Below are 64,783 nucleotides of genomic sequence, written 5' to 3'. Positions count from 1 at the left end.
GTAAAAAATGCACAAAATTTTTCACATTTTTAAAAAAGAATCAAAGTGTCCATTGCCCTGTGTCCAGTGTCCAATGTTCATTGTCCTGTGTCCTGTGTCCAAAAATCAGAGATATTCAGTCACAACAATCACAATAAAAAAATATAAAGCACTGCTAGAAGTGACAATGTTGCTGTAGAGTTAAAGATTTCAGTGCAAAAGTATATAAAAGATTAACTTTAACTTTTGCAGCATTTATGAGGAATAAAAACTAAACATGGTGTGCAGTTATCAACAAATAATCAGCCACAAAGCAGAGTGATGGTGATTGTGATTGGAGATGGTTGATTATTTTCTACAGTTCATTGTAGTTTTTCTCTTTTTAAAGACGTTGCAGAAGTTTGTTTCTAGTCTTAAAGTTAACATGTCACTGATTTTCAAGACTTTCCTGCCGTTGATATGACACTGGAGACTCCTTCCTTAAATGTTGATCCTTTAGAGAAAGTTCTACCATATGAGTGAAGATACATGTCTATGTCAGTGAGCTACCTCTATAGACCACAATAAATAAGTCAGTCAGTGCCTGACCAATCAGATTCAAGAATTTAACAGAGTTAATGAAGTAGTAATGAAATGAATGAGTCTGTATACAGAAACCAACAAACAACCGGCTAGACTACTAAAACTCTCCTCATCACATCTGTTAGACATCTTAGTACGAGACAGTCTCGAGTAAAATATCTGATGAGTACAAACACTTCATTACACTCCTGTCTCGGAAAAGACGAATTGTTCTGGATTAAATCTGAATTTACGAATACGCTTGTCTCATAAACGTGTCCCACATCGATCAATGCTCTCTACAGAAGCTAGGTTAGGTGTAAAGAGGTTAGGGTAAAAAATAAAAGCTTGAGAATTCCTTTAATTATGTACAGCCTTGCTTCAGGCTTATGCAGATCTTTTTCTTGCACACGGACGTGTACGTCCTGTCAATCAAACCTGTAATGGACTTCCTATAGGGAGCTGTGAAAGAAATAGCAGTGTAAAGGAGTGGAGCTAATCTGACATGGCTTTGTGTTCTTTCAGTAATTGGGGATATGCATAATTTGTACACATGCGTTCACACACACACACACACACACACACACACACACACACAAAACTATTAAACAATAGTGCTGGGTCAAGTGCTTCACATCATGAATTGTCTATGTGAGTCGTACACACACACACACACACACACACACACACACACACACACACACACACACATATATATATATATATATATATATATATATATATATATATATATATATGATCCTCCATTCTCTCATTGCTGTCCATGCAGTCTTTTCTCTCATCCTTCTCTCTCTTTCTCTCTCTCTTTCTCTGAGCCTGTGCTAATCCTCATTCAGGGAGGCCCCGTTTCTCTTCCTCTCCTCCTTTACCTCATCTCCTCTTTCCTCCCTCGCTCATTATCCCTCTTTTACTCCCCTGCACTCTCACATTCCTCCTCTTTCCTCCCTCGCACCGGCTCTCGCTCATTCACGAGCCCCCCCCGTCCCACCCATATACCGTTTCTTCTTTATTCTCCCTCCGTCTCTCGTGCCCTCTCACTCTCTCTCTGTTTCCGACTGGGCTTTGCTATTTAATCTTCTTGAGGCGTTCAAGATGTCCCTCGCCCCTGAAGCTGCGACACAATAGAGCAAATCCAGCGTTCTCTCAGTGGGCCGCACCCCTCACCGGCCGACGCAGGCTTTGAAGAGAGAAGAGGAGGAGAGAAGAGCTGAGAGGAGGAGAGAGGATGAGAAAGGTGGGGTTGGAAAGGGTGGGGGGTTTCCTTGAAGTAGCCCCAAAAGCTTCCCAGGGTCCCCTCTTTCTGCATTGGTGGCCCTTCCCCTTGTGTGTGAGGGGCTTTTCGAATCTCTTGCATACCTCAGTATAGCATAGCAACCCACACACACACACACACACACACACAAAGGTGAGGTCCGTGTCTAATTTCACATGTTCATCCATATATATGAAGTGGAAAAAAATATTTCATGGTTTTATATATTTATATACTCTCAACGGACACTTTATTAGGAACACCACCACCCCCACTTTGCTCTCAAAACAGTCAATACTAACAGCATGGATTCCGGAAGATTTTGGAAACATTCCTTTGAGATTCTGCATCTTCTCGACTTCACTGCAGATTTTTTAACTGCACTTTTTTTCACGAATCTCCCGTTCTACCACATCTCAAAGATGTTCTACCAGATTCAGATCCGATTACTGAGAAGGCCACTGAACTCATTGTCATGTTGATGTGCCGACTTTTGCTTTGTGACATGGTGCTTTATCATGATCATGCTGGAATTAGCCGTTAGAAGATGGTGGTGATGAAGGGATGCTCATGAACAGCAAGCTTTGAGTGATTGGTATTAACAAGCTCAAAGTGTGCAGAGAAAACATTCCCCACACCATCACACCACCTCCACCAGCCTGGACCACTGACACACAGTAGGTTGGGTTCATGGATTCATGGTGTTGATGCCAAATTCCGACCCCACCACCAGTGTTTTTCCAACTGTCCAGTTTTGGAGTGCTTCAGCTTCCTGTTCTTCCAGGCAGAAGTGGAACCTGACTTGACCTTCTGCTGTTGTAACCTCATCTGCCTCATCGCATTCTGAGATACTTTTCGACTCACCACAGTTGTATAGATTGATCTGAGTCACTGTAGCCTTTGTGTCAACTCAAACCAGTTTGAGACTCTAGAGACTCTCGTTTGAGAGAATCCCAGGAGATCAGCAGGTATAGAAACTCAAACCAGCCTGTCTGGCACCAACAATCAAATCACAAATGACTCAGATCACATTTTTTTTCACATCATGATGCATGGTGTGAAAGTTACCCGAAGCTGCTGGCTTGCATCTGTGGGATTCTTTGCATTGCCCTACTGCTACATGATTGGCTGATTAAATTAATACATTTTTTTTTAAAGAAAGTAAGTAATTGGTGCATATGTGATGATTTTCTGAGGTGGGGGTGGGGGTGGGGGTATGTCCAAATGTCCTATTAGGGGCTCCATAAAGAAAACAAATGACAGAACTTTATTGAAATTTGATGTATATTTCCGCCTCATAGCTCAAGTGTCTCCAGGTTGTGTTTAGGTTGTCTGAGTGGGTTTCTTTGGGTTCTCTTGGTTCCCCTGGTGCCCTATGATGGACTGGTGGACAATCCAGGGTGTATGTCACCCTCACACCCAGTGTTCCTGGGATGGGACCCACTTCGAACCTAACCAGGATAAAGTGTTTACAGAAATCAATTGACCTCATCAATCCATTAATTAATCAAGAATCAGTTTATTAAGTGATTGCTAAAATAACCTAAGATTTGTTTGATATCACTATCATTACCACTCTTCTCTCTCTCTCTCTCTCTCTCTCTATCTCTGCATGGAGGTTCTCTCCCCTCTTCTCATCTGAAGGGCTTGTAACCTAGAACAGTATTCCGGCCATGACTGGAAAACGATTCCCACTTCAAAAAGGATTACAAGCCATGGTGGTATCAAATCCTAATGCGTTTATCACAAACACACACTGAGATCTCTCCCCGGGGTAATAAAACCCGCAGCAGCGTAGCCGGGGAACACTGCATTACCCCCGTAAAGACTTACTCCATCACTTAAAACCTCGTCCAGCTGGAGATTTCAGACCATACACTTTCACATCAGGCTCATGTCAGCTGTTAAGCGATATTGTAGGCATGTAAATCTTGCTAGCATCTGCGGCGTTAGGGCACATTAGGGAGGGTTAATTACCTAGCCCTACTCTGTTAGTGTAGGCAACACGGTTTGCGAATGCGTTAGTGTTAGCCACAGAGTGTTGAACATACAAAATGATCAGACGTGGGATTACAGTGGCATGCGCTGGCTTTGTGTGCATGTGATGTCCATTTCGCTGGTGTGATAAAGACACACAATAGAAAGAGCAGTGTCTCTCTAAACAGTGCCTCCTGAAGCATCATGTGGCTCCCAATTTCAAAAACACCAGCGGCGTCGGCCTGGTGCAGGTATGTGCGCCTGGAACAACGGGCATTGTGTAATTGTGCACACGTGTGGATGTTACATAAAAATGAGTTAATGCTCACACACACACACAGTTTTGTTTAGCAGATTTTAAGCTTATCACTCTTGTGCTTTAACATATGACTTCAGTCTGTCTGCATTGTGCAAGCAGGCTGGTCGGCACTCATTGTACCTGTAATAAAAGTGTCAGGAAGAGAGATCTACTAGCCTTCCCTTTGTCATCAGCGCAGGCCAAAAGTGCACTCCACTTATGTCCCGTCCCTGATGTCCCCCTGTCCTCCTGCACTTCAGAACCAGTGTGAAGCCTTCTGTCTTTCAAAGCACTAAATCTCACAATGCAATAAAAGGTCGTGTCTGTAAGGTTGTGATGTTATTAAAATTTCACACCATAAATTGAACCTTCTCTTACTCATCACTCAAAATCCTGGATGTCAGTTGCCAGAACCTTTCCAGGACCAGGATGCACTCATTCATTGGATCTTATTACACTGGATATATAACAAAAAAAACGAATTCCTACATACATATGGATATATCTTTCCCAAAAAAAGAAGAGTGTCCATTTTGATGATTGAGTGTCTTTGTCATGTTCTACTCCACAGTGGTGGTTAATATGAATATCATATGAAAGTAGATACTCAGGATTTTAAGAATTTGTAGTGTTTCATGAGGATTTCTCTTTTTCCCGAGCCCACTAGAGGTTAACATATTCATAGAAATGGTCCAAAAAAACAAAAACGGTTATTTTTCTCACACAAGTGCTGGTATCTTCAAAGTAAATGTTGATATCAAACCCATTTCTGCTCTCTGAGATGCTCCAAGTAATTGTTCATCTAAAAATCAGCTCAAATTTCATCTTCAACCAGGAAAATTCTGTGTTAGGTTATCCAACAGAGGGAAAAACACACTGAAAGCCTACAGACTCATTTTAGATCAGACTCACCCTAGGTCATCATTTGTTTGTTTGCCAGATAAGACGAATACCAGTTTATTGGTCAAAAGAGTTTAAACCTGCTGCTTGTGAAGGTACTGCATAGTCTATTTATTTTTTTTGGTAAAGTCTTTGATTCCTTTTCTTGGAAAGAAATTTGTTAACTGGTTGATATGGTTGACTTTCTACAGCTGGTTATATTTGAAGCACTTTTATTTTGTATCATGGAGATTCCATTTCAGTGTATAAAGTCTTCAATGACTTTAAATTGAAGACTTTTGGTTGTTTGTTACTTTTTAAAGCCGACTAGACTCCATCATCCACCCAAAGCATGCAGTCTGACTTGTTTTGTTGCCCAGCTTAACCATTTTATTGCCATGCACTACATCGAATCTCTCGGCTGGGTGATAAGTGACTTGCGGACCGAAATCATTTGATATGAAAATGTCCACCTGTGTATTTGCATGGACAAATGAGCTATGAGTCTCGCCATTCTTTATCGTGGTTAAAGGAATAATCCAGTGTTTGTTTCTTGAATCTGATATCCACCTAGTGCACTGAAAAAGGAATGTGTAAATATTTCTCAAAGAATTTTATCATATCTACCTACAATGAGCTAAAAACCAAAGCTGTGTTTTACTTTACTGTGCTGTTAGTACTCACGGTGTGGTGTGTGTGTGTGTCTGTGTGTTTATGTGTGTGTGGGGGGTACTATTTTAATGTATTCTTTCAATGGGAATTAAATTTTTCATCGAATGAGCATATCATATAAAAATACTTTACTTGAAATGGTCAGAATGCTGCTTTGTGATGATCAGATTTCTTATCAGATCAGACTGTGACTAAAGTGAGCTGTGTGTGTGTGTGTACAGGAAACCGGAGAAGACCAACTGTCCAGTTATCTGCAGCAGCTGCTTCCTATTCCTATTACTTACCTGGAGACACATCCATTGAATGTTTGTGTGTAGATACCGACACTTGATATCGTGCTACATTAACACTTTAATGCTTTTTATTTGTATGTATATTTATATGTATTTGTATCTCATGGATCCCACTGGGATGAGAATAATTTGGAGCAATTTCAATCACTGCATGACATTAATGACCACTGGCGTGTCCATTACTAGCTTCATATTTGGCCCAGTGGATGGAAATGCATATTAGATTTGCTTTAAAAATACGGCAGACTCGAACCTCGTTATGATTCACTCCATTTTACTTTAAACACTATGCAAATAATTGCTTCTTTTTAGGAGTCATGGCACAGCAGGGAAACAATATCAATGGGCCATTTCCATACCTCACGTCAGACCAGTCTCACGCTTGCTATTGCTATAGTCCTCCTCTTCTGCTTTAGACCCGTCTAAACCTGTTGTGTACATAAAACCAAACCTCCCTTGTCTGCGTGAAGCACTGGTGATAAATTGCACAAAGTACCAGCCTTATGTGAGGATGTTACAGAGTGCGGTTCCCATATCAATTGGTGCTTGGGGTATGGAGCTTTTTCGTATGAGCCCTGCAGGACCCTGTGTTCATCCGTCCGTTCAGAGCCGTCACCCCCGGAGCTAATGCGGCCCATCGTGGCCTTTTGTCCCCGAGGCGCATTCTTCTCCTCCATTGTGCTGCCTGACGCCATTTAGGCACTTCTTTCTTTATGTTTTTTTTTTTTTTTGTTAAGGCCCATCTTTACAATTACCTTTGTCAGAGGGACCCACAGCACAGTCCACTGTGTGGGGAAATAGAGGGGGATAGAGCTCAGAGAGAGAAAAGCGGATGATAAAGTGAAAGGTAAAAAGGGTGAATAGAGGAAAAAAAGAAGGAAAGAGTGTTTGATGCTCATTTTGAATAATATGGGTCGGCTTTCAGGCCTCATTTACACCTTATGGTAACGAGAAGTGTGTATCTAAAAATCTGGAGCTTGTTGAATTGTGTTTACAATGATATTTATATGAGATCCTGTCACATTTGCTACACATTGTGAGCATTAGATGACCACAATGAGGTACTTGTTATGGTTAAAAGTTTGTAGACACCTGACCATCACACAATCTTTGCTATAATAATCTGCGGTCTTCTGGAAGGTGTTGGATTGTCTTAGTGGGGATTCATTCAGCTACAAGAACATTAGAGATGAGACTCTGATGTTGGGATGTTGAGGAGATTCCAGTTCCAGTTTATCCCAAAGGTGTTAGGTGGGGTTGAGTCAGAGTCAGGGCCCTGTGATGGACATGCCAGTTCTTCCACCTTCTCCAAAGCAGTGGAGCATTGTCATGATGAAGCAGTGTTTGGGCTTCATAGTTAATTAGGAAGTCGTAATGCTACAGCATGCAAAGACATTCTATAAAATTGTGTGCTTCGAGTCATGTAGCATCAGTTTGGGGTAGAGTCACATATGTGTAAGATGTTCAAGGAACTTTTGGCTGTATAGTGTAGTATGGTTGTTTTGATCATTTTCAGATGCCATTTTGCTAGTTGTTCATGATATCACCAAAATGCAGGGTGATAGAAGGAATAAACTGAATCTTAGACTTCAGGTTTGAGATCCTGTGAAAGTCAGAAACCCAGCAAAAGTAGTAACAGTGAGTGGGAATAGAGGATGGTCAGATATAAAGCTTATTGGACAATAAATAAGTACCTGACATTACTCTGGGCTAAATTATTAATTTGTTTGTATTTTAGGTCGTTGAACCAATTAAGTCTATTGAAAATATTGCAGGCAGGGTACAATCCAGGTCCAGGAAAAATGAGGACAGAGGGATTGGTCAAACTTTCTTTCAGAACCACAGGGATTGGTGAAGCTTCCTGTGGGAACCAGATGGATTAGTCAAATTTCCTTTGGGAACCACTGAAGTTGGGATTAGTTGAGCTTCATGTATAGAATTGAGAACTAGTGAGATTGACCAAACTTTCTTTGGGAACCACTGGGATTGGTCAAACCTTCTGTGGGAACCACTGGGATTGGTCAGTCAGTCAAATTTTATGTGGGACCCAGTGGAATTGATCAAGCTTGTTGTGGGAACCAGTGGGATTGGTCAAGCTTCCTGTGGGAACCAGTGGGATTGGTTAAGCTTCATGTGGGAACCAGTCAGTCAGACTTTATGTAGAAACCAATGAAATTAGTCAAGGTTCCTGTGGGAACCAGTGGAATTGGTCAAGCTTCCTATGGGTTTGGTTAAACTTCCTGTGGGATCAGTAGGACTGGTCAAACTTCTTGTGGGAACCAGTGGTAGCAATTAAACTTTCTGTGCAAACTAGTGGGATTGGTTATTATTGGTGTTTGCTAGAGCAGGCAGGATCAGTGAGAATTCCTTCATAGTGGTTGGTAGTGGGATTTTAAAAAAAAAACAAGTTTAAACAAATCTTTACCTCAGGAGTATTCATGAAGAATAATGTTTAAACTACAGAACATTTTTCATAACTGCATGCCTCAAAACACTGGAGCTGATTCTTAAATCTCAGTAGTGACAAGAAAAACATGGAAACTCACATGACAGACTACAGACTGTCTGGAACTTTGATAACCTTAACTACAGCGAGAGCTTGCAAAGCTAACGTTGTTTCTCTTCGGATATGTCTGCTTTAATGTAAATGAGCAAAATGCAAGTTATTGCAGATGGACTAGGTTCTCCATCACAGACTGCTGCTGCGGTGCGTACAGTATAACACACTCTGTGCATTATTATTAGGAACAATGATTGTACTGTTAGCATGAGTCAGCAGGGGGATAAGCCTTTCTAAGTCACTTTTTTCTGTTGCTATCTGAAGAAAAACATACTCTACGAAGCAGACATACCTCGGAACAGCATGATAGTGCTTTGGGGTCATGCCAGCACTGTGTTATAACACTGCATTGATATTGATAAGAGCATTATGCAACGTTTGGCAACCTATCGCAAGGCTCTCATGACATCACTGCTGGCAGGCTGGTATGTGGAATCCCTAAAGGAGGGATAAGCCACTTCAAATCTGTGAGGTCAATAAATCAATGTGTAAATAATGAGTCCACACACACACAGGATAAGTCTTAGATAGAGTTAATCTGTCTCTCAAATTCTCATCTAATCTGGTTTATTTGGATGGTCAGTTCCCACAGTTGCCTTAATAGCAGGAGACTTAGTGTGAGATTTATAACCTCAATCTGAGGAGAGGAGCAATGTCTCACCAGGGCAATGACGTGCTCAATTCTATGCTTGTTTCTTCGATGTGGATCAATCAGCATGTGCACTCACATTAATGTCATTAATTGATTAATTGACAGATTTGACCAGCCCAGGAATGTTCAAAGATGTATGCAAGTGTGTGTGTGTGTGTGCGTACCCATGTGTGAGTGTGTGTTCAGCAGGGGGTCTTAACTCATTGCATAAGAATAAGCAGGCCCTCAGGAGAGAAGATGCTAACCGGCTAATCCTCAGCAGTGGAAAAGATACTTAAGAGAACTTTATGGCTATTCAACTGCATTGTTATCATCTGGAGGAGATTTATGAGCTCTGACTGCAGCATTCCACTCGTCCATCTACAGAAAGACTGGAGAATAACAATGGACCCTACATTCCCAAACAGAGCCCAGGTCGACTGGAGGAGTCGACCAGTGCCTTAATTGTTCGGCGTTCGAATTTCACTTTCGCTATTAACTGGGCTGATCCCAACTTTACTGTTTTTAACCACAGCATGTTTAAGATCTTCTCCTTTCAGGTTGTTCAGGGCACTTGAACAAATCCTGGTGTTCGTCTTTTGTTCGCATGGAAGGGAGGTCACAAATCCTGCTCTAAAGGTCAACATTGAGATAACCAGCACAATACAAAATGGCTTTAAAGAGAAGTTTATTGGGTCAGTGGATTTTTTTAAGGAGCTGTTGAAATAGGACATTGAGGAAATATGTGCTTTCGGAAATCAATTGTGCTTCTACTGATGGTCACTGCTCTCACCAGAACTTCTCACAGAGATTTTGATCTACTGATCTAATCGCTAACCTCCATCAGTCTAAAACGAGGCTCTCTGGACAATTTGTTAGCTGAAAAAGCTGAATTAGGATAAACAGTGTCCAAGTCCAGCTAACAGAGCTGACCTACCAGTGCAATAAAACTTCCCCTGATTAAAAGGGCTCAGTGTGCCAGCTGGCTCTGGCGTATACAATTAGCTCAAATACATTTCATCTTTCTTCTATAATGACGTGCAAGACTGCACACATCTCCTACACAACCTGGATGTGCCCTTGCCCCCTGCCATTCTAAGGAAGCACAACAAAAAGAACATTTAACCCAACGCTCCTGTTCGTCTGGCCGCCACAGTACTTCTGCTTTTCATTTATCTCCCCTACCATAACGCCCCCCCGAATCCCTCGCTTCTGTTAGCCACAGGAAGTTGCTCACTTCCTCATTACAGCACATCAAATGGTGGCGGTGACCGTAAACCCGCCCCAATGCAACGCAACACATGCCTCCAATTCTGGTCCAGCTGCTAACATACGCCTCGTGTTTCAAAAAGCTGCTAATTTACATGAGAGTGCTCGGCTTCAGTAAAAGTAGGGTTATAAATGTTGCCTCCCTCTAATGTTACATGCTTTAACGGTTTCATATACTCACTTCTCCATTTTTTTTTTGATACTTATTCTGCTGATGCCATGGTGCCATGACCCAGTGGTCTGTTTAAACTGGGTTCCATTAATGGAGGGACAGAAAGAGAGTTGTATAGAACAGAGGAATGACTGATTCAGGGTGAGAGTGCGGAAGTGTGGTTTTATGGCTAGGGTCTGTGTGAAACGGGATGAGTGTGTCAGTGAGTGGGTCTGGGATTGGTTATAGCACACACACACACACACACACACACACACACTTACGTCCTTTGAAAGAGCTACAGCAAATCAGGAAAATAAACCGTGACATTGATTTCTACCGTGTCTAATCAGCAACCAAAAATGGCTTTTGTCATCACCATCATGGAATCAGTGTACTCAAAAAGAAAAAGATGCTTTGCTCTCATCAGCTCCATGAAGCATGAAGTGTTTCAGTGAACGTGAAGTTAATGCTAAAATTTTGGTACACATACAGAACTGCTTTCCATACAGCTTGGCGAACAGGATAAAAGGTCATGGATTGGGCATGTATAGCTGCAAGTGGAGCTAGACTGACCGACTATCAGTGGACCTTACTCTGGCAGGACACCAAAACTGACCAAGTTTTCAGTTTTACAGTCACAAATTTGAACCCATTAGCAAGCATTGTAAGGACAGCACTGAAGGTAAAGCCAAAAAATTAATGAATGTAAGCACTGGTAAGAACATTCCTGGCAAAGTGACACAGGTTTTAATAATGTTACTATTTTTATTTTAATAATAGTCCATTTATAATCACCTGAAACGACTACATATTGTATACATTAAATGGACGTATTGTTCTTCTATTCACTCTCTGTGTTTTTGTTTGGGCTTCATTGAGTCAATGTGCCGCTCTATTGTTCCTAACGGCTCCTGTTATGACACAAAATTAACTAGCGTCAGCAGGAAACAGGTTTACCTCAATCAGAGAGAAAGAATGGGTAGAGGGCAGGCTTTTGGCTTTACACAGTAGCAGTAATGGCTACTTTGTGACTGCCATCTATTTTAGTATTAAGAGCTTGCACTAAGGGCCCTTTGAAGTTTGTATATAAATTCAGTCGGGGCCCTTGTTAAAGCGGCTGCTCTACAGTCCCTCCTGTATGACCTATGAGTGCCATGTGACTGGCATGAATTAACTAAGCATTTTAAAGGGAGGGTGACATTCGAAAGCAGTTAACCAGTAACTTGGACCAATTAAATTCACGTTAGGTGAATGAATATTTTTGCGCCCAGGGGGGACAATGAATTTCCGCAGCCATTGAAGTTCTGATGAGACCGACCTCTGCTGGTCTCTCCTGTGTTTAATGTTACCAGATGTGATGCACAATTCAAAACACACCAACACACCACACAGAACAATAAATAGCTAAATATATATATACATATATATATATATATATATATATATATATATATATATATATATATATATATATATATATAGAGAGAGAGAGAGAGAGAGAGAGAGAGAGAGAGAGAGAGAGATAGATAGATAGATAGATAGATAGATAGATAGATAGATAGATAGATAGATAGATAGATAGATAGATATTGTAGCTTCCATGAAGTATTACCTTCCCTAAGCAACAGAATGAATGACTGGGTGAATAGGAGGGGATGAAGGGATGAACAGGGGAGGTATTTAGAAAGGAATTGTGTTAAAGCTCTCCAGGAGGGAGGGGAAAGGGGGCGTGGTCAGATAAGCCCCCTTAGCCAAGTGCTCACTTTCCTTAGTCAGCTAGCACATGGGGGGGCTTTCACAATGCAGCTATTCTCTGGAAAAAGCACACCGCTGACCCTAGCGATTCCAGCAACATGGAGGCTGCTACAGGGGGCCGAGTGGAGCGTCAACCGATGTTAGACATGGCTAAAGATAAATGCCATCTCTGAATCTTGGGTCAAAGGTTAAAATCAGAGGCACATCAGGAACTGATTTAGCGTCATATGTGATGTAGCGATGACAGAATGAAAGCAGCACATTGATGAGATGCTTCCAGGTAGCTAATGACTTTACTGACTTCCAGAGTTGGAGACGGTCTGAAGGGGTGTGATTGTCAACCACTCAGCATGCTACGGCTAAAAAAAACAAACAGTTAAGCATGTGTGTGTGTGTGTGTGTGTGTTAGTTACACACCTCATTATATGAGCTGACAGACAGAAGCCCTCATCTCATCTTACCTAAGAATTACCTTAACATGCTACACCTGGACCTATCAACACTCTCCTTCTCTTTCACCCTCTGTCTTCAGTCCCTTGTGTTTTCTTTATCTCTCTCTCTCACAGTTTTCAGCTTGTATTTGTTCTACTTTTTTTCCATATATCTCATTCTCATCTGTCTAAAGTACGCTTCCATGCACCGTCATCTTATTATAGATGTTAGTTACTAGGAGGGCCCCACTTAAATCAGTGAAACATTAGACAGCATCTAAGGTTTGCGTGGGATGTTAAGCATGTGGTCCCCTTTCTCTGGAGCACGCTCCACAATACCCAGCGTGGTCGTTAAGCGATTGTGTTACTTCCAGCAGGTGAGCAACGTGCCTCCTTTTTCGCTTTGTGCTCCCTCCTTTTGTCGACCCTTAACCATTGTTTGGAAGGAAAAGACGCAAAGAAGGCGAAGAAAATACCTTGCCGGTCTTTTGAAGGCCGAGCGGTTTGAACAGCATTGTGGTTGTTTGGCTTTGATGTTATAAGTCCTAAATGATGAGAGGTAGAGAGGGCATTGGCCTCAAAACTCCTAGATGCTATCCAGTTTCTGAGGAGCTTCTGCAGGATCGTGTTGAAAGGTTTCAGGTGTCAACTGCTTTCACCTGCTCTGCATCTTCTTACAGGGTTCAGGTCAACCTGAATGAAGATTAGTCAGTACCTTTAAAAATATGTTTGTGTGAAGCTCTTCGCTAACAACAAAACTGATATGATGGACATCGTAGAATATGTAGTCTGGAGTAACCATGTGTTTCAACTCTTTGGATGAATTCTTGTAATGTCATAAATATAATTTATTCCAGTATACATCAAATTTAAAAAAAAACATTTTCATCAAGAAATTAAGGTGATTGTTCTAACTCTTTCTATCTAATCTATTCCAATCTTTCCTTTGCCGGAGGCAATACAATCAGGTTATATATTGAGTAAATATTCTGATAATAAAAGAAAAGTTTAAAGAACTGAAAGTGTAAGAACTAAAATTGGCAAAATAAAAAAACACTAAGTAGTGTGTGTATGTTTGTGTAGACAAAAGATCCGATTACTGGCCTATGAAAGATATCAGACACCCTGTGAGATCTCAGTGGAGCTCCTGAGGTGGCAGTGTTTCATGCGTGAACAAATCTGGATTTCAGAACGAATCTTTTAAGTGAACGAATCTGTGAACTTCGCTCGTATCTTTTGTTCACTTAAGTCCCATTTGCTTTCTGAAGGCTGCAGTAGAGCACGGGCTGTGAAGAAGCGCTTCATTGGTTGCATCGATAGAATATCCCTATTACTGAACGAGACTTAGATTGAACAGGAGCGGTACTGATTCTGTACAAACTGGAACATGTGGTTCAACGAGAGGCAAAAGGGGCGGGGCTATGCTATGAAGAGAACATAGCACACTTGGACCTCAGCTGAAAGTTGATCACTGCAGACTCATCAGTTGACAAACTATAGGAAAGTATAATGAATCTGATGTTGTCTACTGAAGTGAAATGAGTTATTAAATTATTAAACATTTGTAAAAATGCACATTTTGTAACAACTACAACAAACAAGGATCACTGAACCAATCAGTGAATCAATATGAACGAATCTTTTTGAATGGAATCAAAAGATTTGAATCACAGGGAACATATTTTCAAGGAGGCAAAAAGGTTCTTAAGAAAGTCATTGCATTAAATCATGTCAAATCATTTGTCAATCACAAATGAGGTACAGTGCAGCGATACCACAAGTCAAGTGCTGTAGTGACTAAGTGTCATTTCGAGGCTGCTTTGAGGTGTGAAAGCTAACACATGCTACCTCTGAGAGAAGTGAGGAATCTTCCGTCTTCTACATACGTGAGGTTACAGATGCAGACGATTGGCTAGTGTCTCTGTGATTGAAGGATGAATGTGAGCAGTGAGGCATACTTGGATCACGATCTGTGCACTGATGATACAGTGAGTACTTTTACCACTCCAGAGATGACATCAGGAAGAAGCCAGGAGAGGAAACAGACTCAAAAGAAGTAGATCAAAAGCTAAACAATAGCATTATAAATCATTTCTCTCCTGTAAACTGTTAGGAAGCTCAGAAGCCTTTATTTTTGTTACATATACATTACAGCACAGTGAAATTCTTTCTTCACATATCTCAGCTTTGGAAGTCAGGGTCAGAGCACAGGGTCAGCCGTGACACAGCGTCCCTGGAGCAGAGAGTGTTAAGGTCCTTGCTCAAGGGCCCAACAGTGGCAGCTTTGAACCTTAATCTTCCAATCCAGAGCCTTATCCACTTGAGCTACCACTGCTCAACATTACAAAGTGCATCACAAGACTAGAAGCTGAAAGCAAATGTAGCTGGAGCTCAGAGTTCAGAACATAAGATTAGAGAGTAATTAACGACCGTGGCGTCAGATCCGGTCCACATCGTTAAGCCATTTCCCACAAACGATGAGTAGTTACAGCTCTAACAATTACATGTCAATAGCCCCTTTAGCAGATAATAAACCCTCAATAAAAGGAAACATGCAGGAGAGGTGAAAAGCAGAGGTGAAAGAATGAAGAAAAAGAGGAAGAGTGCTTCATTCATAGAAATTCCCCCAAACTACTGACTTGCTTGTGTATGTCAACCTGTGTGTATTTTTATAGATTTACAGCAGATTATATCGCAGTACTGATGAACGCTTGACTGGTCAGAAGGTTGATTAGTTTCCTACAACAGCAGCTCTTCTGACAGCTGCAAGGCCGCTTTGAGGTGTGAGGTTTTTTTGCGAGGAGACATTAATTGAGCAAGGAGTCTTCAGTCAGAATTAAAGCTGTATCTTTAAGTTTCACACGTCATTTTTTATTTTTTACTATAAAAACTGTTTGTTTCAGCATACTGCTGTGGAATAAGAGGAACATAACACTGTAATAGGAAAAGAATCAACTTTATGGTGGTAAAAAAAAAAAAAGTGCTACGTTTCCGGATACATCACATCACTCCATCATTGATACTTTTCCTTTAACAGAATGCCTCATTGTATTAGTTACTTGTTTTATTTTTTGTGGATAGTTAATGGTTCCTAAACTGGTTTTACACAGAACCCATTCTGTTGCTATGTTTTATATTTTGGAACCTTTAATAGTTGCCTCAAATGTACTACAGAAGTGTATTAAAGCAATAAAAGCAACAGTTAAGCATGGAAGCTGTGAAAGTGTGTGTGAGACAAAACAAGACAGAAATTAATTAATGTTCTTAGTTTCCTACCTAAACTGTACCTGGAAGTTTGTCTTATAGGGAAACACTCCACTGTTGTGTTTCTGTCCGATGGAAGTGCAAGAAATGAAATAAATAAAGGAAATAGACCAGTTTAAATATGTGGGATATGAGCAGATTTTGTTTCTTTGCTTGACTATGTGTTACTGATTGCTCCTCTTTAGGACATTCACAGTAATAAACACCTTGCTTCAAATTAGCAAAACATTTGAAAGAAAACAAGAAAGAGAAAAGTCCTACTGGACAATCGGAATTCTTTACGCTGAGCTTCCCTCTTGACAGTGAGTGAACAGAATTAAAATGTCCAGTGAACAAAAATGCCTAATAAAGTCTCTCCTCACTGTCTGACAGTTACATAGATTAAGGTTCTGACCCGGTACACGCACCGGAACGCCAACAAACCATCCAAGCAGCACCACAAGAATTCCATTATCCTGCAGAAAGACAAGTAATTACTCACATGAACGTAATTCAATCGAAATTAACATCAAGGAAGAGCCGCTGAATGATGGGAAAAATGCTAATAGCAGTCAAAAAGGTTGCTTTGATTTGATTAGTGACCTCTGACCTAGCATAAGCCTTTGTAGGTCAAGCTCAACATCTGCAGAGCCAAGAGCTTTGGATCGCGGCATCTAATCAAACATGCTAATTCAATCGTCTCCTTCAGGAATAAACAGAATCATAAAAATGATTAGGGAAAGTTTGTGTTGGATTAACATAATTGATCTGGCCATATTATCTGACTGAGCATGTTGTTTGATTGATAAGGAAAATCATCTGGGATGGATGTGAATGCAGGGCCTTGACCTTGGCCCATGGGTCAATGTGAAAAGAAACTGGGTTTGAAAAGAAGGAAGGTACTGGGATAAGGGAAAAAAATCCCTAAACCTAAAACATTCTACACAAGATATGTATATACAGAACATATAATATACTATATTATATTATAGTATACTACACTGTACTACATTACACTGCCACATTATACTATACTATAATGCAGTACAATACAGGAGAAAGGTACAAAAAAAATCTCTAAACCTAGAAAGTTAATATCCATACCATATAATATACTATGCTATTCTATACTATAATATACTGTACTATCCTATACTATACTATACTATACTGTAAAAAAATGCCACAAAAAATCCCTAAACCTAGAAAGTTCTATACCAGATCTGTATATACACGCCATATTCTATACTTTTACTATACTATTCTATATTTTTCTATACTTTTATACTATACTTATACTATACTACACCACATTATACTTTACTTTAGTGTAATACTAAAGAAGGTACTGAGATAAGGAAAAAATGCATAAAATAAAATTCCTAAACCTGAAATGTTCTACAAAAAATATGAATATACATACTATACTATACTATGCTATGCTATGCTATGCTATGCTATGCTATGCTATACTATACTACCATGCTATACTGCACCATACTATACTATACTATACTATACTATACTATACTATACTATACTGCACCATACTATACTATACTATACTATACTATACTATACTATACTATACTATACTATACTATACTATACTATACTATACTATACTACCATGCTATACTGCACCATACTATACTATACTATACTATACTATACTATACTATACTATACTATGCTATGCTATGCTATGCTATACTATACTATACTACCATGCTATACTGCACCATACTATACTATACTATACTATACTATACTATACTATACTATGCTATGCTATACTATACTACCATGCTATACTGCACCATACTATACTATACTATACTATACTATACTATACTATACTATACTATACTATACTATACTACCATGCTATACAGCACCATACTATACTATACTATAGCATTCTATACTATCATGCTATACTGCACCATACTATACTATACTATACTATACTATACTATACTATACTATACTATACTATACTATACTACCATGCTATACAGCACCATACTATACTATACTATAGCATTCTATACTATCATGCTATACTGCACCATACTATACTATACTATACTATACTATACTATACTATACTATACTATACTATACTACCATGCTATACTGCACCATACTATATTATACTATACTACACTATACTACCATGCTATACTGCACCATACTATACTATACTATACTAGAGCATACTATACTATTATGCTATACAGCACCATACTATACTATACTATACTATACTATACTATACTATACTATACTATACTATACTATGCTATACTATACTATACTATACTATACTATACTATACTATACTATACTACCATGCTATACTGCACCATACTATACTATACTATACTATACTATACTATACTATACTATACTATACTACCATGCTATACTATACTATAGCGTACTATACTATCATGCTATACTGCACCATACTATACTATACTATAGCATACTATACTATCATGCTATACTGCACCATACTATACTATACTATACTATACTATACTATACTATACTATACTATACTATACTATACTATACTACCATGCTATACAGCACCATACTATACTATACTATCATGCTATACTGCACCATACTATACTATACTATAGCATACTATACTATCATGCTATACTGCACCATACTATACTATACTATATACACATTAAGTTCTGTGCTTGTGATTTGGTGGTTGTTTAAATCCTTGATTAAAGGCTGACACAGCTCGTCGTCCACCAGACCACTGACCCAAACCCTTAGTTTTAAAAGTAACTCAAGCTCAGGATTAAACTCGGGACCCTGACGCTGAGATTTTGAACATCTTGCTGCTTTGATTTTTTCAAACAAATCAAATTTGGTTTTATAATAAATGTAGAAGTTACAGTACAGGTTAAAAATGTGTTATTACTGAGAACAGGTATAGTGACAGAGCAGAGACTGTAAACAGATGACACTCTGTTATGAAAACGTTCAAATATAATGCAAATTGTATACGAAAAGGATTTCCAGCACCATTAAAGAATAGATCAGTGTCCGTTTTAGATTAATGAATTTTGTGTGTGTGTGTGTGTGTGTGTGTGCACTGAAGGGCGTCTGTGATTTAATTGTAGTGTGATCTATCAGCTGGTCAGACAGGCCTGTAATCTGTATTCACTCCACCAGACTGCAGCATCCTCACACTACTATCTACACACACAAACTTACTAAAGCTTTCCAACAACGGATACATTTCACTTTTCTTACCTCTTCTGCTTTCTTATAATAACATTATAAACTCAAAATAAAATAAAATAAAATTTTATTGGTTTCATACACCATCATACATGGTGCAACATAGAAAGAAATGCTTTTTATGGCTGTCCGTATTATATAAAACAATCAAATAAAATAGATCCAAAATTGGGATAAAAAATTAAAATAGAATACAATACAATAAAATAAAATGCAATAGAATAAGAATAAAAAAGGTCAGTGTAAATTGCTGTGCAACATAGAGTAGCAAATGATATAAAGTGGCATTAGCTGTACAATGGAGCAGTGAAAAAAAATAATAGACAATATAGTTGTTTTTTTTAAGCATAAAGTATATATTGTTGTAAAAAAAATTATACAGTTAATGGTGAAACACAGTGGTAGGAATACAGGAAGACTTAATAAAATTTTGCTAAACCTAATATTTAAAAAATATTAAATAAAATAAATAAACAATTAAATTAAATATTAAATATAAATATGCTTTTGTTACTAATGGTACTAAGTACAATGAAATTTTATTTGTTGAAGGTTTACCACTGTGTTAAACAAATGGCCCACACACACACACACACACACAAAGCTCAGCCATGGAAATAATTGACACTGAAACAGAAAAAAAACTTCCTTAAATTGCAATCTTGATTCTTCTTGATAACTCGAACTAATTTCCATCTTTTAGTGTTCATTATTTGGCTTCCCTCTGAGATCTGCCCTAAATGTGTCTGAGGAGCTCCGGGCTGACGTGTGTGATCAAACAGACAGATAACTGTCAGAGAAGGACATGGGAACAATGCTACCCTGACCTTTGACCCTCAGCCAAAAGATTGTGTAATTCTACAAGCTGTTGCTCTAGAAAACATCTCTCTGTATCGGGGAATCATTTTATCTTTCTTCTTTCTTATAGATTAATATATTCCAAACCTATACGAATCTAAGGACAGATGCTTGGGTGCCTCTAAATAAAGGAATAAATCATTATGATGTCACTGTTATAAAAATTAATGTTCAAACATCCAACATGAAGGGTTTTAATTTTGTTTTAATTATTATATCCATCATTCATTATATTTTTACAGTAGCAATTTTTACAAAATGCAGTGTCACAACGCAGCTTTACAGAAATATAGAAATCCAGGATATGAATTACACAGTCTAATGATCAAGTCAAAGTGATCTTCCTGAGCTGATATGAAGAAGAAACCTTCTCAAATGGAACCTCATCCTCACCTGGGTGTCACCAAATATGAGTGTGAGCATCCGAGTCATTTCTCCATTCATTCTAGTATTAAGTGTTCAATGATGGAGACTTGGAGTAATTCTTAAGGATGAACTTCCACAGCCTGCTTTATGGTTTCTTTGTGCTTCCATCCACAGCAGAATCACGGAGATCTTTAATCTGTTCATGTGGCCCATCCTCAGCAGCAGCGGGTGATTTTCAGGTGATGCAAAGCTACATCTACAGTTTACAGGTTTACAGATAAGTGTAGTGCTTAGACAGTTAGACAGTTTACACAGTCGTCTCTTTTCCTCTCCCTTAGAAATTAACATGAGAATAAAAACACAGCTTGTCATGTTACCGAGAAACTGCAAAGCCCTCCATCCAAACCTAAAGGAAGAGCATTACATCTTAATCAGAATCAGAACCAGAATCAGGTTTATTTCCAAGTTTTCCAACTACTTTTTATACACATACACTACCAGTCAAAAGTTTGGACACACCTTCAAATTCCATGGTCTTTCCTGATGTTTATTTCTTTCTACATTGTAAAACAATGCTGAAGGCGGCCGAAATACACAATAATGTCCTTTGAACAGTTGATATTGAGATATGTCTGCTACTGATGCTCTGTAAAGCCTTCATAACGGCTCTAATCTGAGGTGCTGTTAATTGGTGATTTCTGAGGCTGGTAACTCTAAATGAACTTCTCCTCTGCAGCAGAGGTCAGTTTTGGTCTTGCTTTACTGGGATGGTCTTCATGTGAGCCAGTTTCATCATGGTGCTTGATGGGTTTTGTAAATGCACTTGACAATACTGTTCTTGCAAGAACTATTCCAGAACACCTGACCTTCGTGTCTTAAAATAACAACTGACTGTTGTTTTTTGTTGTCATTACATATGGATTACTTAAGTCCATGTGTGTTATTTCATAGTTTTCAAATCTCCAGTATTGTTCTAGAATGTAGAAAATAAATCCCTAAACAAAAAACATTGAATTAAAAGGTGTGTCCAAACTTTTGACTGGTAGTGTAAGTAACATAGTAGTTGTGTTGGTTGTTGGTGTTTTAATGTTACTCAATTGACTCAATTGACGTGAACACGATGTACGCGTTTGAATGAAGAGATTTTTTTTTTCACTGATGACACTGAAGAGCACCATCTCACAGATAACTCCACCACATCCACACTGAACACCTCTGAACCCATTCTTGCAAATGTTTAGACGAAGAACACAAAGCTCTGGCCGTCATGAAGGTCAGGACAGATGGAAAGTTTCGTCGTACTGAAAATTTTATAGCTTTTCAGCTTCATGCAGTTTGCAGAAATTTGTTCAGGAACAGTGTCTGTGTTCTTTGGCTTCATGATTTGAAAGATTACTTACTCGTTTAAAAAATCTGTCTTGATTTATGTGTGCTTGATTCCATAAAAATGTTTTTTCTCAGCTGCACACAATTCATGTAGATTAATTTCCATAGAATGTGATTTCAGAAATGTTCACTCATTTCTTTTCACTAGATTTTCAGTAGGATTTATTAGTATTTGGTGTCATGGTCTCTTAATAACTTGATCTTGAATCTGTAACGTGCCAGAATCTGCATCCGATTCCTACATGCTGACTTCCTCAAACATGAAACCTACAGTATATAAACAGTTCCTTTCTACTGATGTGCCAAGTCTTTTATTGTTGAAATCCTGGAGTTCAATCTACTCTTTATTTTTTGTTTTTGTTATTCTTTTTGTTATTTTCCTGTTTTTCCCCCTCAGATTATTCCAGTTATTTACAGCTTTGGATTTGACTCCTCATATTCGTTCTAATAAAGCATATCTACTCCAGCTTTTCCTCTCAACATGATGCTAACACCACTGCGCTTCACAGTCAAGATGATATTCTTCAGATTAATGCTTCCATACACAAGTGCAGAGCATTATGGGAAACAGTCCAGTTGTTGTTTCATCTAAGCCAGGGGTGTCCAATCTTATCTGCAAAGGGCCGGTGTGGGTGCAGGTTTTCATTCCAACTGAGCAGAAGCCACACCTGTGTCTACTGAAAGCCAAGATCTACTGATTAACCAGTTGGAATCAGGTGTAGCTCCTGCTTGGTTGGAATGAAAACCTGCACCCACACCGGCCCTTTCTGGATAAGATTGGACACCCCTGATCTAAGCAGTGGACACTCCTCCAAAAGGCTGAGGTCAGTCTTGGAGAAGGAGTTTCTTGAGTCCATGCTGATGTACATCCATTAACATGCCTCAAACTCCTTCACCAGTTCCCTTTTGTTGTTGTCTCAGGTTTCAGAAGAACCTTTTTGGACAAAAGTTTGTGTTTATTTATGCTTCTTTCCTGAACAATGCAGTGTCTGTCCGCTCTCAAAATTTTTATATTTGCATACAGATGCTCGTAGTTTATTCAGCTTCTCAGGTGGAGTTCTACATTTTTTTCTGAGGTCTTGGCTTGGAGTTGCTTGGATTTTCCCCTGATATCAAAAGCAATTAACCCAATTAACCCAGTTAATGAACTCCTCATTATGACACTTGACCAATTAGAGGGTTCTGAAAGTCATTAAATCAATTTCTGGAATAGAAACAGACAGTCATGTTGGTATTTGTAAATATTTGACCATCTGGAATTCTGATTTGGACGATTAAATCTGAAAGAATTCTGTTGTTGATTGTTTTAAAATGAGCTCTGGGGGACACAGTGGATTAGTAATTAGTATGTGTGCCACACTCCTCCAGGTTTTGAGGGTTTGACTCCTGTCTCTGGCTTTTGTGTGTGGAGTTTGCATGTACTCCTCGTGCTTTAGGGGTTTCCTCCAGGTTCGCCAGATTCCTCCACCGGTACAAAGACAGGATTTGTGGGCTGAATGGCATATCTAAATTGTCAGTAGTCTGTGTGTGTATATGTGTGTCCTGTGATGGATTGGCACCTGGTCTGTCCAAGTTGTCCCCCACTTTGTACCACGAGTCCCTTGGAATAGACCTCAGGCTCCCCCTGAGCCTGTGTAGGATAAACACTACAGAAAATGGATGGATGGATGGATGGATGGATGGATGGATGGATGGATAGATAGATAGATAGATAGATAGATAGATAGATAGATAGATAGATAGATAGATAGATAGATAGATAGATAGATAGATAGGTGGGTGGGTGTTTGGCTGGATGATTGCATGGATGCATGGATAATTTGAAGGATGGATGGCTGGACGGATGGACGGATGAATGCATGAATGATTTGAAGGATGGATCGGTGGGTGAATGGATGATTGGACGGATGGATGGATGGATGGATAGATGGAACAGATTGAATATCTTCTGCCTAGATGTGTAAAGTGTATGTAAAGTTGGATTATTCACTATAACATACACGTGTCACATTTTCACGAGCCTCAAACTCCATCTAAACAGTAAAGAAAAATTTATGTGGATTGTGGAATTATGACATTAGGTGTTGCACACACACACACAAACACTGTCTTCTTCAGTGAATGTTTTTATTTATTAATTTTATTTAATATTTTTTTAAGTGTGTGTGTGCAAAAAGTTCCACAACTAAAAGACTCAATAATAATTGTATGTGTGTGTCTGTCTGTGACTGTGTGTGTGTGTGTGTGAGTGTGTGTGTATACAAAATTTCAACAACTAATACAGTAAAGGTAATTGAATTAGGTAAAGGTAATCACTAGGGAATGGCAGGAATTATTGGAATAGATGACAGATTTCATTTTTCAGGCCATTTTGTTTCGTACACTTAAAAAAGCAGCAATTTTTTTTGTTCTGTTCTGTTTTGTTGCAGATTTTATTGTTATTAAGGTTCATTTTACAGCTTGAAAGTTTGACACAGAAAGAGAAATGGAAGAGACAGTGTACAGTGAGAGAGGGGGAGAATGGGGGGGAGATTGGGAGAGAGAGAGAGAGAGAGAGAGAGAGAGAGTTCAACCATCTGTATGCTAATCTCGAAACAATTGGTTAAACTTTGATCACCTATGACTTCCACGTCTCCTCACACACACACACACATACACACACACACACACACCGTTCAGCGGCGGTTTCTCCTTTCAGCACCTGACGTGAGACAGATGGCACCTCCACCCCTCTGTCAGTGCTGCCCTGTTGGACAGGGGGCACATGAACACTGGCATGCTTTTGTCTGGGTGGCGCTGCTGCATGTTTCTGAGGATTAGCTCAGCTCTTACACTGCCCGCTGGATTAAAAGGGCTGGACGCTCATCTGCTCTCTTCCTCTTTATCTTCTCCATCGTACTCTTTCTCTTCTTCTCTCTTTCTCTCCCTCTCTTCGTCTCTATTTCTGCTGCTCCACTCATGAAAATAGCGATTTGTTTTTAAACTCTTCAGGACTTCTTGTTGATTATTTTTCGACAATATTGTACTGGCGGTTTTTTAGATAATGCATATAAAATTTTGTTTTGTTGTTTTTATCGCACACTTTGTTGTGTTTTGCTGCTGGAACTCAACCTTGTGGAGTGGAGCAGTGTTTGTGTGAGCTGAAGGAACTGAAATGATTGTGTTACACTTGTTTATCGTGTAATTGTTGCCGCTGCTTTCGGTTCATCCTGCAACTCTTTTTCTTTTTCTTTGGTGGAAAAGTGCTCAAGTGGTTAAAGAACTGGGTTGTTGACCGGAAGATCAGGGTTCAAGCCACTGTTGGGCCCCCAACCCACCCTGCTCCAGGGGCACTGCACCACAGCTGACCCTGCGCTCTGACACCAACTCCCAAGGATGGGATATGCGAAGAAAAAAATTCACTGTGCAGTAATGTATGTGTGACAAATAAAAACAACTTAATACATCTTTCTTTCTCTCCATCAGTCGTTATTCTACTCATCCTGCAATGTTTGTCTATGAATATTGAACTGATGGTCTTCATGCTGCTCCTGCACTCGTTAAGCACTTTATTATTATTGATTTTGTGTCATTTTTTCGGTGTGATCCGATGGTCCGGATCCCTGTGTCCTCGTACCACTTTGCGTTTTAAACCAGCGTGATGTTACATGACATTTAACACTACAGCAATTAAGATGATTTATTAATGATCTGATCAAGCGAAGCTGCTGGAATATTCATTAAACAGACGTGTAAAGTGCATCACTCTTAGCCTGTGCTCGTTTAGCCTCAGCTTGTTTAGGCAAGCCAAGCAGAAACACTTTCCTTTGAGTGACTTCCATCTGCTTTATTGAACTTTTTTGTGAGTGAGTTTCACCAACTGAATGTGTATGGTTCAATATTTAAAGACACACAAACACACACACACATACACACACACACACACCTTATTAGTACAGTGAAGAAAGACACCTATTCTGAAGCTAATGTACATGTTTAATCAGTGACTAAAAACAATCATGTTAGAGTGAGAGAGTCCAATTGTGTGTGCATGTTTGTGTGTGCATGTGTAAATTTGCATGTGTGTCTGTGTGTATGAGCGAGAGAGAGAGAAAGAGATAGAGAGTTTGTGTGTGTGTTTGAGAGAGAGAGAGAGAGAGAGAGAGAGTGTATGTGTGTGTGTGTGTGGTTATATATCTCGTCTCGGTCTCTCTCTCTTGCATTACTCATGGTGTTGTTATTATCTTGGTTTCTGTCTCACGGTTTTTGTTTTTCTCCATAACCAAGCGAGATAAGCCATCAGCCAGATGGTACAGTGGGGTCTCCCATGGTTACTTCATCTTACAGCTCACACACACACACACACAGAGAGAGAGAGAGAAATCTCAGACTGTTATGTAATCATTCCATACTCTGCAGACTCCCAGAGGAGTTTATTTTCTCTCTCTCTCTCTCTCTCTCTCTCTCTTTATTTATTTTTTCCGACATTCTCTCTCTCTCTCTCTCTCTCTCTCTTTTTTCCTTTACGTTCTGCATTTTCTTTATTCTCTCCTTCTTTATAGCACGCTTTCATGCCATGTGGCCCAGAGTCACAAACTCTCTCCCCGATATTAGACACCCCAGTCACGACAGCCTGGGCACAAAGGACAGAAAAGGACAGAACACACACACACACACACACACAGGCTCGCGCGTATATACACACGCAGAATAAAATGCGCTCTCGCTCCAAGTGCGCCACGCTGCAGCTGCTCCAGTTTCCATGGCGACCCTCTGAACAATGAAGTAAGGAGCGGCGTTTTGTGTGTGTGTGTGTGTGTGTGTGGAGCACGCTTCAATGTCGCCTCTTGGTGAGAGAGAGCGTGCGTGTGTGTTTTTTGTGTGTGCGCGTTCCTAGAAGTGCATCTGTGCGTGCCCAATACTTTTACAACCACTTTGTGTGTGTGTGTGTGTGTGTGTGTGAGAGAGAGAGAGAGAGAGAGAGAGAGAGAGAGAGAGAGAGAATAAAGAACGACACTCTCCTCCTTTCAGAAAGAATCTGGTCAAAGAAATGGAATAGTGAGAAAGAAAAAAAAAGTATTTTAATGAATCATATATTATAGCAATGTTAAAAATGATGGAGGGATGAAAAAAGAGTGATATTAATATACAGTCAACGTGAACAGTGGTGTATTGAGTAACACCCTATACGCTTTTATATCCTCTGGAGAAATTATGGTGTATGAAATTCCGAGGATAAAAAAATGAGCTAATTTCAAGTGAATCATTTGGGAAAAAGACTCATTAGACTCTTAAATTGAATCACTCGTTTTTCAGTTCTTTGACCTACATGGTGTAAATGGTGTAGGTGGTGTAAATGGTGAGGATGGTGATTGTGGTGTAAATGGTGTAGGTGGTGTAAGTGGTGTAAATGGTGCAAGTGGTGTAATTGGTGTAGATGGTGTAAATGGTGTATATGGTGTATAGATGGTGTACAGATGCTGAATAGTAACCCGTTGAACTCTCCTGTGGAAGCAGCAGAGAGGAGTGACAGCGTGTGTATTAAGAACTCAGTGGAGTCAGAAAGTGTTTTCAGAGTCTATTTATTTTTCAAAATGAGGTATTTCAAAGTGCTATGAGTTGCAGCACTAAAATGTACGCTTAGAAAAAGATAGAGGGAGAGAAAAGAGAGAGAGAGAGAGAGAGAGAGAGAGAGAGAGAGAGAGAGAGAGAGAGAAAGAGAGAGAGAGAACATTCCCATTGACCCAGTTCTAAGAACCCGAGAGGTACAAATATATAAACAAATGAGGGAGGGAAAAACAGGAGCAAGGTAAATGTAGATAGAAAGATTTCTGTACAAAAAAAAGAATGAACATAAAGAGCAAAGAGATAGTGATATCTACTCAACTCATTTTCATACGAAAATATAAGTATCAATTTTTAGTATGTATCAGAAGCACACTAAAGCGTAGGTGTACAAATTAGTAAGTATTGTGTGATGAACAAAGAACGGTAATATGAAACTGAAATAAAAAAAACAAACATATTATATTACAAAGTTCCTCGTAAATCGAGGTCAATACAGTACTTAATAAAGGTATATAAACTTCCAGTCTAGTTATTTTCTTAGAAAAACCCAAAGACAGTTCTGTGTACAAAAAAACAAGGCAGATTGATAGTGTTTTGCTGACATCAAGGTGCTCGGAGGTATATCTGGAGTTATAAGCACCAGAAAGAGAGAGGTGTGTGTGTGAGTGAGTGAGAGTCGATTCCCACCAAACTGACTCCTGAATCATGTCCGATTTTTTTTTTTCTTCTTCTTTAAAAGTTTATTTTCTTTTATGTGTCATTTGCAAAGTGAAGGCAAAGTGGGTGTGTGTTGTATTGCGTGCTCCTCGGCGACTTCCACATTCTTGAACAGCAGTTCTACGAAAGTCTGAGAGAGGAAGAGGGGTTAGTCGGTCAATTCTGACGCAGAAAACCCATCGAGAAAAGAAAAAACAGTAAGAAATTAGGATGGAGTAAAGGACCATCCTTGTACTTTCTCTTTTCCTTGATGTGACTGGAATGACAAAAGTAAACCCGAAACATTCTAGACGTCCAAAAAATGTGCAAAGAAAGTGGCGGCAGTGAGTGTCCGTAAGTTTTTTTGGGGGGCTGTTCAGCCGATCGGCTTCCAGCCGTGACTGCTAAAGGTTAGCATGTAGCAGACTAGCGAGTCCTGACTTGCTCCAGGTGGCGGAGGAGCTGCTGCCGTCTCGCCTGGAGCTTGTCCTTTTCCTGACGAAGCCGAAGCTCCTGAGCCTCCAGTGAACCCACGTACTCTGCAGCCTTCTTGAGGATCAGCACTTTGGCTGCTTTGTCGTTTTTCGCTAGCTCAGGCAGCTGATCGCGCAGCATCAGGAAGCTGGAGCGCAGGTCGTTGCGCCGTTGCCGCTCCAGGATGTTGTGGTTGCGTCTGCGCTCGTTGTCCTCCGAGTCGGAGCCCGAGCCGCTTTTCCTGAGCCGCTGAATCCCGTTCGGAGAGATGGGCAAGCACATGTTTGTTTTCATACTACGCTGTGAGTTTGTGCCGGAACCAGCGCTGCTTTCGGATCTGTGTTTTTTATTCGGGGGAGCAGAGGGAAGGTCCGAGTCGTCGGAGTATGGCGAAGGCGCTGCGTAGTTGTGCTGCTGCTGGTGGATGGAGGCGGCCGCCGTCCTTTTTAAGATGAGCTCCTGGGGCGCCCGGCTCGCACCCGAGTTCAGACGGCTCGCTGATGATGAGGCCTGAGATTGGAAGTTCCTGCTAGTGGTGGATCGGCGCTTCTCCACTGTGACTACATCGATCTCTTCCTCCTCCTCTTCCTCCTCTTCTTCCTCATCGTCTTCGTCATCCACGTCGTCGTTGTCATCTGTAAGAAGGAATAGAGATCTCATAAGCCAAAAGTGTGTGTTTGAGTGTTATAAAAAAGGTATAAAAAATTATTTCATAATGAATTAGTATTTGTATAAGAAAGGATGTTTGTCCATTGTTCTCTGTGTGTGTGTGTGTGTGTGTGAGAGAGAGAGAGTGACAGCAGATAAACTGTTTGCTCAAACAAGTAATATGTAACATGTCAGGACTTTGATGCTGCGTGTATCGTTTTACCGTGCCCTTTGACAGACTTTAACTTTGATAAGAAGTTGTGTGTGTGTGTGTGTGTGTGTGTATGTGTGTGGGTGTCGAGCTTTGTTCAGTAGTCATTTTGCTGAGAGAGTGTAACGGCCGGTCCAGGTGCAGCGACAGAACACGGAGAAGACGCAACACCCTCCGGGCCGCATTTATGAGATAATGGAGGTGATTATCAGCTAAGCCACTCATGAAGTGTGTTTGCCATTAACTGGAATCTCATGGTCCCACACTTCAAACGTTCTCTGCAGGAACCCGTCTGTGTGTGGTGGGACCAGGATCTCTCTTTCTTTTTTTTCCTTCTTTTTTTCTCTCTCTTCACTTCTGCCAGAGGCTATGTTTTTATTTTGGACTGGGGTGAAGAGAGAGAATGCTGAAGAAGAAGAAGAAGAAGAAGAAGAAGAAGAAGAAAAGAGGCCTACATAATGTGAGTGCAGGAGTGCTGTAATCGCGAGCAGTGATTATTCGCGGGCTTTGGCCAAACCCTGAGACATGTGACTTGGAGCTGTTCCAGACGGACAGCTGAAGGAAGATCGCGCTCCTTCAAAGCTGTAAAGAGAGACGGCTGGTGTTTTTCCCCCCTATTATTATTATTCTGCAGCCTTCGGCAAGTCTCTCTGCCTGCCAAGTCGAGCCCACAGTGGTATGCTAGCTTTCTCTTTTTCTCTCTCTCTCCCTCTTTACACACACACACACACACACACCACCTTTATGCAGACCACACGCCGGAACGCCGTGCCAGGTCTCACACTCACGTGAGACGGCCGATCTGGATTTGCATACGAAACAACGGCTATGTCTGGACAGGAAGTGCCTTTATTGTATCAGGGGAACGTAAATTTTCTTAAACAGACCACATTCTCCACAAAAACACAGCCTTGCACGCTCATGCAGAAGTTTAACCAAGCCCCTCAAAAATCTGATTGTTTAACCCTAAATTTTATTTTTAAACAAAAAGAGTTCCACTTAAAACCTTTTCTCAAACCGAGAACCCCTGGATTTAGGGTTCTAAGAAGAACCTTTTAAGGGAAAATCTTTTTAAGATGTTAGACATGGACTTGATTTTGTAGATCGGTTTGATTTCACACTACTGGTTTGTTAGGAAAATCCCACAAAATCGCCGCCTGGATCACCACATCTCCACACAAAAGGAGCTGCGCTGTTTGTTTTCTAGTCTGAGTTTTTATGATCGCCACCTAGCGGACACGTGGAGAGACTCGGAGCTCTGACATAACGCGCCCACCGTCAGCACGAGCAGCAGCACCCAATGACCCCAGCGCTAATCCGATTGAGGGGCTGTCATGTGATCTCTCAAATTAACCCAATAACACTTGTTTACTGGCTTATAACGTATCAGAGTCCTGAAAACGTTTATTTACTTACTGAATTTCATGCATAAAGAGACACCGATTTAAATATCAAGCCATTGAAAAGGTTTTTTTAAACAATACACTAATGAAGTAATGAACCAGCGTGAAGATAGTTCATTGTGTGTGTGTGTGATTACTAACCCCTGTCCATGGTATTCCCAGAGTGTATTATTATTATTATTATTATTATTATTATTATTATTATTATTGGTGCTTACCGGAGTCGCTCGGGGTGTCGTCCTCGCGCCTGTCCACGTGAGCCAAGGATGCGCTCCTCGTCTGGCTCGCGCTCTGCCCTCCGTTCCTTTTGTTTACAGGGAATGGGAAAACCACAGCGGGGTCCACGCACTCAGTCGCAGCACGGTTTGTCTCGGGCGCCTTCATGGCGCTGCTTTTAAGTCCAGAAGATCCAGAAAGAGATGCGGTGGCGGTGACGGAGACCGAGGAGGACACGGTCCGGCCGAGCTTCTCGTTGACGGCGCGCTCGAGCTTTTCGCGCGCCGAGAAGCCACTCCACATGCAGTCCTGAAGGATGACCGGGTCATCGAGTGCACACGCGCCGAACAGGTCGCTCTCCGGTGTGCGCCACGCTTCGTCCTCGGTGTCCTGCGGTGGCAGAAGGAGCAGTTCGGAAGCCCAGTCCAGCGGATCAGCGAGTCCAAACCCACCCGGAGACGCGCACTCGACCCCCGCATCACCGCTCGCAAGCGCCGCGCGGCTCGGGGACAGCGGCGGGGTGGGCAGCAGCTCGAATTTTTTCCAGATGTCTTCTCCCGGGCCGCACAAGTAAAAATCATCCTCCGGGTAGAAACACGGTTGGAAGGAGTCGAACTCCAGGTCGGAGTTTTTCACCATGGCTGGCATTGTGTTCTGTTCTTTCTAATAACAAACTGAGAGAGAGAGAGAGAGAGAGAGAGAGAATGAATGAATATTATTTATAGCTTTGTACAATAAACGCGATGGAGTTCATGCAAATGGATCAATAGGACAATACAAATAACGATAATAATAGTTTTATCATCTGGAGTTAACTTAGACATGCAGACTTCTTATAATGAGTTGAGAACTGTATAGAGTGAATACTGTATATTGAGTGAGTCCTTCACTGAGGTGTCAGATAAACCTCTTTATACAAGCTTCAGTCTTTTTTCCGCTTAAACCATTTACACACAGTAAATAAAGAAATCGCTCCAAAACGCTCTCCAAGCAGGAAAAAAACATCAAGACCCCAAATTTCTATTTAAAAAAAAAATGTTTCCTACCTTTGCTGCCGGCGTGTGGGTGAGAGAGAGAGATCGTGTGTGTTTGTGTCTTGTCTTGTCTCGTGTCTTATTCCAAGGCAGACGCGGTGTTGAAGCGTCTGTCTCCCGCCTCCTTACTGCGCCCGGAGTGAGCGAGCCGCGCTGCCTAGTTGCATTCTCTCCAACCGCCACGAGCGCGCACTTTTCTTAGACGCGCAGACCCCGCCCATCAAAAATGGGCGGAGCTGATTGACTTTGAAACCAATCCAGCGCAAGCCGTTTGATTTATGGCCATTGCGGACTGCCTGTGAAGCAGTTTTAATGCAGGTTTTTGTGGAAGACTGGACCGTACTTTTAACAACAAAGTGATCACGGAGGTGTTTCATTCCTTGTGCCAAATACAGTGTACCGAATGCGCATATGCGCGTGAAGCGACTCACGTAAATGAACTACAGTTTTTTTTTTAAATATATTTTTGTATAACTCGAGGCATCTCTTATTGTTAGGGCTCAGGAGTGAGGTCATCACTAGAGTCGGGTCCACGGTGCCTCCGTGTGGACAAGAAGCGCATTTCTGGCGCATTTCTCCTAACAGACTGGAACCCCGACTCACAGTACACCGGAAATAGCTTTAGAAAATATTGGAAATTAGAACAAAACCCATTGTACTCTTGGAGAGGTGTTCACACACACACACACACACACACAAATTAAACACGAGCTAGTCTAATGGATTTTAAACAGCAACACAACTGCAAAAATTGAACAAAATGCGACATTTTTATTATTATTATCATTATTATTAACACTAATGTTTAAGATTACCCTCCCCCTAAGTTAAAGTCTCATGACATTACCACTAGATGAGGAATTTTTATTAAAATAGATAAGATGTGTGTGTGTGTGTGTGAGAGAGAGAGAGAGAGAGAGAGAGAGACAGACAGACAGACAGTTTTCTTGCAGCTGTCTCACTAGCTAATGTCCTATTTACATGTACATTTCCAAAATCTTCCCAGGAATTGAGTTCAGCAAGTGACATCCAATTGACATAGCTGTACATGACAACATCTTAATTCTGTTACACGTACACTCTAGAGAAATATTCATCACCTGTCGCAGTTACATGGTAGTTTGGAAAAAATGGAGGAGTCCATGTATTTTTCCCGCTTTGTAGCTCAAATGTCCAAACTGACATCATTCTCGTTGTCTGTTTACACATGCACTTTATTTCAATTGGTTTATTTTATCTTTTACTCTTTAGCCCCATTTCTGTGTTTTTTATGTAGCACCAAGTTTCTGGAGGAACTCTCTCTCTCTCTCTCTGTCTGTGTGTGTGTCTGTCTTTCTATCTTTCTCTGTCTCTGTCTCTCTCCCTCTTGCTCTGTCTCTCTCTCTTTCTCACTGTCTCTCTCTCTCTCTCTCAGCTGGAATGCAGCGTTATTCCTTCAATCAGAGAACATCCTTCTCTGGTTAAGACACCTGTAATTAGCTCATGAGGTCTGATAGCTGGTGCAGTTTGATGACAGACGCCATGATGACGAGAATACACAGGATGAACCAATTGTACATTCATTAGCTCAGTAACAGCTCCAGTGTTGTTCCCAATCAAATGTGTTGCTTGACTAGAAACATCAGCGATGTTTTACAGCTCATTGATTTCCTGTAAATGAATATACAAATTGTTCTACAAATCATCACAGACATGGTGTTTGTTACTTACTGAGCCACCAGCTATGAGTTCTTTTCATATATATATGTTTACAGCGACAATTTAAACAGAGCTACAGACCAAATAAAAACTTCTGCAAGGTTTATTTTCATTCTTACTTCCTCCACCACATCTAACAAGCTACAAGAAATCCGCTTGTCCTGGATTAGAGTCCACTCTGGTCCACTGCTTGTGAGTTTGCGAGGTTAAAAAAAACGAAGTTAAAAAAACGAAACTCACTGCATGCTGTCCAGAGTTCAAGCGAAGAGCCGAATACTCAGCCATGTTCTCGTAGTGGATTACATAATACCCTGACCCTTCATCTGACCTGCTCACCCCAGCGCTCTAAGTTATGAGAGACTGGGATGTGCCATCGGGTAAAGCCTTCCAGTTTTTCCTTTCTTGCAAATTGGGAAATATGGGAATAAAGGTGGGGGGGGGATTGGATCACTCCCTTAAGAGTCCAGTCTCCATGACCCTGGTTAAGACCGAACTTCCTGTGTGAAAGTGAGGGGGAGTGGGAAATCGAGCAGGAGTGTGTCCGGTTCTGTGTTTTGTGTGTATGTGTGTGTATATGTGTGTGTGTGAGTCTGTGTTTTCCTCTTTGGTTTCATTTTGGCAGTGGCTCTAACTCTGATGGACAGACGTATAAGCCATTTAAATCAGGATTTCTAAAACATCCCTGACACTAGAAAGCTCAGTCAGATCAGAAACTGTGTAAAACAATCAACAATCACAAAGTTACAAAGCTTCAGTGACTTCACCGCTTTGCCCGTGTCACCATCACATCAGCAGTTTATTTTTTGTTTATTTTTTTTATTCGGTGTCTCTTTTTGTCTGGTGTAATTCATTCCGATTCTGTTGTGTTATATGTTAATGCAAGTTCAACCCAAGTCAGAGCAAAGGCTCTCTGAGTCCAGTCTGAGTGTCCCGTGTTTCTCAGTAGAACTGTGTCATGGATGTTTAAGCAATTGGGCCAGTTTGGATAAAACAATCATATTTAGAGAAAAGACAAAAGCAAATCCAGAAGCCTCAGTGACAGCATGCTGCGAGACAATGGAGGCGCGCAGGCGAGCACATCAATAATACACACATACATCGGAAGTCGTCCCGGACGCATGCTCTGGTATGCTCCGTGTGCTGCTGCGCTACCGTATAAAAGCAGCATGTGTTAAATAATTCAGATTCATACGAAAAATTTTGCACACACACCCACAGATACAGAATACATTTACAGACTCCTGTGAGAAATGTTCATTATAAAAATAAAGATGCATTCCCTAGAGAGTAAAATGAGAGCAATAATAAATAAATGCATAAATAAATGAATAGGTAGATAAATGAATGAATGAATGAATAAATAAATAAATAAAAGCTCTATGTGCCACCATGATGAAAAGTTGTGGTGCATAATATTTATTTTCTTTCTTTCTTTCTTTGCTTTTCTTTCTTTCTTTTTTATGGTAATGGTTGTAATTTATTATCATTATTTATTATTTTTTAAAATAATAATTAACATATGGGGATAGGGTGCCAAAACCTTTGCACAGTAGTACACACACACACACACACACACACACACACACACATATCACACATATATATATATATATATATATATATATATATATATATATATATATATATATATATATATATATACACTACCAGTCAAGTTTGGACACACCTTGTTTTTCCTGATGTTTTTCTTTCTACATTGTAAAACAATGCTGAAGGCGGCTGAAATACACAATAATGTCCTTTGAACAGTTGATATTGAGATATGTCTGCTACTGATGCTCTGTAAAGCCTTCATAACGGCTCTAATCTGAGGTGCTGTTAATTGGTGATTTCTGAGGCTGGTAACTCTAAATGAACTTCTCCTCTGCAGCAGAGCTAAGTTTTGGTCTTGCTTTACTGGGATGGTCTTCATGTGAGCCAGTTTCATCATGGTGCTTGATGGGTTTTGCAAATGCACTTGACAATACTGTTCTTGCAAGAACTATTCCAGAACACCTGACCTTCGTGTCTTAAAATAAAATAACCTTCGTGACTGTATTTTGTTGTCATTACATATGGATTACTTAAGTCCATGTGTGTTATTTAATAGTTTTGAAATCTCCAGTATTGTTCTAGAATGTAGAAAATAAATCCCTAAACAAAAAACATTGAATTAGAAGGTGTGTCCAAACTTTTGACTGGTAGTGTATATATAGGTTTTGGTAGAATGTGCTGTTTATCATTTCTGCTGTTAGCATGTCACCGCCTTGTCTGAGGTAAAATTCTGTTCATTTTCTCTCGCTAGCAATATTAGCAAACAGTAAAGTCTCTTTAGATTAGATTCCAGCAGTCACCTGAGGCTGTAACCCTGAGATTATCTGGGATAAACTGAAGAATTTCAGGTAATCAGTTTGCTCGTCATCATCGTTGATGTGGTTCAGAAGTGTGCAAGGCAAATTCTCTCTGTCATCTGCAAGCCTGCACTTTCCCCTGATGAAGCTAGCTGAGAGAAAATGGCTAGTTTTTTAAATTTTCACTGAAGATCATCAATGCAAAAAACAAAGAATTTTAACCCAAAATGCATGTGCAAGGAAAAAAAATCCATCGAGCGGTGCAGTGTGTAAATCTGTAAACTGTGTTTAAACGCCAAAATGTTAAACTGAGCTAATAACAAGACATTAATGAACCATGTCATGCTAACCTCAGCTAAAAAAAAGGTGTGCTTTTTAACAGCAAGTCTGTGTCAGAATAATTTCTTTTTGAATCAGACAGAAGACAGCTGCTGTTATAGGAATCATCTCTGTTACATCAGCTAGCTTTATCTAACTAAGAATTGAACAAACTTAGCTCGCTAGTTAGTAAACACGCCTAATTTAATATTAATTAATTTAATATTAATTAATATTAATAATAAGTGGATAACATTTTAGCTAATAAAATTCTTCAGTCTGATTATTAACCGAACAGGTTGCTAGGCAACCAGGTGTCTCTTTAGCATATTCGTTTCATTTATGCTAGTCAACCAGGTGTCTCTTTAGCATCTTCCTGTGTCTTTTCTGTAATTTCCTTTTGTCTGGAATCAATTCAAATTCATCATCTCTGGTCACTGCTTCAGCTGAAAGAGCAGAAAAGCATTGTTTCTGGTCAGTGTGAAGGACGAAGAACAACTCGGAGGCTGATGTGGACGATGCTGAGAACAAAAGTGAGAAATTTGTCGATAAAATCAGACAGTCGTGTTGTTTTGTCTCAAGTAGATTAGATTATAAACGTATGATTCCACTTCGAAAATGTGAAAAACCACACACACCCCCCCAACACACACACACACATACACAGGGAAACAAAGAGAGTAGACTTAGACTTTTTTTTCCACCATCTTATAGTTTATCCTTTAATCATCACCCCAGTCACTCAGGCAGGATTCCACAGTGGCACATCTTCCTAACAAACACACCCTCACACCAGCTTCTCTTCTGTTCAATTAGTCACCTCTGACCCCCGGTCCAACCCCCGGAGCAGCACCCAAATCCCCTCGACTTTCTCTTTATACATTCCTCAAATCTCTTTGTGATCCAGACACCAGAATAATCTGTCAATTAACCTGTCAGCCATTTTTGTGACGATTTTTGTTCTTTTAATGTCCCCTTCGGCGCTCTGTCTGCTGGGGTGTGTAGGTGTGTGTGTGTATCTGAACTTTCACACAAATGTCTAATGACTTCTTAACGAGAATTCAAAACGAGACTTTTCCGTAAAAATAAAAGGAATTTAGGTGATGTGAGAGAAAACCATACAGGACACGTACAGCTAGACAAGTAGTCTAGATGAAGACTAGACGTTTTCTTCTGTCTGAGGTAAACGTTTTCTAATGAATTAATGACGTATCAGATACCTTTGTTTGTGTTGAACAAATTGTTACAGCTCATAACCCGGGAAATATTTTCATATAACTGTCAGCCTGAGGCTCGCTTTGCAGTTCTGTATATTTAACAGAAAACTGTATTCCATGCCAAAGCAGAAGTATGTGTGTGGTTCTTATTGTCACATATGGTTTATGTTTGCGTTTAAGTTCCCCTCAGGTTAAAACCGACAGAGATGAAAGATAAGAGGTTGAAGACTGCCGTCTTTTTCTTCGTTGAGGGAAATTCCACACAACTAATTAATACAGTAAGAAGAACAACGATTCCTGACTCGGAATATTGACGACTCGGAGACACTCAAGTTCTTCCGCGCCAACCTTAACGTAACTAATGTCTTCATGAAGCTCGCTTTGTATCTCTTAGATCCATGCATCTGTGTTCCGTAGCATTTTTTCTCACACCAGGTCACGATGAGTCTGGAGTTTAGGGGACACGATAAGTCAGGGGACACCCTGGACAGGGTTCAAGGCATGATCACACAGGACAATTTAGAGATGTCTTTCAGCTTACAACCAGGTCTTTGGACTGAGCAGAGATCCCAGAGGAAACATCAGAAGCACAAGGAGAACATAGAAACTCCACATTTTGTTCTTTCTTTCTTTCTTTCTTTCTTTCTTTCTTTCTTTCTTCATAGAGGTTGGAGGTTGTTTACTGAAAATTACATTAAATAATTTTTCTTTCTGTAGTGTATTTAAGTACAATTAATTTCAGTGGTTTGATAGATAGATAGATAGATAGATAGATAGATAGATAGATAGATAGATAGATAGATAGATAGATAGATAGATAGATAGATAGATAGAAAAGAAAAAATCAAAGTCAAATCTCTAAACTATAGATTTTATGTAAATCAGGCCAAAGCATCTGGTCATACTCGGCGTTTAGCTGATCACCGTCTGTCACGCTCGCATCTGTCACGTGAAGATGTGAAGAGAAGAATAATGTGAATAAAGTGAAAAGATTCTGATTCAGGAGTCAGATGTGTAATCAGATCCATTTTTCCTGCCTTCTTTTCACGCGCTAACAATCAAGTTAAACATCAATTGCTTAGTCACAAAACTGTCTCTGAGCAGAAAAACACAACTCTCCGACATTCAGAATCATCTGCCGTTTATCTATCTGTTATTCTTTTCCTTCTTTGTGTTCCTTGTCTTAGATGAACCCCAGTGAGATGACCATGATGATGATTGGTGTATAAATTCTGCTCCTGAGTCATGTGACTTTCAGTGGATTTATTACAGAAGAACGGTGGAGTCTGTAGTGGAGGAGGCGATGATGAATGTGGAGGATGAACATAAATATTTGTGGAGGAGGTATAAAGACAGTCATTTTCTGTAAATCCTCTGCTCAAGCATGAGTATGAAGGTATAACTCTCAGCTAATTCCTGTCCCATGACTAAGCCCCAGTTTCTTCCAGGGATCTGGGGCTGAGCTACCTGTACGGTGATGTATGAGGAGGTTAGAGAGGTTAACATCCTGACTTCTCATTGATTATTCCAGCGTTTGACCTCCAAGCTGAAAATTGTTTGAATTATTTGCATAAATCCGATCCGTCAATGGTTCTGATTGATCTGCTGTTTTACCGCTAAATAATGAATAAAACATGAAGGGCTGTGCTGTTCAGAGTAGTTTTCCTCTAACCGCCGGTCCTGAAGTGATTTATTTCATTTAAAAAAGTTTCTTTCTTTCTTTCTTTCTTTCTTTCTTTCTCTCTTTCTTTCTCTCTCTCTCTCTCTCTCTCTCTCTCACTCTTAGAGGTCTCTCCATAGAGGTTGGCGGTTGTTTAATGCAAATTTCATTAAATAATTTTTCTATCTGTAGTGTATTTAGGTAAAATTAATTTCAGTTTTAGATAGATAGATAGATAGATAGATAGATAGATAGATAGATAGATAGATAGATAGATAGATAGATAGATAGATAGATAGATGTGCCAAAAATGTAAACAAAAAGTCCAAAAAAACTGACTCATCCCAGTTTTGTCCAGGGTTATGAAACTCTGTTCTGAAGCGCTAGTCTTGTGGTTCTAATTACGCATCCTGGTCCTAAACGTGTAAACAGTGCATTGTGGCAACAGGCAACCAATCAGAAATTGAACAGTGCACCTGTGTCTCCTATCAGGTGAAAACCAAGAGGAAAACAAAAAAACAGCAGGGTAGAAAGAGTCAGGACGCAAAACAACGAACATCACAGAAGTGTGAGGGGGAAAGTCAACAAATGAAAAAGATGATAAAGATGATAAATCCTGAACCCTCACACCTGAAGGTTTTTTTCCTCACTGATCTGAAAGCGTGATACGAGCTGTTATTTAAAGTGGACATGCTCTGGATTTATCCAATCAGGGTTGATGATATGTGAATATGCAAATTAGCAGAAGGTTTATCCCGGGTTTAGGAATGTAGAGTGTGAAAGGTCTGATTATGAACTATGAATTATGGTTTTATATATATATATATATATAAATTTATTTATTTATTATTTATATTTTTTTTACAGCAATGTCAGAGTTGTGCAGTTATAGAAAATGAATCAACACCAGCCACACAATCGCACCATCCTCTTTAAAACCTTGACAAATTGTTTACCAAATTTTTATTAAAACCATTTTCAAAGTGTGAGAACTTTTTTTTTGTCCTGTTATCTCGCAGGAGTCCTTCGTATCTAAAAAGCTCAAAGCCGTTGTAAAAAAAAAAAACCCTCTGTCAGGTCAGAAAGCCTGGCTCGTTTGTCTGCTGTGTCAGAGTGAGTTAGAGCTCCGCTGACATGCTGCCATGTTAACACGTCCTGCCGGAAAAGCTTTCGTGCTCAAATGTAAACGGTGGCTGTGTAAATTTGGCCTTGCTTGGGCAGTTTAACAACCCTATTGTTACTCTTTAAAAAAAAAACCCGCTCAACGCTCACTGATAATGAATCTCTAATGTCACCTGGGCTGACAGATAGTGCTGTGTGTTTATGTTTATGTTTGTGTGTGTGAGTGTTTGGAGATGTGTTTGCTGTTTGCATGCCAGGAATTCTGTGAGGATTTTGTAAGAATATAATCTGACAGGATAATCTCAACTCCATCTGGGACTCCAGACACTCTGCTGTGGTGCGAGGGAAGATTCGCTAACAGAGAATTTCTCAAGACTCGAGTGTGACGAGTTCGAGACAGGATCCGTAGAGAAATTTGAGAAGAATTCCAAACAGTAGTAGTAGTTTTTGGGGAAATGTATTTATTCTGATGATTTATTCGTGTGGAATTTAAGCAACAAATATGATAAATATTTATTCTTAAAATTTATCTCATTATTATTATTATTTTCCCCCTTGAATTTATTTCTTTATTATTTATACATTCACATATTTTTTAAAATTATTTATATATTCCTGTCTTACTTATATCTTTTCAGACATTTTTATCCAAAGACATTTATAAATGAGGAAATAAAAGCAAAAGACACAAACAGACACACACACAAACACACAAACAGACACACACACTTTTTCTCATATGCAAAAAAAGTGTTTCTTTTTAAAGATTTATTTTTCACATTCTAAAATGTGAAAATATATTCAATGCAAATACTGTTATATTTTAAATGTTTGTTTTTACAATTATAATAAATTAATGATTTTTTGTTTATTTATTTATTTTCACCTGTTTGATTTTTGCACACTGCGGCTGCAGATATATTTTTGAAACATGATTCTTTCACCTTCATCATCATCATTAAAGGGGTTTTTATTTTATTTTATTTTATTTTTTGCCATGATGACGCATTATTCACATGATGTCACATGATCTGGGGTGAAACATGCTGAAATACACTTTCATACACACATTTTAAGGCACAAATTCATATTTTTTCATGTGAACTGGTTGAAACTTGTTCGTAAACGTCTTTCAGACATCTTGCAGCTGCTAATAAATAAAAAATATAATAATAATAATTTTATTCTAAGATTAAAGCTCTTCATGATCGCCGCGAGCTTTCTGCTACGAAATATTTATTCAGATGCAAAACCTCCACCGCCATTCGAGGACGGTTCGAGAGAGGAAGAGTCAACCTTCACGTGGATAGATCTTTCATCAGGTCCACACATCTGCCTGACTGTTTGGTTTCGGACATCGCCGTGGAAACGTGTCTTTACCCGAGTCTGATAAGAGTTACGAAAGAGCTGCCATTAGCCAAACTCCACATTCTTTTGATGCTGCAGTTGAAGAGATATTGCTCAGAGTGATAAGGATAATAGTAGAGATAAGCTGACTGCTAGAATGTGGGTGGGTGTGTGTGTGTGTGTGTGTGTGTGTGATGGGTCTGTTTGGATTAAACACTAATTAAAACCAGAATAGACTTTAACAATGCTCTTTTTTCACACAGGTACACGGTGCGAAACCTCTGTACGAACCCGTGGAGCGGAGAGACAATGTCTTGAACTCTCTTCTTTATCTTTTTTTTTTTTTTAATCTCATCCTCTGTTTGTTTGCATCTGTGGGGGTCATTAAGGGGACTAAACACTGGCCAGATCACAAAGAGCGGAACGGTTAATATGTTCCAGCGACTCCATTAGTCAAAGTGTGTGTGTTTGTGTGTGTGTGTGTGTCCCTTCCCCTCTCAACATTTCAGTGCTGACAGTGATCTCAACACCTTTTTAGAAAAAGAGAAGTGGAAGAGAGAGGGAGAGAGAGAGAGAGAGAGAACAGCACTTCCTGTAAACATGCCCAATCTTGCTGCCATCAGGTGGTTAACTTTAATGGGAAAAGAGTGAATGAGAAAAAGTCGTGATAAGTGGAAGAGAAAAAGAGGGAGAAAAATGAGTCGTGGAGAAAAAGAGAGAAAGAGACAGAAAAAGAGAGACAGAGACACAGAGAGAGAGAGAGAGAGAGAGTGAAAGACAGAAAGAGAGAGTGAGAGAGGGAGAAAAAGAGAGGGGGGGGAGAAGAACAGTTGAGAAAGTGATGAGAAAAGGAAGTGATGGCAGACATAAACAGAATTAACTGTATGGGTGTGTATCCATGTGTGTGCGCGTATCCGCGCGCATGTGTGTGTGTGTGTGTGGTTATCTTAAACTGCTCATATCTACAGACTGACACCTTCCTGCTTCTTTTCCAGGCACATCCGGCAATAACTCCAATCTTTATGGGACAAGTGTGTGTGTGTGTGTGTGAAGAGATAGCTACTGTTCTTTCCTTGACTCATGAGGTTATTGTACGTGAAATAAAAGAGTGTTAAAAATTAAAAACTTTCACTGACTCTATTGTTGATGAGTGACATGCTAAAGAACACACTTAATGTTTGTGTGTGTGTGTGTGTGTGTGTGTGTGAGAGAGAGAGATAGAGATAGAGAGAGACACACCCTTACTTACTCACTGTCTATTGTTATGAACGTGAGAAGACGTGCGGGTTGTGTGTGGTGCACACACACACACACACACACACACACACACACTGCTATATATTTGCAAGATTACAACTGAATATCAGCTTTTCTCAAGTACCTGATCTCTGCACGCTCACCTTTCTCTGGACACACCCACTCTCACCTTTCTCTGGACACACCCACTCTCACCTTTCTCTGGACACACCCACTCTCATCTTTCTTCAGACACGCCCCTTCTCACCTTTCTCTGGACATGCCCACTCTCACCTTTCTCTGGACATGCCCAGTCTCTCCTTTCTCTGGACATGCCCACTCTCACCTTTCTCTGGACATGCCCACTCTCACCTTTCTCTGGACATACCCAGTCTCTCCTTTCTCTGGACATGCCCACTCTCTCCTTTCTCTGGACATGCCCACTCTCACCTTTCTCTGGACATGCCCACTCACTCCTTTCTCTGGACATGCCCACTCTCTCCTTTCTCTGGACATGCCCACTCTCACCTTTCTCTGGACATGCCCACTCTCTCCTTTCTCTGGACATGCACACTCTCTCCTTTCTCTGGACATGCCCACTCTCTCCTTTCTCTGGACATGCCCACTCTCTCCTTTCTCTGGACATGCCCACTCTCTCCTTTCTCTGGACATGCCCACTCTCACCTTTCTCTGGACATGCCCACTCTCTCCTTTCATGCCCACTCACCTCACTGTTTCACATCAGTGAGGAAAGATAATGGTGTGTAAATCCCCCTTGGCTGTTTTAAGCCTCCTAAGATGAACAAAGGCAAGAAAACAAAGAAAAAGAAGACAAAAAGTAAAGAAAAAGTCAACTTGTCCTGTACAGCAGAACAGCAGCTCCAAGACACAAGCAAATGAGTGATCATGTGTAAATAGAAGCATATTAGATCAACAGGTTTAGAAGATAGAAAGAGATATGAGGACAAGAAGAAAAAGGAGGACATGGGAGGAGATAGAAGGTGATATGAATAGCTAATAAGTTAGAGGAGGAGATAAAAGGAGATAGGAGAGGATAGGCGGAGATATAAGTAGATGAAAGGAGATAGGGGAGATAGAAGGAGATAGGAAGTGATAGAAGAAGACAGAAAGAGAAAGGAGGTGATAGAAGGTTATAGATTGAGATGAAGGAGATAAGAGAAGATAGAAGGAGGCAGGATGAGGTAGGAGGAAATATCAAGAGACAAAAGGACATAGGAAGAGACAGAAGGAGATCAAAATAGAGAGGAAGAGATACAAGGAGATAGGAAGAGATAGGATGCGATAGAAAGAGACAGGGAGAGATAGGAGGAGATAGAAGGAGACAGAAGAGATAGGAGGAGATATGATGTGATAAAAGGAGATAGGAAGAGATAGAAGAAGACTGGAAGAGATATGAGGAGATAAAAGGTGACAGGAAGAGGTAGGAGGAGATAAAATGAGACAGGAAGAGATATGATGAGATAGAAGGAGACTGGAAGAGATAGGTGGAGATAGAGGGAGACAGGAGGAAGTAGGAGGAGATATGATGAGATAGAAGAAGACTGAAAGAGATAGGAGGAGATAAAAGGAGACAGGAAAAGATAGGATGAGATAGAGAGAGGCAGGAGAAAGTAGAAGGGGATATGATGAGATAGAAGGAGACTGGAATAGATAGAAGGAGATAGAAGGAGACAGGAGGAAGTAGAAGGAGATAGGAAGGAACAAAAGAAGACTGAATGAGATAGGAGTAGATAGAAGAAGACTGGTAGAGATAGGATGAGATAGAAGGAGACTGGAATAGATAGGAGGAGATAGAGGGAGACAGGAAGAAATGGGAGATAAAAGAAGACTGAAAGAGATAGGAGGAGATAGAAGAAGACTGAAAGAGATAGAAGGAGATAGAAGGAGACAGGAAGAGAAAGGAGATAGAAGAAGACTGAAAGAGATAGGAGGAGATAGAAGAAGACTGAAAGAGATAGGAGGAGATAGAAGGAGACAGGAAGAGATAGGAGATAGATGAAGACTGAAAGAGGAAGGAGGAGATAGAAGGAGACAGGAAGAGATAGGAGATAGATGAAGACTGAAAGAGATAGGAGGAGATAGAAGAAGACTGAAAGAGATAGGAGGAGATAGAAGGAGACAGGAAGAGATAGGAGATAGAAGAAGACTGAAAGAGATAGGAGGAGATAGAAGAAGACTGAAAGAGATAGAAGGAGATAGAAGGAGACAGGAAGAGAAAGGAGATAGAAGAAGACTGAAAGAGATAGGAGGAGATAGAAGAAGACTGAAAGAGATAGGAGGAGATAGAAGGAGACAGGAAGAGATAGGAGATAGATGAAGACTGAAAGAGGAAGGAGGAGATAGAAGGAGACAGGAAGAGATAGGAGATAGATGAAGACTGAAAGAGATAGGAGGAGATAGAAGAAGACTGAAAGAGATAGGAGGAGATAGAAGGAGACAGGAAGAGATAGGAGATAGATGAAGACTGAAAGAGATAGGAGGAGATAGAAGAAGACTGGAAGAGATAGGAGGAGATAGAAGGAGACAGGAAGAGATAGGAGATAGAAGAAGACTGAAAGAGATAGGAGGAGATAGAAGAAGACTGAAAGAGATAGGAGGAGATAGAAGGAGACAGGAAGAGATAGGAGATAGATGAAGACTGAAAGAGATAGGAGGAGATAGAAGGAGACAGGAAGAGATAGGAGATAGAAGAAGACTGAAAGAGATAGGAGGAGATAGAAGAAGACTGGAAGAGATAGAAGGAGATAGAAGGAAATAGAAGGAAATAGGAGGAGACTGAAGGAGTTGTGACAAGTTGGAATGAGATGTAAGGAGATGTGAGCAGATAGGAGGAGATAGGAGATGATCTGATGGACAGGATGATGAGTTCTAGTTCGTGATTATCTCAGTGATAAAGGGTTGGTGGATGTAAATATGGCTAAATCAGAGATATGAACAGAACAAGGGAAAATATCTTCAATAAGTGAAACTCGAGGTGATGTTTCTCATTAAGAGATTATTCCAAATCAAACAGAAGAAGCGTTTTACTCAACTGAAGCATTTCTTGTTCTGTTAGCAGACTGATTTTTCCTTCTATCTAGAAATACATTTCTATAATTTCTTAAATGAGAAGAATTATCATATTACTACAATCATATTAAGACAAGTGGAGAAATAGGTCTAATGATCCTGTGCTGTGTTTACTGTAATGTTATAATAAATATCCAGCTGTAGTCAAGACATGTTCAGCTGCTAAAATAAGAAAATGTGCATGATGAATGAGTGAGTGAACGAATGAATGAATGAATACAAATGAAAATGAGTGAATGACTGACTGAATAATAAATTAATGTAGAAGAATGAATAAATTAAATGAATTAATACAAATGAATGAACAAATTAACGAATGAAGAATGGATAAAACTAAATAAAGATATGAAACAAATTACAGTGAATGAATGAATGAATAAATTAAATGAATTAATACAAATGAATGAACAAATTAACGAATGAAGAATGGATAAAACTAAATAAAGATATGAAACAAATTACAATGAATGAATGAATGAATGAATTGATGGCTGGCTGAATGGATATGAATGAATTGATGGATGGAGTGAGTGAGTGAGTCAGTGAGTGAGTGAAAATGATGAATGAATGAATGAATGAATGGATGGAGTGAGTGAGTGAGAGAAAATAAATGAATGTAAATTTGTTAGAGAATGAGTGAGTGCATAAGTGAGGGGTGAGTGAAAATTAATGAATGAATAATTGAATGAATGAATGGATGGATGGATGGATGGATGGATTGATGGAGTGAAAAGATAAATGATTGAATGTAAATTTGTTAGTGAATGAGTGAGTGAGTGCATGAATGAGTGGTGGGTGAAAAAGATGAATGAATGAATGAATGAATGAATACTGGTAAATCAAGATTTGTATATATTAGGCTCCACATTTACACATAAGTGTTAATTGGCTAAATTTAAATTAAATAAATAGAACTATTTTTAATGTAGGAATGAAATTTTACACATTAGAATTAACTTCACTATTTCTCTTTGCGTAATGTCTCATTCCAGAGCACAAGCTATGACATGTTTTACTTTTACTTTCCTAGGTGACTAAAGGTAACCAAACACTGCACCTTGAAATCCTACAACCAGTGTTTCTACCAGAATGCACTGTACAGTCATCCCAGTTCACACAAACCAGTTTCTCTTTCCCACAAAGAGCAGGCAACAAAAAGAAAACGGAATCTGAGAGAAAAAGCATGAGGTTCAGCTGGAGTCAAACCAGCCAGACACGCCGAGCGGCTCCATGTGTTCAGACAGGCTGAGCTTCCTCATTCCCTCACACAGGACACAGACGATGAGAGATACTGAGAACCTGCAGTGACCCGGGAACACACACACACACAAACTAACAGTACCAGTCTCTCTGTGTGTGAACATCCAGGTTATGTTTCCTGCAGAAAACAACTCTGTTGTCTTTCACTGTGTTTTAGACGTGTGTTTTTCCCTCTGTTGGAGAACCTTACACAGAATGTTACTGGCTTAAGATGAAATTTGAGCAGCTTTTTAGAGCTTTTTAGCTTTTTAGAACAAGCATTTGGAGCATCTCAGAGAGCAGAAATGGCTTTGATATCAACATTCACTTTGAAGATACAAACATTTGTGTGAGAAAAAGAGGTAAAATTTCATTTAGTGAAATGTGATAGTTCAGCAATATACTGTATAAAGTTTGGAGAGATCCTCATCTGCAACACTGGCCATACAGTATGTCATTTAAATAACTTTTATCTTCAGGAAGTTTTGTTATGATAGCACATATTATATATACAGCTCTGGAAAAAAATAAGAATACTGCCGAATCTCCAGACTTGAACCCTATTGAAAACCTCTGGAATGTCATCAAGAGGAAGATGGATGGTCACAAACCATCAAGCAAAGCTGCGCTGTTTGCTTTTTTGCAAAAAGAGTGGTATAAAGTTCCCCAACAGCAATGTGAAAGACTGGTGGAGAGCATGGAGCCAAAACACATGCAAATCGGGGTCATTCCACCAAATACTGATTTCTTAATGTTATTTAGCCGAAGCATTAACACAATTTGTTTACAAATTATTTGCATTTTGTTTTATTTGAGTTATTAAAGCTCTGCAAATACTGCATGATCTTGGGTTATTTTGATGTGTTGTCATTTCCTTTAAATATACACTATAAATAACAATAGTTATATTTTGAATTTAGAATATTAGAAATATTGTCAGCAGTTCACAAAAAATGAAACAAAACTGTTCGTCTCACCAATACATGAACCTGTAAGAAAAACACATAAGAAACTGATTATTTTGCAGTGGTCTCTAATTTTTTTCCAGAGCTGTAAATATAGCATTGTTAACATCCATTTTTTTTGGAGGTTTCACCTCCAAATACATGTTCATGTGTTCATCAGTATCCTGGTCAGGGTCATAATGGAGCCTGGAAATACACCTTGGATATTGTACACTATGTTTCCAAAGGTTTTGGGACGTCTGCCTTTACATGCACATGAATGTAATATGAAGTTGTCCCGCCCTTTGCAGCTATAACAGCTTCAACTCTTCTGGGAAGGCTTTCCACAAGGTTTGGGAGTTTTTAGGAATTTTTGACAATTCCTCTAGAAGCACATTTGTGAGGTCAGGCACTGATGTTGGACGAGAAGGTCTGGCTCGCAGTCTCCGCTCTAATTCATCCCAAAGGTGTTCTATGGGGTTGAGGTCAGGACTCAGTCAAGTTCCTCCACACCAAACTCGCTCATCCAATCTTTATGGACCTTGCTTTGTGTACTGGTGTGCAGTCATGTTGGAACAGGAAGGGGTCATCCCCAAACTGTTCCCACAAAGAGCATGAAATTGTCCAAAATGTCTTGGTATGAAGCTGAAGCATTAAGAGTTCCTTTCACTGGAACTAAGGGGTCGAGTCCAACCCCTGAAAAATAACACCTGAACTCAATGATTTGGAGGGGTGTCTTGATATATATATATTACATTTAGGTGATTGAAAAAGCTGTAATGTGTCTGTATATGCTAGTTTGCTGCTAACAAAACATAAAAAACTGAGGCAGCCATTTATTTATTTTAATATTAAAAAATAAATTAATTCTGAAGTGACTTGATGCAGCTTTAATTTTATCCTCAATGTTTTATCACTGCTGCAGTTTTCTCTAAAATAATTCTTTTAATATTAAGAGAAGGATGTAGTAAAGTGTTTTTGGTCAACGTTTAATGATTAAATAAAAGTTGTTGTTAGTGGAATCTTGAACCCTGATGCTAATAGTAATAATAATAATAATTAATAATAATAACAAACAAGACGAGGGCTGAACCGACACACGCATGAGAAACCTGTTCTCGTGGCCTCATTAGCAGATGTAAATGTTAGCCTGACATGTGTGTCTTTCCAAACACACACTGGAAGCTCTGATCTGACCCCCGTGGCTTAGTGTGTGTGTTTCTGAAGGACTGCAGTAGCCTGGAGACCTGCGACCTTTGACCTGCGCGAGGTCATCGATCGCTTTCGGCGAGCCCTTAATCTTGGGCCTGTCCTGGTCTTTATCGTCATGTGATCCTCAAATCAATTAAATCTAACATTCCTCTGAGCTGCGGTCATTTCCGCCCTGCGACTGAGGCTTTCTGTTCAGTTCTGTGTGGCCTTTCAGGCTTCTCACTCTCTCTCTTTCTCTCTCTCTCTCTCTCTCTCTCTCTCTCTCTCTTACTCACACCCTCACTCCCTCTCTATCTCCCTCCCTCCCTCCCTCCCTCCCTCTCTCTCTCTCTCTCTCTCTCTCTGTCTCTCTCTCTCCCCACTCTCTCTTTCTATCTCACTCTCTGTCTCTGCCTCTCTATCTGTGTCCCTTTTGGACTCTCCCTCTCTCCTTTTACTGGCAGCAATTTATTTCCTAGTTTATAATAGTCACCTGAGTTATATTCTTATATACTGCTCCTAACTGCCTGTTTTCATTAATTTACATTTCTGGCATTTAGCAGATGCTCTTATCCAAAGCGATGTACAAAAGTGCTTTAAGTCTCTATCAATGAATATATTAACACTGGTTCAAGGTTACAGACTTTTAATTTTAGGATGCTATTAGCCTAAAATTAAGTTTTTTTATACATATAACAATACATAAAAACATAAGAAAAAATAAGAGCTAGTTTAAGTGCTTCATTCATTCATTCATTCATTCACTCAACAGCTTTATCCTGCTCAGGGTCTCAGTGGAAAGATCTACACTCATCTATTCATGCACATGCATGCACTGTATATGTAATAAACACAATAAAACTTACTTAAATAATACAAATGGAATCATTTTTAAATAAACAAATCAGCTCTCCACAGTGGGTTAAATACAGTTGTGCAGTTGTGTGGTGTAATTCCACACCGTACAGCAACCCTAAGATTGAGTAGAAATGTAAATGATACTAATCAGCTGTATCACCTGTGGGATAAAACCATATGCTTCACCTGGGAGAGAGTTCCACCTCCAGTGATGCCCCCGGGGCATTAATACAACCCTCTGCAGATCAGTGCATCTCGCAAACCTTAGCTTTGATTCATTCTCACACCAGGAAATTTCATGATTTCATGAGTTTATTCATAATCTGTGTGATGGAGATGATCCTCAGTGTGAATGTAAACATTCACATTGTAAACATTGGTATAAATCACACAAAATGATGGATTTTCATTAACGCCATTTCAATATTGAGATTTTTGTCTTTCAGTTGATTTAATTGTTGATGTCATCTGTATTTTTCTTTTAAAAAATACTGATCTGAAATTGATCATAGCATGTGCCCCATGTGGGAAATAATCAGATAATAAATGCAAAATAAATCACAGTTCTGTCAATAAATCCAATGCATCTCTGTGCACTTAAGTAATCTGATATCGGGCCAGCTCTGTAGGTCAATAATCACTTATTTTATTTATTTATTTATTTATTTATTTATTTATATTTCTGTTGCTGTTTTTAGTATTATTATTTTTTTTTTTTTTAATTTATTATAATGATTATTATTATTATTATTATTATTATTATTATTATTATTATTATTATTATTATTATTATGTTTTGCAGGAATAAAAGTCTTCAGGACTTGATGTTGAAAAGCCATCCCATAGTCCCACACCCACACCATCCCATAGTTGATTATTTTCCCATAACGGCATGCTCTGCTTGTTTAATTTCTTTTAACATGAACAAAAAAAACAAACAAAAAAAGATTTTCTAGGGATTTTAGATCTGAATATAAATAAATGTGTACAATGTTGGCTGAATTTAAATCATTCAGTAAATTAAAAAAAAATTTTCTTCATTCAGGTTTCCTTTTACAAATCTTGATTCATTGTTAAAAAAAATTTACAATTAATTTTCTTTTTTTCAATTCTTTTTTTAAAGCACAGTTTTGAACAAATAAACAATATTTCAGCACCCATCTTAAAATTCTTAAAAGAAAAGTTGTTTGAGAGAGGATAGAGAGGATAGAGTGGAGAGTCCTGGCTGATTGACGACTTGCGGCTCAGGATTCGCTGCTGACTCGTTTGTCACTCTGTCAGTCGAGAGCAGAAGCGGATGAGGAAATTAGGAAGTATGTTTTCCAGCGTGGAGCAGCTGTGTGTGTGAGTGAGGGCAAACCGGATGAACAGGAAAATGAATCGCCAGTGGCTAGTGTGACTTCCTGTGGAGGTCCAGGCCAGAGAGGGGACCCATGGGAGAGGGTCTTAATCACAGCAATCAGCATCATTAGAGCTATTTAAACCACCCAGAGAGAGAGAGAAAGAGAGAGAGAGAGAGAGAGAGAGACGTCAAAGATTTCGTTTGAAGATGCACTGAGCTAGCGAGCTGCACTTAAACACTTGTGTGGAGTAATGTTTAGCCCACGAGGGAAATGGCAGGAAACTCGCACACTGCACCATGCACCATGCATCCTCAGTCTTCACAACAGGAAGAGCTTTTATTTTTACACACATGTTGTAACGGACAGTTTTGAAAATGCTTCCTCAAACTACGTGAATGTGGAGAAAGACGGAAAGTCTGGTGACCTGCCACTCATCCTGAACTCGTCCGCGTCTCCGTTCTTACCGTTTAAAAGCGTTAATATATTCAGCTGAACAGTGAGGAAGTTCCTCTGATGGTAAATGATAGCAATCTTGCTCAAGAGGAATCACTTATTTAGATGAAACCATGAATCAGAATTGAGTTAGTCAGCATTGAGTTACAAAAATATTCACATGAGAAAAAAACAGAAGTACAAAACATAAGAAAGTTCCAGAAAAAGATTCACAAAGGACCTGAGCACTGGCTAAAGCTAACAGGCAACAGCTTTATTCATCATCGTTCACTTTAGCTAGCATGATTTTGCAAACTATAAAAGCTGAATGCTAACAGCTAATATTAGTCACAGTAATGACAGTTTAGCTAATGATGCTAAACTCCACTAATACTAAAATTATGACTGTTAGGCTTCTTCACTGAAATTTCAGAGCACAACAAATAATTTTTTAATTTTAAGCAAATTAAGCATGACATGGTAAAGCGACAAATCCAACGATTCTCAGTTGAATCTTATGGCCCTGATTCAAATTATGGAGTTGGGAGCGTGTTTGTAGCTAATGCACTTAGCTTGTGCAGCTAATAGCTCAAGCAAAATTCAATTCCAGTCTAGATTAGTGTTGTACTTGTGTTGTGTTGTGTTTTTTAGTTATTAGTGTTTAAATAGTTAGAAGAAGATACACTGTGGTGCCTCTGGGAAGCATATGTAGCTTGTAGAGTTAGCTTGGCAATTTGCTAAGAATGCTAATACGGAGCTTAGCATGTAGCTTTTATTAAAAACAACACTGCTTCACTTTGTTTTACAGTTTTGTCTATCTGTCTGTTCAAAGTAGTTTAACAAAATTGAATTAATGTTAAAACAATGGATGGATGTGACACACACACACACTCAACAAATGCTAATGCAAACAATAACTAAGTGTGAAGGTTTATATATAATTATATTATATAAATAACTAAGTGAGTTAAAACTAATTCAAGCTTTCACGTGTGATGTGTGATGGTGAATCTGTTCTGTTAGATATTAACAAGGTAACACACACACACACTTTACTCCACATTCATAAAGACATAAAATGAAACTGTTGTGACGTTTATAAAATTTAAGACAATAAAATTTTATGGAAGATCACAGAGTCATTTATTTCCTACTGTGTGAACTGTGTGTGTGTGTGTCTGTGTGTAGAATACAGTGTGACTGTATTCTGAGTGTTTGTGTATGTGTGTGTGTGTGTGTCTGTGTTATGATTGTATGTAGTCTGGATCAGCAACAGGTCCGGTCCCAGTCTGAGTAAATGAGTGTGTTTGTCAGAATGATGAGAGAGAGAAAGACAGATCTAATTCAGCTCTAATGTGTTTGACTTATAAGCAGCCAAACATCTCGCGCACAAACACAGACACACACACACACAAACACACAAACTACTACGTCCGACATAACTCCAATGAGCAATGACATCATCTGAAGCCACTGAATGGAAAGACTCAATGTGTGTGTGTGTGTGTGTGTGTGTGTGTGTAAGACAAGGAAGTATGTGTTTGCTGTGTTTCCTGCATAAGAGGATAATCAGATGAGCTCTGGAAATGTTCCGGGCCGGATCTGACCCGGGTTCAGTGATAAGGCAAAAAACTACTACACACTACACACACTTCACACACACACACAGGATGTAATAAAATCAGACCCTGTGATGTCTCTATGTGAAGACATAAGCATTAAGATGTTCATAAATACATTTATTGTTTACAAGTGCAGAAAAGGGGCAGGGCAGAGTGGATTAGTAGTTAGCACGTTTCCCTCATACCTCTCAGGTTGTGTGTGTGTGTGTGTGTGGAGATTGCATGTACTCCCTGTACTTCATGGGTTTCCTCCAGGTTCTCTGGGGTCCTCTACTAGTTCAAAGACATGATTTGTAGCCTTCATAGAGTGACATCTCTAAATTGAATAGGTGTGTGTGTGTGTTCTGTGACCCTGCTTTGTACTCTGACTCCTGGCTCTCCTGTGAACCTGTGTAGGATAAACGCTACAGAAAACGGATGAATGGATAGATAGATGGACAGACGGATGGATGGATGCATGGATGGATGGATGGATAGATAGATGGATGGGCAGACAGATGAATGAATGGATAGAAGAATGTATGGAGGAATAGAAGGATGGATGGAGAGATGGATGGATGGGCGGATGGATGATGGATGGATGGATGGATAGGCGGAAGGGCGGGCAGGCGGATGGATGAATGGATAGAAGCACGGATAGAAGGATAGATGGATGGATGGGCAGGTGGATGGACGGACGGATAGAAGGATGAATGGATAGAAGGACGGATAGAAGGATGGATGGATAGGTGGAGGAATGGAAGGATGGATGGATGGATCACAACACACACTCCAGCTATTATTTTATATATTTTACCTCTCATTTAGACTTCCTCTGAAATGTCTCTGTTATGACTTTCTGGATCGTCCAGATTAGATGGATCAGACCTGTGGCAACAAAATATTAAAAAATATATAGAAATCAGTGAAAATATAAAAATAATGAGAATTTTCTAGAAATGTTTCATTACAGCCTGTTAGTCAAAAATAAAACCTTTCACTCCAAGCTCTTCACAATAGCATCAGTGCACATGGTTTCTTTTGTGTAGTTTTTAATAAATGTCACACTGGCTTGCGCATGGACGCAGCGTGGGACAGCAGCGCTTTGTCACGCCTGACGCAGACGTCCGCCTTGAGGCTGGACATGGACTCATGAGAATCATGTGAGCACGCTGATGTCCTTCCCTTTTCGCACACTGACTGCATGCCGTTATGAAACGGTCAGATTTTTACATAAAATGTCTTTGTTGCTTATCAAACACTGGATCTAAATATCCGGTACTGGAAAAATGGACGCCAGAAATAGAAGAAAAAAAAAGACAAACTGAGGCATGAGTTTAATTTGTTGCTCACACTGTTGATTCTACGCCAAGAGACTTTAAATGCCGGGGGAAGACAGAAGAAAGAACCGCTATGAAGAGGAGGCCTGAAGGCTGTTCACCATTCAAAACAGCATCACAAGACACTTGACACATAAAGGACGCTGTTAATTACAGCCTAAATTCAATTAGTCAAAACAGAGCCCTCGCGCACGGCCTGAAACACTCAGCGTCTTCACTCGAGTGCCTCTTACAGGATGTCGAGTGTTTCTTCGTGTCATTTTACTGTGTTTCTGATCTGCTGCTCACCGGATGATTCTTTGCTTTACACACAATTGTTTGAAAAAAAATTTCATGTGATTTCCTAAAATATTTATCCATCCCCCCATCCCTCCACCCCCACATGGCAGTAGTGACCACACCACTGAGATCAGATTTTCCCTCATTCTGATGTTTGATGTAAAACCTGTTCCTGCATGACTTTATGAATTGTGCTGCTGCTGACATGTGATTGGTTGACTGGGTAACTGCATTAATAAGCAGGAGTACACACTTATTATAAATAATAATAAATAATAATAATAATAATAATAATAATAATAATAATAATAATAATAATAATAACAATAAGAAGAAGAAAAAGAAGGAGAAGAAGAATATGACATTTGACACTCCTGATACTTATTCTTGAATGTTTTAAGGCAAAACCGTTTATTTGATCTATAATAATAGTAATATTATTATTATTATTATTATTATTATTATTATTATTATTATTATTATTATTATTATTATTATTATTATTTTTAAAAGTTTTCAAGGCAAGGCAGTTTATTTTATCTCTAAGAAAAATACATATGTAATTATTATTATTATTATTGTTATTATTATTATTATTATTATTATTATTATTATTATTATTGGATATTTAATATGCACCTAAATTAACTTGATTTTAAAATATTTAGTGCAGTCATTAATAGATTTTTAAAGGATTAATTATTTAGAAGAAGAAGAAGATACATGTTTTACAATGCTGTAACTTCTCCTTAAATCCAAAATAATTATCCCTAAAAATACACATGTATTCATATTATTATTATAGAAACAGTAAAAATAGTAAGCAAAATGTATTTTGCAAAGAACCTGAACTATCCAAAGAAACCTTCAAGAGCTCTTTTTTTATGAGTGTGAAATCGGAGTGTAGCAGTTATTTCCTGATCAAACCTTCAGGAGTTTGTGGATTCAGGGTTCTGCTGAACGTTGTTCAGGAAACCTTCAGACATCACGAGCATGTCATGCATGTCGTCTGTGTTAGCAGCACGGTCTCTACTTTGAAATGAAGTTCACACGCTATCCGTTGAATCTGCTGTGTGTGTGATGGGGTTGATAAAGAGGTGTTAAATAAAGAGAAGCTGATGATCTCTGGCAGGTTTCCATGACACCGTGTTTGTTTAACTGGATAAAGCTTAAACTCTTCTCACTCAGCCAGGAAACAGCTGGAGTGTTATTTACAGCTGGATCGTGTCTGATCTGACGTGACTACTACTTTGGCAGTTGTGAGAATTACAGCCTCATGTCATTATAACAACCTGAATGATATCTAGTCTGCTAATGGCTTGCTGAAATGGGATAACAGTGCGAATAATTAGCGGTTAGCATCAGAGCCCAGACGGTTTTATGAATATTTATGGTAAAATTATTCAAAGCGATTTTTAAGATTTTTAACTTTAAGTATTGTAGAATTTAGGATTGCCCTTTGCACCTGCTCCACCCAGTCTTTCAAAGACCACACCCACAAAATTCCTAATATTAGAAAAAAAGCCTCAAGGAAAAAAGCATTCTCTGTGACTCCTTTAGCTGTGGAGATCAGGCTGGTTGCAGTTATCTTCTGTGTATTTTAGGCAACACGGAGGCGTCACATTGCCCCCGGTGTGGGGGTCAAAAGTCGCAGGGTTGACCATAGATGTACATTTAGGACGCTCTGGCCTGACCGGAAAAAAGCTGGAAACACCCAGATGATGCATGTTAGCCTGTGAGCCCAACGCGTCTTACACCAATCAGCACATTCTCATGGGAAACAGAGTCCTTTCCAAGTCAAGAAGCGAGGGCAGCAACTAAACCCCCCTCCAGATCTCCGGGTTAATTCTGGGGTTAGAGTTCAGGGGTCGAGCCTCTCCACAATGCACTGGATTGTTGATGCGAGAGGATCGTGGGTAATTGCGGCACGATGGCAGACGGGAAGTAAGCAGCGGAGTTGTGTGGCCTTTCCTCGAGACGGATCCCAGAACTCAAGAGAGACGCTATAAAATAACAAGATAAAAAACAAGCAGTTGATTATTAGAAACTGGATTTAGTTCTAATGCTAGCAAATGGTTCAGAATTTTCTTACTTCATTAGCTGAATAAAATTTGAATGAATTATTCCTTAATTTCTATCACTTTCCCAAACAACGAGGCCTACACTCCACTGTACACTAACACCACTGTTTGACCTTAAGCACCTTTTCCACCAAATAAAACCCAGTGACTAAACATAAACTTGGATGTCACCTTTAGAAAATGTGATTTATATGTTGACTTTTCAGCCTAGCTGCTCTGTAATTCTGCCGCTCAGCTGTTTAGTCTGTCCCGAGTACGGCCTCGGAGCAAAAATAATAGCTTGAAAGTGGAAGACTGTTGAGTGCTTATCCGATATCACATTTACTATAAGCTTTCTGGGATTCATTATGATACAATCATACGTAAACAGTTTGGAAAGACAAGGTACACACACTGAGGAACACACACAAGCCATTGTTTGGAATGTGTCCTTATCAGCTATTTTAATCTTTTCACAGCTGTTTGTTTGGAGTAGCTTTGTTTATTGTCGTTGTCAGAAGTAAGTGTGTGTTTGTATGTGTATGTATGTATGTGTGTGTGTGTGTGTGTGTATGTGCATGTGTTCTTTGTGGTGTTGAGAGGTCCAGGCCCACCGTACTAAAGCTGATTGACGAGCTTGAGCTGTTTTGTCTCTCAGGGGACAGCAGAGCTTTGATATGTGTCCTGTGGGTCCTTCTGGGAAGTCAGTCTCTCTCTCTCCCATAACCCAAAACCACCTCCACCCCCCACCCCACCCCCTCTCACTCTGTGTAGTAGGTGTATGCATTTGAGCAGTTATACAGCTCGAGGTCTTGAGGTGATTTAAGGAAAGGTCTACAAAATGTTTATCTCTCTCTCTCTCTCTCTCTCTCTCTCTGTCTCTCTCATGACATATTTATGCTACCAAAGGCTCGGGGTACTGAGTGAATGTTTGAATGTTAAGTAATGAACAAATGTATAAATAAGACGCCACGATGAAGTATCATAGTCCAGTTATAACATATGTAAAAGGTTACTCACACACCATCTTAGGGGTGGTGGTGGTGGCTCAAGTGGTTAAGGCTCTGGGTCATTGACTGGAAGATCAGGGATTCAAGCCCCAGCACTGCCAAGTTGCCACTGTTGGGCCCTTGAGCAAGGGGCTCTCTGCTCCAGGGGTGCTGTATCATGGATGACCCTGCACTCTGACCCCAACCTCCATAGATGGGATATGCAGAGAAAGAATTTCACTGGGCTGTAATGTATATGTGACAAATAAAGGCTATTCCTGTTTTTTTCTCTTTAATAAGGCTACCTAATGTTACAGCTACAACATTTATGCCATTTAGCAGACACCCTTATCCAGAGCAACTTACAATTTCTCTCCTTTTTTTTTTTTTTTACAACTGAGGGGTAAGGGCCTTGCTCAGGGGTCCGGCAATGGCAGCTTGATTGACCTAGGATTCAAACTCACAACCTTCTGACCAGTAGACCAACTCCTTAACCACTAAGCTACCTTCTACAAAACACTGACACTGGAGACTCCTTCCAAAATTGTAAATTTACAAAGCTTCTCAGAAAAAAATTACATACCATTGTTTTTTTAAAGTGGTGGTCACTCAAGTGGTTAAGGCTCTGGGTTGTCCTTTGGAAGGTTGGGGTTCGAGCCCCAGCACCACCACCAAGCTGCCACTGGGCCCCTGAGCAAGACCCTTAACCTTCTATGTTCTAGAGGCAGTTCATCATGATGGACTTAACATTCTAACCCCAAGTTCCAAAGCTGGGATATACGTACAAAGAATTTCACTGTGCTGTAATGTATATGTGACATAAATAAAGGCTTTTTCTTCTTTAACCAACAATTACTTACGTTTTTTAATTTGTTTAAGAGGAGTGTCCAACATAGAAGTCTCTGTGAAAGCTGTCACTATAGAAATGATAACTTATTATAGAAAATACGTTCATATAAACTTTACCTTTTAGCCAGAGCTGATTAATAAGCACCTGACATCTGATCAGTCAGAAAGGACAAGTCAACAATACTGTTATAAATTCCAACAATGAATTAAACAATAAGCAACATTGTTATAAGGAACGATAAAAGAACTCTTGTTCCTTTTAATGGTACCAGTATCTTTTTATTCTCTGTAACAATATTATCATCAGGACTTGCAATTCTTGTATCTCTTTAAAAGTCAGCTTAACAAAGTTCCTTTTTATGGAGTCGGTTTGAACAAATTGAACAGCAACTCTGTAATTTTTAACATTACATATAAAGTACTACTACTCTGACACTTCAACTTTGTCTTCTACAGATAACAAAGCATCAAAAACTACAACATTCCCAACATTCCCACCTCCATTAAAGAGCAACACTATTGCATTTTGTTTTTTTTGTATTGCAACATGTTTTCACCTATACACTTTCATATTCACTATCATAAGCTTCTCTGGGATTTGTTTTTTCCAGCAGTTCTCAGTTGACAAGATACCTTTTGCTCTGTATAGATTTATATTGATTTCAGAAACTGATACATTGATCATTGGATTAGCTTGCATTGTATCTGTGGAATTAGCGAGTATCAACTTTACTGTTGTCTGAATGCTATAAGATTTATTGGACATTCCTCACATTTTTCAAAATCTTGATTGGTCCATGGCCCACCGCATTGCTAATGAGCACAAATAAATCACTTACTGACAAAAAAATTAAGCCAAATTCTTTTTAGCATTGCCATTTTCATCTTAATTCCTCAATTCCTGGTTAAAACATGTCCTAGAGAAGTTATTTTACTAACTAAATAATTATAGCTGTGGAAGTGAGTCATTTCTTTAGTGTGCAGGACAGCAGGCCCGACTGTAGACCCTGATGACTTCATGGAAGAAGGTCCAGGATTTGCTACATGCCCCATTCAATTTGGAACAGAAAGAATATGGAAGATCCAGTTTCTTTTCTAGGTTTTATTCAACAAGATCAGTTCCAGGTCCAAGCTTTGGTCAATGAGCAAGTCTGGTTTGTCCTATAGACCCCGATTAGTAAGGACACCAAGTCCAGACTTTGCTTCAGGCACTTTTTCAGGCTGTATTATCTGCTGTGTTCAGAAGGGAAAGCCCAGATTGTTTAGCAGGAAAACCCAATCTAGCTCTGTTTACTTTGTTTACTCTGTTTGGACATGTTTATTTTGGGGCAGATGATCCAGACTCACGCTGTCAGTCCTGTTTAGGGGTTAGGGGTGTGGGGTCACTTAAGGTTCAGGCACTATTATAGACCCTGTTCAGAAAGTGACAGCAAATCCAGGTTCTACTATAGACCCTGTTCAGAAAACCTATTAAGGCTCTGTTGTATGCGCTATTCAGTAGATCTCAGCAAGTTCAGGCTCTCCTGTAGGCCCTATACAATGGAGTGCAGCAGGTCCAGTCTCTCCTGTAGGCCCTGTTCAATGGAGTACAACAGGTCAAGGCTCTTCTGTGTAGGTTTTGTTCAATGGATGACAACAAGTCCCAGTTCTGATGTTGACCCTGTTTAATGGAGGGCATCAGGTCCAGGCTCTCATCAAGATCCTGTTCAGTGGAGGGCAACAGAACCAGGTTCTGCTGTAAACCTTGTTCAATGGAATAGCAAGGGTCTTCTGTAGGCTCAGTTCAATGCAGGACAACAGGTCTACACTCTCCTGTAGACCCTGTTTGATGGAGGACAACAGGTTCAGGCTCTCCTATGGATCATGTTTAGTGAAGGGCAGCAGATCCAGGTTCTGCTTTAAACAATGTTTAGTGGAGGGCAGCAGGTTCAAGTTCTGCTGTAGGCTGTAAGGCAGCAGGTCTAGACTCTATTAGAGACCCTGTTTAGTTGATGACAGCCATGCAGAATAAAACCAGGATGTAATTAAGAGGTTTGTTTAAAAACGATTCCCTAAAAGTGTTCTACTGGGTGCTTTCAGGAATTCCATGTTATTTTGGGCACACTGGTACAATCTCCTGATACTGAAGAGTTTACAAGGCTGACACTCTCTTGTATGCTCTTTCACTCACTTTCTTTTTGTGTGGTGTGTATGCATCTGACTAAGTGGCTTTGCAACTCGAGATCAAGAGGTGTGTGTGTTAAGATCTGGAAAATGTCCATCTCTGTGTTTTTTCCCCCTTTCTGTGTCTCCATTAACTTCCTGTCTTTCCTTTGTCCCATTTTAAAACTAAAAGAGGGCGAGGGCAGCTCACTGACAATTCAGGCTCATTAAGAAAGACAAATTAAGCACTTTCCTTGTTTTGGTTCCCTTGGCTGGGAATTCCTGGCTGAGTTAAAAGGATGCTATTAATGTGTGTGTGTGTTTTGTGTATAAATGTGTGTGTGTGTGTGAGAAATCTTTCAGGGTGTGTTTATCTGGGGCTTGCTATAAAATCCCTGTTAAGACCAGCCATGGAAAGAGAGTGCAGAGGTGTTTTATTTGAGACAGGGAGCTCCTTTTAAGCTTTATCCAGTTTAACCAGTCTCTCGAAGTGTTCATCAGCAGCAGATGTGTCTCGGCTGCACTTTGATGTAGGGATGTGTGTGTTTAACGAAGGTCATGTTTTAGTATGTGTACAATGGAGATGACCCGATCTTCATTCTCGTGGTTGAGACAGTCCAGAGCACATAGTGTTTCAAGATAGAAACACTATGAGAAAGGAACACACACTTCGAGTGGGGAAACCATACTTAGACAAGTTATTACAATTATTATTAGATTACAACTGACAGAATTTTCCACATATTTGTTATAAAAACCTATAGTAACAACTTGCTAAGAGAACGTGAGTGAGATGTTTATAGCTACCATGTAAGTTACAACAAAACAAAGTTTCAAAAATATTCTCAACATGCTGGAATTGGGCTACTGAAAGTTTTACTGCACATTGATTTTAGGAGAAAACTAATTTTTCGAAAGGGTTTTTGGAGGATGAAAGCTACTGTATAAAATGTTCAGCACTGATGCTCAAGAGTGCCTTGCAGTCGCTGAGAAAGCAATTAAACCCACCGGTCTCACCTGGGTACTCTGTAGGTTCCTTAGTCCCTCAACACCCCACCCCCCCAGTAAAACCACACCACTTGTTCTGTTTTCTTTTCATTTCGTTATCTAATCACCTTTGCGGTTATTTGTTTCCTTTCAGTGTATTGTATACTGTTTACTGCAATGTTGAACAAGATTTTTCGCATAGATTTAAGAAAAAATAACTTCCAATGCTGCTTCCTTTCCCCCTTTGTTTTTTTTCTCTCTCACAATTTAGCTAGTTTTCATACTGTTTGCTATTTTCCGAATCAGAGTGTGATCTTTCCTTCCCCCTCAGCAAGGTTTCTCCAGGTTTCAGACTTACTTGATTTTCTTGAACTCTGGTGTGTTAGCATTCATCACTCATTCTTATTTTTATTTTTATTATTATTATTATTATTATTATTATTATGATATGTTATGTGCTGTTAAGTCTCCTCACCTGTCTCCTCTGTGTCCCACGACATTCCCCTGGCACTCATGCTACGGGTGTGTTGTGGAAACTAATGATGTCATCATCAGGCTAAAAGAGGTTACTTTACTTCCAGAATGAGTGCAGAACCCGAGTGTCCACAGGTCCACTGCTACTGAACTCCTACAGAACCTCCTTACAGGTAGACTCAGGCTCGATACTAAGGTGTGCATGACAGCTTTCACATTATTTCCACAAACCGTGCTTTGTTTCAGACTTAACTTCCAGAGTGAAATCCTCCTTAATCATCATTTCATGCTTTTCCTTTAAAAGGAGTCACTAAATACAGATGTGATGGTTGATTTATCAACCTCAAACGGTCCTTTTACGTAACTGCTCGATATTTTTACTCAGCTCCCAGGAATGAAAGTATAAATTGTCAAATTAGCTTAAATAATTCAATTCAGTTCATTTCATTTCATTTGTATAGTGCTGCTTTTAATAATGGACCTTGTCTCAAAGCAGTTTTACAGAAGTATAGAAACATAGAAAAAATTATAAAGTTTAAAGTTTACTATTTTATCCCTAATAAGCAAGCCTGAGGTGATGGTGGTGAAGAAAAATTCCCTGAGATGATATGAGGAAGAAACCTTGAGAGGAACCAGGCTCAGAAGAGAACCTCATCCTCATTTGCGGTGCTACAAAAGGAATAAAACTCTTCGAGCACTAACAATGAATCCACTGTATCTTACATGAAATATCATTTCTTGTCATGTTCCAGTTAGCCAACAAAACATTTTAGCATTAACACATTTTGGTGTGTGTTAAAGAAGTTTCCATGACTACTTGTGGTAGCAGTAACTTATGTGACTTTGCTTTAATGCTTACACAGTTGAGCAGAATTAATATTTATAACTAGGAATCTTGCAGTATGGCTGTTCATGAAGGGTTTGTTGATGTGTTGATGAGTTTAGTCAGGTGGACTGGTCAGGGTTTTTTCTCCAGTACAAGCAAAAAAAATGTTCTCAAGCAATGTGTTGCACATGTTGGACTCAGCAGCTCCTATCATTCATGTGTGTGTGACACAGTTATGTGTGTGAATGTGTTGGCACGTTTGTGTCAGGATAATAAATCTGCATGTGTCCGGATGTTTTGGTGCATACTTATGTCCGAGGCAGATAATTAGGTTTAAATTGGTATGTGTGTGTATGATTTTCTGCATTACCTGTGTTACATGACATGTCCTGTATCTTTACACCTCCTGACAGCTGAGGTAGGGGTCACACCCTTAAGACTTATCTCACTCTTTGATCTCCTCTTTTATTCATTCATGTTCCCTCAGGAGATCTGAAAACCCCTCTTTCGTTCTCTCTCTCTCTCTCTCTCTCTCTCTGTCTGTGGCTCATCATGCAACGTCAACAGCACTCAGGAATCATGGGGTGATAGGTCAAAGTTTGGCGCCCCACAGCACTGCCCAGTATAGCAGTGTCAGTGGTGTGTGTGTGTGTGTGTGTGTGTGTGCGCGCGTGTGTGCGCATGTGTGTGGATGTGCACGCGAGCGTGTTTCCAATAAATTGGAGGCAGCCGTGTTTCAGCATCATTAGCAATCTGAAAACACTTAAAGCATCGTTTAAAGGGCTCTTTGATTTCCCTGGAGTTTCTCATCAATACTCAGAGTGCTTCATTTGCACAAGTCCTCATGCATTAATTCCTATATTTATTCAATTATTCATTCACCTATTGACCCTCTGGGAAAGCTCTCTCTCTCTCTCTGTTGATCTTGAGAGGTGTGGACCATATTAACCGATCTGATTATTAATAGCTGGAAATTAACCCATTCCTTTTAGCGAGAGAGAGAGAGAGAGAGAGAGAGAGAGAGAGAGAGAGAAGGCACTAGTTTACTTGAATTCTAGTCACATGACATATACTTTTTAGTGAATTCTGGTTTGTTGAAATAA

At 39.6% G+C, this 64,783-nt stretch overlaps 1 protein-coding gene across 1 annotated transcript; it reads right to left on the bottom strand.

Moving 5' to 3' along the window:
* Positions 1–27,403: 27,403 nt before the first annotated feature.
* Positions 27,404–32,269, bottom strand: mycn (MYCN proto-oncogene, bHLH transcription factor). Its single transcript, XM_058393673.1, has 3 exons — positions 32,100–32,269; positions 31,056–31,727; positions 27,404–29,210 (listed from the first exon to the last, which is right to left on the bottom strand). The coding sequence occupies exons 2-3, from the start codon at positions 31,699–31,701 to the stop codon at positions 28,528–28,530; spliced, it is 1,329 nt and encodes a 442-aa protein (XP_058249656.1). The 5' UTR covers positions 31,702–31,727; positions 32,100–32,269; the 3' UTR covers positions 27,404–28,527.
* Between the last annotated feature and the right edge of the window lie 32,514 nt (positions 32,270–64,783).

This window comes from Hemibagrus wyckioides, linkage group LG06 (assembly GCF_019097595.1).
Source record: "Hemibagrus wyckioides isolate EC202008001 linkage group LG06, SWU_Hwy_1.0, whole genome shotgun sequence".
In the NCBI taxonomy this organism is placed as follows: domain Eukaryota; kingdom Metazoa; phylum Chordata; class Actinopteri; order Siluriformes; family Bagridae; genus Hemibagrus; species Hemibagrus wyckioides.
Note: the sequence above shows the minus strand (reverse complement) of the source record. Positions and strands in the feature narration are given on the sequence as shown.

Coding starts and splice junctions, on each gene's coding strand:
- mycn (XM_058393673.1), bottom strand. CDS start 31,701: ATGCCAGCCATGGTGAAAAACTCCGACCTGGAGTTCGACTCCTTCCAA. Junction 29,211..31,055: donor CGACACCCCGAGCGACTCCG/GTAAGCACCAAT, acceptor TCCTTCTTACAG/ATGACAACGACGACGTGGAT.